The sequence below is a fragment of the Culex pipiens genome, chromosome 2 (genome assembly GCF_016801865.2).
Source record: "Culex pipiens pallens isolate TS chromosome 2, TS_CPP_V2, whole genome shotgun sequence".
Lineage (NCBI taxonomy): Eukaryota > Metazoa > Arthropoda > Insecta > Diptera > Culicidae > Culex > Culex pipiens.
This window is the reverse complement of record NC_068938.1, coordinates 179,561,892-179,615,272: the sequence shown is the minus strand read 5'-3', so window position 1 is coordinate 179,615,272 and position 53,381 is coordinate 179,561,892. Positions and strand designations below refer to the sequence as shown.

The window sequence follows — 53,381 nt, the reverse complement described above, 5'->3', positions numbered from 1 at the left end:
GACACTATTCTAAACAACTTGTAGAAGAAATTTTGCCAAAATATTGATAGCAACGAAAAATCTTGGCAATGATGGAAGTCTTCACATTAAACTAAATCATAGAAAAAAATATTTACTTCAAGGGTTAACATTTTTCACAAGTTATTTATGCGCAGAAATTTGCTCAACTCTTTCTCAGCGTGCACTTCGTCACCGTGACAGTCTGACAGCCCGCTGTCAAAGCGCCAAGAACAAGAGGTGAAAACTATTTTACTACACATTTTAAAAAAATCGTGTTTTTTCGCAAATTTTATCGCGTTCATCACAACAATCGATTCAAATTACCATTTTTTGAGACATTTAAGTCAAATTTCTTCATTTTTACACCCAAATTCGATGAAAATTAGCCATTTTCACCAACGACGCAACTCGCTTTACCTCTTAAAATCCAACCTTCAACCCACCGCGCGGCCCCTCTCACAAACACAAACGCGGCCCCAGTGTCGCCGCAAATGACAACAAAGGAAAAATAAAAGAGTTCCGTCGAATCTTCCATCCACAATCCAAGTCCGATCCGATCGTCAGTCAGAGTCGAGTGTGCGAGCAGCGAGCTGGTTTTGTCCGTGGTCGTGCGTGATCGGTAGCAGGTTCCAACAAGCCCCTTGACAGTTTGCCGGATTAGCAATTTTTTAGTCCGGAGAAAAGAAGAAACACGGGTAAAAAGTGGTCCGGAATCTGGAAGCAACGGGGAAAGAAGGAAGAAAACTGTGTTGAAAAGTGGGAAATTTTGAGTGAATTTATTGCTATTTTTGGGCCTTTTTAGTGTTGTGTAAACAAAGATCTGTCGGAAGAACCGACCGGAAGATTGCTTGGTGCGTCCCCGCAGTGAAACTAAGAAATCTCCGAAAGAATCTTTAAAGAATAGCGGTTTTGGTTCCGCCAGCTAAGTAGTTCCCAAGCCCAGAAAACCGAATTCCCTCGAACGGAAGCCCCGTAGCCAGTGTGGAGGTCGGCAGCAGTAACCACCGGAAGAAAATCACGTAGCAGGAAGAATCGTCCCGGGAGCCGGAACCAACCCAGCATGATTAGCTGCAAGTGCTTGAACGTCGTCGTCCGGACCGTTCCGGACGTGGCGTCGCCGTCCGCGGCACCGCTTCGCTTCAACCTGGACGAGTACCTGCAGCGCCGGAAGCGGCCCGCGGAATCGGCCGGACCGACCGGACCGTCGACACCCAGCGACGACCATTTTCTATTTTTCAAAGAGGTGAGTGCTTTTTTGCCTCTTTTCTCGTTCTCTTCGTTTTGTTTGCTGCGGCGAGCAGGAGGAAAAAGGTTTTTTTATTTTGATTTTTCTGCGAGCGAGACAAACCGGCCGGGGTTCTCGGGTGGGGTGGGGCCGGAATTGGAGGAGGGGAACGGTTTGGCATCCCCAAGGGAACGATGTGGAATCTGGTGAATGGGCAGCAGTCACGCGGAGCGATTCCTCGTTTGGACATTCCGGCAGATTGGACGGGGAGAACTGGGAATCTTCGATTTGGGGAATCTATGCCGGGACGAGGCATGCAAGTGTGAGGCCAACACGCAGTAGATTGTTGTGCAAGACGTCGATGTCGTCATCGTCGAAAGAGGTCTTTAAAGGGATCAGAAAGATCACTCGAGCAGGCAGAAATAGATCCCTGCTGTGATAAGAGAAGGATGAGAAAAGCAAGATCTCACACGTACAAGGACATTGCGTTCTTTTTCTTGTATGTTTTTCCAGGAGCAAACACTAACGAAACAACGATGGTGGCTCGAAAATTTGGAAAATTTCGGTGCTCATAGTTGAGAAAAAAAAAAACACTCACAATTTTGGTATTTTGTTCATTCAATTTTCCTCTTGTTTGCAGGTCTGTCATGATTGATGTAAAGTTTGAAGTCTTTCAAAAAGATAATTTATATCCTTATGTTGAAAATCTCAATTACTTCAAGCATTATAACTTTTATCTAGGGTTCTTATCAACAAAAAAAAGGAATAAAACAGTCGTTTAAGTTACCAACAATGTAATACGTTATACAAAATACGTTTTTATTGAAATTTACACTTGGCTTCAGAAAGATTGACTAAGTGGATTTATTTGTTGACAGAGTTTCTAAATCATCAAATTTTATTTTCTATCGAATAAGTTTTTCAAAGGAATTCTTAAAACGTAATACACAGAAATAAACAATTCCCGTAATCATGAATTGTGTTCATGAATTTGAGAACCACGAAGGAATTTATTCATGAGTATGATGCATTTGCACTATAAACGTGAATATATTCCCACTTGGTTCTCAAATTCATGAACACAATTCACGATTTCGATTTATTAATTCTTTAAAAAGTACATCAATACAACTTAAATGGTCACAATTCGAGGTCGGATGATGGATCCGGTCAGAGTTTTCATAAAAAAGGTGCAGTGGTAATGTAACAGGCATAACCAAAATGACGAAGAACGAATAAAGAAACATTTAGCTGAATTCTTGATTTTTTAACTTTATGTGAGGAAGGCTAGGTGGTATTTAGAGAAGGCATCACCTTGAGGCGCTTGCTTTTTTATAGTAAAGCGGGAAGGCCAGTTCCTGAAACGCCACCTGGTGGCGCTTGCGAGAGGAGCTGGAAAGGCCAGTTCCTGGAACGCCACCTGGTGGCGCTTGCGAGAGGAGCTGAGCTCCTGGTGGCGCTTGCTGCGACTAAACTAATGCTGTGCAGGGAGTGGCGTTTATATTTATATCAAAACCGTCGGCCGCGCTGCTTCTGTAATTTCCCCTCTGCTTGGGAAGGCGTTTTATTTTTCGGTTTCATTTCGCTTCGCGAAATTTTGGATTGCTACCCTGTATAGAGCCCTAAGACGAAGTTCTTCGTCAAAAGTGAGATTCCCCTTCAAAAAAGTACATAAATAACACAAAAGTTAGCATAACTTGAGACAAGGTTAATAATTTAAGTATTATTAAAAAAGTTTTTCAATAAATAATCCAACGCTGTATAATAAAAAGTTTGTTGAGTCTATTTCTGGGTGCGATCGAATATATGTGAAAACACTTTCTTCTTGATATTTAACAATTCAATAGCGACATTTCAGATCCTAAACCGAATCGAATGGGACCTGTTGGAAAAATCACATGAAATACCATAACCTTTTCTAAAAAGCTAGCTTCTGAAAGACTCCGACTCCAACAACAACTCCTATATAATTTTGTAAACAAATTAACCGACTCTGACTCCTGCTTCTTAAGAATTACCGACTTTCACCGATTCCGACTCCTCAAAAAGACTCGACTCCACTGACTCTGACTCCAAAATCCTGGTAAAAAGTGTCATTAATTAAGAGTAATTTAATATACTGCACACTGAATGTACAGTTTTTTCCACGCCAAAAATATACCATCACCAACGGGATTCAAAACCAACATATATGTACGGAGTGGAGTGCGCCTCAGCTCGCACGTCTAGCAGGCCGTAAAAAGTGAGACGAATTACAGCGCCAATATAAGTTTGACATTTCTGGAATGCTGGTTTCTCATACTAAAAGTACGTTAAAAAAATTACATGAATTTCATGGAAAATTATGTAATTTTACACGCAGGCATAGTAAAATTGCATAATTTTCCATGAAACTCATGTAATTTTTTCAAGTCCAGTTTTTTTAACAAGCAGCTTATTTACTACGTTTTTGGTGTGTACTACGTTTTTGGTGTGTGTACCTATCCAATGATATATAGTTAAGGAGGTATTAGACTATGAAAAACAAACAAACAAATAAACAAACTCGCACTTTTTGACAGCTTGCCAGCTTTGTTTGTTTGCAGAAACGTCAGCCTGCATACATTTCGCGAGTTACCCGCAAACAAGATTACGAATTTGGCAAACTGTCAAACACGAAAAAGGGCGAGTTTGTTTGTCATAGTCTACTACCTCCTGAAGACTGTTGCACCGTCAACTACCAAACCAATATTTTTCAAAAACTTGAAAGTTCATCTTTTTTATGATTTTTTTAATGAAAAAAAATGGTAAAAAATTATATTTGGTGAATTTTACCTCGAAGCCAGCCTAGAAGCCTGGTTGGGTGTAATGTGTCCATTACTTTTGACAGGGTTGCCAAACTTCATATTATATAAAAGATTTTTTTTGAACATCAAAAATTGGTTGAAAAATGGATGTTTGACAGATTTTTAGATCTAGAGGTTTGGTTGGATTTTTGGACCATCCCCCCCCCCCCCCCTCGTAAACAAATTTCCATACAAATGTTAAAATTTTGTATGAAGCGTAACACAGCCACATAAACCACATAATTATATTGAGGCAGTGTTGCCAGATCTTCAAGCTTACCATTTTTTATATAACTTACTCAGATTCGGATTCAGAACATTAGGGTGGCTTGAAGTTCTATGGGAAAATTTCAAAATGGACCAATTCAATCAGAACAGGCATTTTTGGTTCCATTTCGGCAACCAAACAACCCCGCAAAATTTAAAATTTGGGAGCAATTTGTATGGAAATTTATATGAGAAAACTCTATTTTTTACAGTTTTTAAAAAAAGGCATTTCAAAATAAGGCTGGTACAAATATTTTTAAAAGTTTTTGTCACCCCCCCCCCTTCAAAATTGGCCCGAAAAATCAGGGGGCAAAAAAAATATTTATACAATAAACTTCAAAATTTCTATGAAAATTCAAGTGCAACCAACTGAAATCAAATTAAAATACATTCTCCTGCGTTCAAAATCATTTTTAGCATGTTTGGGTTTATTGAAAAATCTTATGATTTTTTGAAAATTCTTATGATTTTTTCGATGCAAAATATTTTTTTCGATACAATTTTTGTTTTTGTCAGATCTTTGATTTTTTGAAAACTAATGATTGCAAAACAACTGAACTAGTGTAAAATGCATTTTAAAACACTTTTTTCATTTAAATGTGAAGACTATGGCTTGTTATTTAAATTTTTATATTTTTTTATTTTTTTGACCCCCCCCCCCCCTTGACCTCGGCCAGGGCCGAGGGACAATAACTTTTTCAAATATTTGCATCGGCCTAAGTGATGAAAATTATATTTCTTGCCAACACTGCCACTACCGAAGTAGTTACTTCAAAATCTTAATTTTTAACGTGATAAAGAAGCAACCTGGCAAAATGGTGTCTTAGGAAAAGTTGTTGTATATTAATGTGGCTTTTATTTAAAATTATTGACATGCAGGATGACACATCTACAGGGTTTCAACCAAGCCCTATCTTCTAATGGTGACCTTTTAAAGTGATGGTGTCTTCGGAAAAGATGTTAAGCTACTTATTTCAAGAAATTTTGACATGGTTGCAAAACAGTGAAGCACATCAACAGGGTGTCAACCCTTTTCTAGCTTCTATTTAAGACCTTTTTGATCATTGTAAAGAGGGCGAAAAAGGGTTCAACAAAAATCGTTAAAATCAGTTTTTCAGGGCCCAAATGAAACCGGAAAATGCCTGTTCTGAAAAATACTTGGGTTGATTATTATGTAAAATTGTCCGGGGAACATGATGGTGATAAAATAAAACAAATAAAAATATAACGAAATGGTCAAAACTGAATTTTAATACTTAAAACGTTTAAATATAATATTAGTGAGCATTTAAGGGTTAAAATTTTATTTTTATCAAATTCCTTGAATGCAACCTGTAGAAAGTCTTGTGCTCTAATAGTTGCAAAGTTATGATTAAAAGAAAAAAAAGTTTTTTAGAAAATAGTCAAAAAAGAGGGCGGTGCCAAAAATAGAGGGATGGTCCAATCAGCACCAAACTTGGGATTTCTGTTAACTATCGATAGATGAACGTTCCCTCCAAGTTTGGTCCAAATCGGTGAAGGTCGAGTCCAAAAGTGTACTCAGTTGACCTGGAATGACCCATATTGAAGATTGAAGAGTACCCTATCAAAAGTTATAAGCAGTTTAGGAGCTGGATCTCAGATATTTTGATGAAAACGTTGTCCGGATCTGTCATGCGATTAATCGTTGAAGGGGTAAGCAAAAGACCCTAAAATATTGAAGTTCTGATAACCCTATCAAAATGTATAAGCACTTAGGTGATTGTGTTTTGGTTGAGCGTTTTAGCAGAATGCATTACTGTGAATACAAAGAGACGAGTTGTTCCTTTTAATTCCGCTATATATTTTTAATATCTTGACAGATACGTATTTCGTCTACTACTTGCAGACTTCATCAGTGTTCTGTTCTCGACTACAGAACACTGATGAAGTCTGCAAGTAGTAGACGAAATACGTATCTGTCAAGATATTAAAAATATATAGCGGAATTAAAAGGAACAACTCGTCTCTTTGTATTCACACTTAAGTGATATTTATAGACTGCAACAATTTGCGTGGAAACATAGACAAAGGGCAAATCAATAGACCCAAAATAAGACAAAAAATTTAAAAAAAAATCTTATTTCTTGCTTACTTTTTCAAAAGGTCCTATGTACATAGGAAATCTATGGCGCATTAGTTTGTTTTGAAAAAGTAATCTAGAATTTATCTTACTTCTTTAAATGATCAATTGGATTATGTGTACTTATTTTTGTCGATTATATGCATTGAAGCCCGTTATGAGGCGAATTCTGGAAGATTGTCATGTACTGTCGAAAGAATACTAAACTTGGAAACCAATGGTCTTTAACTCAGTAAAAATCCTCGTATTTCTACATCAAACATACACGACTCCGTTCGTTCGAAAACCCATGTTCAAGAATATGACAATTTTATTGAAATTTTGAGCTCTTCAAGGGCACCCAATCAAAACCGGTCTTGATTGCAGAATCGTCGTGTGTTCTCTTTACATCGCGAATACGACCGCCACACTGGCACTGTCTATAAACTTAACGAGCACTAATGAGACAATATGAGAGAATGATTATTAAATTATGATAATTATAACAATCAACAGCAGTAGCAGCGGCGGCCGCAGCAACGCAACTTCCTCCCAACTTTATAGTGTGTTGTTCCTTCCCGTCCCTGGTCTCACTTAACCAACCAGCTTTAAGTGTCCATAAAACCTTAGTCAGCAGCGCGCATCAACCTGACACCACTGATTTGCTGCCGGTTTTGGAATCGGATGACACAAGTTAGGTGCACCTCCACCTAGAGCAAAGAGGACTCGTCGTCGTCGGAACGAACGAACTAAAAAAAGGGAACAACGGAACGACCACGGGAGGAAGAAAATGAAGCGGAGAGATGTTATTTACGAAAAGAGGAGAAGAAAAAAAAACTGCGCTGCTTATAAATAAACACACGCACGTAGTCACACTTACACAGAATAGTAGAGAGGCAGAAGAAAAAAAAACTGTATAAAAATCTCTCACAACTACCAAAAAAAGACAAGGCACGGGGAAAAGCAGCAGCAAAACGCTAAATAACTTTACACGCCGGATTCGACGACGACGACGACGGTATTGGACCCACACACGATCAAATAAAAAAAATAATGAAAAAGAAACCAAACAGCGCTCCGTAGCTCTCCGAGGCGACACCAATATTGGCGACCCATTGTGGGATCAACATGGGACTCGCTACCCTGCCTCACGAACCGTACGAACCCCGGTCGGGGCAGAGTGTTTGTACGGACAGAAATGCACATACAGATACACTCAGTTGCATTAATTAATTTGTATTGAAGTCTAGCTCAAAAAAGCGGTATCTTCTGAAAACTTATAAATAAATGTTTTTTTTTGCTGAGCAAAAGCCAAGCCAAGATTTAAGAATGATCAATTTTCTTGAAAATTTAATTTTCACAATGCCATATGAATTTTTACCAACTTGCATAGCTCAAAAGATGGCATTTTTAATCGTATCCAATAATAATATTTCTCAAAAATCAAATTAAAAATTATATTTTTTCAGAGTATATTTCCAGAGTTTTTTTTTTTTTTTTGAAAGGGTCCTATAAGCTATTGTCTTTTATATTATCTATAGGACCTATTAAGAAAAAAATAATATTGTTTCTGAGAAGTCCTAAGCAATATCAACAATTTTGCCGAGGACACCAAATTGATCAGAAAATCCAGCCTCAAGAAATAGATTTTTGAATATTTTATAACCGTTTTGTATGTACAGCAGGACAACTGAGCAATTCTCAGAGATTTCAGTCATTCGATTTTTTTGTTGATTTTTTTATTCCGGCTGGAACTTTTGTGGTGCCTTCAGTATGCCCAAAGAGGCATTTTGCATCATTAGTTTGTCGATATAATTTTCCATACAAATTTGGCAAAGTTTTAGGTATGAATAAGGACAACACTGAAAAAAAATGATACAGGGTACATTTTTTTTTGGTCATTTTTAATTTCACATTTTGTTACTAAAACTTGATAAGCAAAAAACACTTTTTTTCTGATATGTTGTAGGAGACATCAAATGCCAACTTTTCAAAAAAATTCTAGAACGGGCTAAAAAACTTTGACCGAGTTATGATTTTTAAATCAATATTGATTTTTTCAAAAAATCGAAATATTGGTCGCAAACATTTTTCAATATAAAATCGAATTTGCAATCAAAAAGTACTAGTGAAATTTTGATAAAGTGCACCGTTTTCAAGTTAAAGCAATTTTAGGTAACTTTTTTGAAAATAGTCGCAGTTATTTTTTTTAAATGAGTTTAAATTAGTGCCCACATTTGAAAAATATATTTTTGAAAAGCTGAGAAAATTCTCTATATTTTTGCATATTTTGGAACTTTGTTGATACGACCCTTAATTGCTGAGATATTACCATGCAATGATTTAAAAACAGTTAAATTGATTTTTTTTAAGTCTCACCCAAACAACTCACTTTTTTCTAGCGTTATCTCAGCAACTAATGGTCCGATTTACAATGTTAAAACATGAAACCTTCGTGAAATTTTCCGATCTTTTCGAAAACAATATTTAATCGAGACTAATATTTTAAAAGGGCCAAACATTCAATATTACGTTACAATATTACAATATTCGATTTTATTTTCTAGGTCTTAATAATCGTACTGCAGGTTGCTGAGATACGGCCTCTTAAAGTATAAATTTTGTGAAAAAATAGTTTTTTCTCAGTCTAATTAGCCCATTTTTTCAGCTAACGAGATCACAGACACTATTGGTTCGATTTTCAATGTTAAAAAGAGACTTCTTTGGAACTTTCTCTCTTTTCAATTATTTGTAAATTCTTTTTTCATTCAAGACTATATTTATAGAGCTCGAAAGAATTTCTTACATTTCTAAATTCTTAAATTTTTCAATCCTCTAATTCTCAAATTCTCATATTCTTAAATTCTTAAATTTTTCATTCTTCTAGTTCGTAAATTCTTAACTTCTTAATTTCCTAAATTTTTAAACTCAAATAGTCTAGAATTGTTAAAGTCGGAAATTCTTCAATTCTTAAATTTCTAAAATTATAAAATTCATAAGTGCCACCATTTTTGCCCCAACTTGAATTCCATTCCAGAATATCAAACAATTTTGGAGCATTTTAACCCGTACAAGCTAAACGTCTGAATGGAAGAATCGAAAAATCTTTAAAACTGCCGTATTTTTGACCTGTTTGACCAAATCCTTGACATCCGGTAGTCAAAAGAACGGGAAAGATCTCTAGTTTTCGATTCCGGGGAGAAATCCGAGTTTGGACCATTTTCACCGGAGTTATTCCGGATCGTAGTGGGGTACCTTTTTGACTGGCCGGCCGCATCCATACAGAAAATTAATTAAAATTGACAAAACTTACTGTAAATAAACAGAACATGCCCCAAAACATATTTGGATCAATGTTGGACCATCCTAGCAAGTGTGGCAACCGGTTCCGGTTCTGGCCACCCTCGGAACCGGTTCCACGAGTGGGTAAGACTATAACACATTACAAGTCACATTTTGCCTTCGTTGTGTTCGTAAAAATATACAAAAAAAATATATATATATATTCAGATACAGATCCCAAATAATAAACAGGCCTTGTATGGCCACTATGGCTTGACCCCCGGAACATCCGGAACACGGTTCCAGTGGACCATTTTTTGTAAACTGGCACATATAACTTGCGACATGTCAAAAATCATGGTTTTGCATCGCCAAATTCAACCAACCCACTGAAATAAAGTTTGGACACAATGTGGCCACTATGGCTTGACCCCCGGAACATCCGGAACACGGTTCCAGAGAACCATTTATACGAAACTTGCACACATAGCTTGCGACATGTCAAAAATCATGGTTTTGCATCGCCAAATTCAATCAACACACTCAAATAAAGTTTGGACATAATGTGGCCACTATGGCTTGACTCCCGGAACATCCGGAACACGGTTCCAGTGGACCATTTTTTGTAAACTGGCACATATAACTTGCGACATGTCAAAAATCATGGTTTTGCATCGCCAAATTCAACCAACCCACTGAAATAAAGTTTGGACACAATGTGGCCACTATGGCTTGACCCCCGGAACATCCGGAACACGGTTCCAGTGGACCATATTTTGTAAACTGGCACATATAACTTGTGACATGTCAAAAATCATGGTTTTGCATCGCCAAATTCAATCAACACACTCAAATAAAGTTTGGACATAATGTGGCCACTATGGCTTGACTCCCGGAACATCCGGAACGCACAACTGCCACAACTGTGGACGATACGTATGTGTTGAAAAAAAAAAACACAACCGAGAAAGTATTCGATTCTTGCTGTGTGCAAATTGTAAGTGCTGAGCACGATCACTATTTGCCAACCTGACTACTACCTAAAATAAATCCCAAAAATGTACGACAGTGTTTTGATGTTGGAAATAATGATGATGAAATAAATGGTTTGAAAAATGCATCAAAACCAATGCACAGTGGGCGAAATGGAACCCAAAATCGGACTTAATTGAACGCGGCTGGTTCCCTGGTATGAAAAATAGTGTTTCTCATGTAAAAAAATCCGGGGAATCGAATGGTGATGGTTTCATCCACCGCACGAAACGGCAAAGGGTCCATTTTGCCCCAATTCCCCATTTTATAACATTTTTTCTTGAAAATTGGTCTGTATTTAGAGCGGAGGCTTTATGCGGCCATCCAAAATGCACTTAACTTATGTGAAAATGTCCCAGGAATCTAGTAAAAATAACCACTTGCACCGCAAAAATCATCTAGGGTCCATTTAACCCCAATTCCGCTATAAAAGCATTTTTGGCCATTTTCAAATGTTAGGTCAGATTTTAAAAATCTGAAAATATTTTTATCGTAAAGATCAGACAATTTTACAAAGGAATGACGATTTGCACTTGATAGTATGACACATTTTTGTTGATAAAAATAAAATGTATGTGAAAGGCAGTTTATTCTGCGTTTGGGAAAATTGGCCCAAAAGTGATTCTTCAATCATTTTATTTAGTTTAATTTCTATATCAACATAAATGTGTCAAACTTTCAAGTGTAAATCGTCATTCTTATGTAAAATTGTCTGATCGAGTTCCGTTCGGGCAGCCGAAGCGATCGGATCGTTCTGCAAGCTTCTCCCGCGTTGCGTCTTTTTCAATAATATTCGGCGTATATTTTTCGAGTGGGATAGTGCTAAATTATTAGAATTTTATGTGGTGGACATCCAGTGAAGGGGGGGGTTAAGTGTTGGCATAGTTTTTAGCAGCTAAACGCTGGAAAAATGTCATTTTTCTGTTTACAAAATCTGTAACCATTTTTTCTTGCTTCATCGGCGTGGGGTTGTCAGATTAAGTGTGTGTGTCATGAAATCGGCGTGCGCATGTGCGAGTGAGAAGCGAACACCAAAGCTGCTCCGAAAAAATCTCGATAGCCAATAATGTGTTAGTGTGTTGTAATTCAAGTGGCTTGCCGTGATCTTATCTGTGTTGGCATTTATGCTGCAGCAAAGGGGTTGAAAAAGAATTTGTTGTGCAGATTGATGAGTGTATGAGGGTTGGTACTGTGATCACTACCAGCAGGACAAGATTAATTCACCACTGTGTGCCAACCCACGGCCAGAATACACCAATACAATCGAAGTCGACGAGAAGCGTGCTGTAAAATTCGGTGAGTCTGTTCCAAGTACAGACTGTCCAGGGGAAACAGACTGGCCGATGCAAAATAAATTGGCACTGGCAACGTATGTTTTGCGCTTGCAACACTGCCAGTTTTGCTGGCCGTAAAGGGCGTTTGGTGTCCAGCGCGTTTGGATCTGTCAAACATTGGCCAAACTGTTTCCTAGACAAACTGTAGTTCCAAGCCGTCGGCTTATCTGTTGGTGTGCAAGAGAGTGAGTTTTGTTTGAGAGAGTGAGAGTGAGAAAATTTATGAAGAAGTGGTGTGTGGAGGGGGGAGGACGAGGGCGAGCGAGGGGAGAGCGAGAGGAATAATGACGGGTTATGTTGCCTTCTAGAGTGTGAGTGGAGTGAATGTATGGATGACGGAAGCATGTTTGTTGGCAAATTCTATTTATGAGAGAACCGTCAGAGCTGGTGAGTTCTACATTCTTTTGAAAGGTGTGAATGAGTATGCGTGTGTGGGTGAGAGATTAAAGTTGAGCCGAAACAACTCGTTTAGATAGCTTTTAATTAGGGGAGCGGTGCTATGTTTTGGGTGCTGCCAAATAGGCAAACTTTTGTTTCCTTTGCTACTCTTTCTTTTATCTTGTAGTGTTGAGAAAGAGGTTTCTATTGTTTCGGCTTAATTAAGAATGTGCGTGTGAGTGTTTCTTTTTATATTTGTTTTTTTTTTAATGTTATTGTTTTGTTACAAAAGGATTTCAGTCTACACAGTTGAGAGTTATGTAAAAATCGAGAGTGAACTTTAGGAGCGATTCGTACAAATTACTCAAACATTAACGTCACATGGTTTGTTTCGGTTCTGCGCGTTTCGTAGATCGGGAAATCTTTTTTTTATTTTTAATGCTCTCAAATTAAAAATTGATTACGGATTGCATCGCGTTCACGTCGGATCGGTTTTGTTTCATCTCGCGATTTAATCTCTCTCACAATTGCATTAACACTCATTAAATCCGAAAAACTAACTAAAAAATACTCTTTAAAATTCATACTATGTTGGCTCTATCTTTCCACAGTCGGCTGTCTAAGATTGATCCATCTCTTGATTAATCAAACAACAGATAAACGGGAATCTTAGATTTTTTTTAAAACGCTTTGTTGCATGTTCAAATTGTTAAGACTTATCTGTTTCGATATATTTTTTTTTATTTCTCTCAAAAATATTATCCATTTCATCTCGATAAACTCGTAACTCGTAACTCGTCGTTCGCAAAGTTAATCAGTACCTCACTAAACATCAATCATTTAAAACTCGTGAAATCATCTCAAGTTAAAAATTACACTGTTTAACCCTTCAGTTTTAATTACAAATGATTTTGGTTATATCTTTCCACAGCCGGCTGTCTAAGACTAAACCATTTCATTTAAAATTTAACAGCCGATAAACGGGAAATGACTCATCCGCAGCATCCGATTGTTTGCCTTGAGAATAATATATAATACCTTTCAACAAACACTATGATTTTGGGTCGCATCATCATCTTCTATGATGAATCCTGACCAAACACCCATCCTACTAACAAGTTTTCAGGTTCCTGGCGCTCGTGGGGTGTAAGCACAGAGTAAATCAGCTGCCCTAGTAGCAACCTGCGCTAACTAACATTCCCGTCCCTTAAAATCGAGGTCTACAAACTGACATGGCGGGCGCCGTTGGTGGCCAATGACTGTTACCTATTCGCAACTGATCTTGTTTTGGCAATCATGCTGTTTTATCTTTTCAGCGCATTCATACATGCTGTTGATAAGGGAAACACCACTTGATAGTCGAAGCCTATGATCAGTAGTGCCGAAAGGATATTACGGTTCTGTTCAGCAACGGAGGGGCAACCATGGGTGATCTCTCATGCTCATGCTGCTCATGCTCATGCTCATTCTTATGTAAAATTGTCTGATCTTTACGATAAAAATATTTTCAGATTTTTAAAATCTGACCTAACATTTGAAAAGGGCCAAAAATGCTTTTACAGTGGAATTGGGGTTAAATGGACCCTAGATGATTTTTGCGGTGCAAGTGGTTATTTTTACTGGATTCCTGGAACATTTTCACATAAGTTAAGTGCATTTTGGATGGCCGCATAAAGCCTCCGCTCTAAATACAGACCAATTTTCAAGAAAAAATGTTAAAAAATAGGGAATTGGGGCAAAATGGTCCCTTTGCCGTTTTGTGCGGTGGATGAAACCATCATCAATCGATTCCTTGGATTTTTTTACATAAGAAACACTATTTTTCATACCAGGGAACCAGCCGCGTTCAATTAAGTCCGATTTTGGGTTCCATTTCGCCCACTGTGCAATGGCACAAGCTGTGCAAACTATTTGTATACATAATTCACGTGAACCGTGTTCCAGATGTTCCGAGGGTCAAGCCATAGTGGCCACAGTGTGTCCAAACTTCATTTGAGTGGGTTGGTGGAATTTGGCGATGCAAAACCATGATTTTTGACATGTCACAAGCTATATGATCTAATTTTGTATAAATGGTCCACTGGAACCGTGTTCTGGATGTTCTGGGGGTCATGCCATGATTTTTGACATGTCGCAAGTTATATGTGCCAGTTTACAAAAAATGGTCCACTGGAACCGTGTTCCGGATGTTCCGGGGGTCAAGCCATAGTGGCCACATTGTGTCCAAACTTTATTTCAGTGGGTTGGTTGAATTTGGCGATGCAAAACCATGATTTTTGACATGTCGCAAGTTATATGTGCCAGTTTACAAAAAATGGTCCACTGGAACCGTGTTCCGGATGTTCCGGGGGTCAAGCCATAGTGGCCACATTGTGTCCAAACTTTATTTCAGTGGGTTGGTTGAATTTGGCGATGCAAAACCATGATTTTTGACATGTCGCAAGTTATATGTGCCAGTTTACAAAAAATGGTCCACTGGAACCGTGTTCCGGATGTTCCGGGGGTCAAGCCATAGTGGCCACATTGTGTCCAAACTTTATTTCAGTGGGTTGGTTGAATTTGGCGATGCAAAACCATGATTTTTGACATGTCGCAAGTTATATGTGCCAGTTTACAAAAAATGGTCCACTGGAACCGTGTTCCGGATGTTCCGGGGGTCAAGCCATAGTGGCCACATTGTGTCCAAACTTTATTTCAGTGGGTTGGTTGAATTTGGCGATGCAAAACCATGATTTTTGACATGTCGCAAGTTATATGTGCCAGTTTACAAAAAATGGTCCACTGGAACCGTGTTCCGGATGTTCCGGGGGTCAAGCCATAGTGGCCACATTGTGTCCAAACTTTATTTCAGTGGGTTGGTTGAATTTGGCGATGCAAAACCATGATTTTTGACATGTCGCAAGTTATATGTGCCAGTTTACAAAAAATGGTCCACTGGAACCGTGTTCCGGATGTTCCGGGGGTCAAGCCATAGTGGCCACATTGTGTCCAAACTTTATTTCAGTGGGTTGGTTGAATTTGGCGATGCAAAACCATGATTTTTGACATGTCGCAAGTTATATGTGCCAGTTTACAAAAAATGGTCCACTGGAACCGTGTTCCGGATGTTCCGGGGGTCAAGCCATAGTGGCCATACAAGGCCTGTTCATTATTTGGGATCTGTATCTGAATATATATTTTTTTTTGTATATTTTTACGAACACAACGAAGGCAAAATGTGACTTGTAATGTGTTATAGTCTTACCCACTCGTGGAACCGGTTCCGAGGGTGGCCAGAACCGGAACTGGTTGCCACACTTGCTAGGATGGTCCAACATTGATCCAAATATGTTTTGGGCATGTTCTGTTTATTTACAGTAAGTTTTGTCAATTTTAATTAATTTTCTGTATGGATGCGGCCGGCCAGTCAAAAAGGTACCCCACTACGATCCGGAATAACTCCGGTGAAAATGGTCCAAACTCGGATTTCTCCCCGGAATCGAAAACTAGAGATCTTTCCCGTTCTTTTGACTACCGGATGTCAAGGATTTGGTCAAACAGGTCAAAAATACGGCAGTTTTAAAGATTTTTCGATTCTTCCATTCAGACGTTTAGCTTGTACGGGTTAAGAGTCATATTTTGAGAGACTCAAATTTAGAGAAAACTAAAAAACATTGAGTAATTTTGTCGAGGACTTCTGATAATCGAGTACGAACTGTAATTACAGTCCAGACTCGATTATCCGAAGGCCTCGGGAAAATTTCCCTTTAGAGTTTTGAAAAAAATACTCTTAAGTGATTTAGAATTTTCAAATCCAAGATGGCGGCCGAAATGGCGATGATGAAATATAGAAAAAATGCATTTTTTTTAATTTTAAAGGCAATCAACCATTCAAAATTGAGTAAAAAGGGGTCGCAAAACTCGAATTTGATGTTTAAAGTAAGAGAATAAAAAAATACGATAATTTTTTTTTTGTTCTTATTATCGAAACTTCGAATAACCGAGGCATTGCATAATCGAGTCTGGCTGTATTTTATTTTTTACTTAGATTTTTAATATTCTAAAATTTTAAAATTTTCGGATCTCTGAATTCAATTTTTAAATTCTTGAGTTTTGATTTTTTTGATTTTGGAATTTTTAATTTTTATATTTCTAAATTTACATTTTTATTTTCGATTACATATTATTGTGTTCAATTTTTTTCAACTCAATTTTTTGAAATTATATTTAAATCTTTAATTTTGAACTTCTGAATTTAAATTTTAAAATTTTTGAACTTTTTCTGACGTTTTTTTTTTTTTGGAATTTTTATATTTTTGTATTTCTAAATTTGTATTTTATTTTTGAGTTTCTAAATTTTTTAATACATATTTGAACTGTAATATTTTTTTTTTATTTTAGATCTTTTAAATTTTCAGGTCAAGAGTTTTATATGAAAAGGTCCTATAAACATATGAAAGACAAAAGCCTTTAAAAAAAGCTCTGGAAATCTTCAATTACCGAATGCCATTTTTTTTATTCTTGAATTTGAAGCTTTTTTTTAATTTTGGAATTTAAAAATTTTAGTTTTTCTTAATTATTATTTTTTGAGTTTTTTAATTTTTGAATGCATATTTGTATTTTTACAAACCTTAAAAAAACTGGAAATCTTCAATTTTCAAATGCCTAATTATTTTTAAATTCTTGAATTTCGAACCTTTTTTTTATATTTCGGAATTTTAAAATTTTAGTTTTTCTTAATTATTATTTTTGGAGTTTTTGTATTTTTTTTTCTATGAAAAATATGTTTTTTTCGAAATTTTGAGAACGCAATCTAATTTTTAGGCTGCGAATTATTGAAAAACACGTCCTTTTTCGAAAGTTCAAAAATGGAAGGGGTCGTACCGACCATCCGTCACGAGATATCGAAAAATGGACCCCGAATTCGTTGCTAGGAACCAAAAGTACCCCTTAGGATGGAGAACGTAGCCATTGTTGAATATAAGGCTCAATCTAAAAAAATTGGAGAAACAAATTGTTGAAAAAAGCATAAACTTTTATAAAATTTCAAAAAATCATGCGAATTTGTCAAAATTTTGGAACAACATTTATGAATAAATGCTGTTAATATTGACTGTTTCAGTTTTGCTACTTTCAAAAATTTGCAAAATATCAATTAGGCCATATATATTTAAAAAAAATATGTTATTTAAAGTTTTACTTTTTTGTCGATCTGCGATAACAAGAATATATTTCTGAAAAAGATTAAAAATGCTCCATTTGATTAGAAATGCCGAAACAAACGTTTTTTAATGTTTTTAAATATATGTACAAGTTTTTACATAAAAATTTAAATTTCTGGCAATATTATTTTGCTCCCTTAGTTTTTGAGGAAATTTTGAAAAAAGAGAAGGGGTTGACAATGACTTGAAATGAAATAAGCATTCGAAAAAATGTAAGTGTTAAGGAAATTTCAATCAAAAGACACCATTTCTATTTAGAAATTAGGTTAAATTTATCGTAAAAAGTTTTCCATCCATAAAAAAAAAATCGTCGAAATTTTAGATTTTTGCCACTGAGTGTGCGCGTGAGCTCTCCAAGATTTCTTTTAGTAGATTCTGTACATTTTTTTTTCTTTCTTGTGTAAATCATAACAACAAAAAACCATGGCGGCTTCTTACTGTTACTCTTTGTAGTATTCAGAAAGGATCTTTGCCTGAAGGGTTGCTAGTAATAGTAACTAGTACCAGTTAGTTGGTAGTATAATCATAACGATTGCGGCACCACCATCACTAGTCCAACATTCGTCACAGATAGATGTAGCCTGTCGTGGTGTCCCTTTGAGAGCTTTTGTGTAGACGTAGAGAGATGGATCCAACGCTAATGGGTTAGATTAATATGCGAAATGATAACCATACACAACACACATCAAACCGGCTCGGGCTTCGGGTTGGATTTCCAGTGGAAGGGCTTTTGAGGGCGAAGTTTATTTTTTATTGTTTTTTTTTTTCTATCTCTGTCGTAATCGAGTGGGCCTTTATCGCGTTGTTGAGCGCGGACTGTCGTTTGTTTTGTTAATTTATGGGTTGAAAGTGGTAGCTTGGCTAGTGAGCAACCTTAAATAGCGTGGTTTATGAAAAGTAACTTTGTGTTTTTTAACTGAAATCCATCCTTGTCAAAATATTACAACTTTAACACACTTCCGCTAAACTTGCATCGTTTGGCGCACAATCGCTGCTGCTGCTAAAATTCTCACTTCTTTTTATTGATACAAACGCTGCAACACCAGCCATAATTTATCACATTGTATTTTATTTTGGTTTGGTCTGGTGGAAATAGCATCAACACAAAAAACCTTGTAGGTTTCAGGCGTGCAGAAAGACGAAATGGAGTAGCAAGTCGACTCGCGAAATTGAATAAACCGTGAAGAGAGTGAGTCGATTAAAAACAAATCGCTGAACAATATCAAAACAAACTTGAAATAATCTTGAAAACGTTACTTTTCCTTAAACATGTAGTGATTTTTGCTGCTCGTTTGAGTTTTCTTATAACCAATGTAGAGTCTGGAGAAAATTTCTGACGTTTTTTTAAAAGGTCCAATAACACAGTCCAACAAGATTTTGTCTCTGAGACGAGTATATGTGTTCCTAGTAGAATTTTGCCTGCTGAATCCGAATCCGGGTCCAGAATTGCTCCAAATGGTCCCAATTTTGAGATACACCCTTTGAAATGTTAGTTTAGGCCAAAATTAGCTACTTTGTTGACTATTTTACGAAAGAACTATTGAATAAACAACTAAACCAATACATGTAACTTAAAGTTCACGTTTTCCCCTTTCTGAAACACCCCTGGTTTTTTAAATTTGATTGTTTCTACGCATATTTATAGCCATTTTAAAATTATATTTTCAGTTGGTTCTCATTCAAGTTTTTCCAACTTGCATGCAAGTCAAATTCTAATTTTAAAATGGCTATAAATATGCGTAGAAACAATCAAATTTTAAAAACCAGGGGTGTTTCAGAAAGGGGAAAACGTGAACTTTAAGATACATGTATTGGTTTAGTTGTTTATTCAATAGTTCTTTTGTAAAATAGTCGACAAAGTAGCTAATTTTGGCCTAAACTAACATTTCAAACGGGTGTATCTCAAAATTGGGACCATTTGGAGCAATTCGGGACCCGGATTCGGATTCAGCAGGCAAAAATCTACTAGGAACACATATTTTCGTCTCAGAGACAAGAAACATTTGATTTTTTGTTGAACTGTGTAATAAACAGTTTTGCTTTTTGTGTGTGTTTTTTAAACCGCTTTGAGTCAAAAAACCAAAGATGAAATTTTGGTGAGCTTTATTAAAAGCTCCACATTACAACACTAAATTCGGTTTTGAAAAGTTGAATCAATCTCATCTAAGGACTATATTTAAAATATTTTAACCTACAAATTATAAAATAGGTTAAAAACACATGACTAGGGTTAGTGAAATTTCACGATTTCGCGAACAGCGTGAAATCCGCGAAATTTGGCTTGTTCCGCGAAATCCCGTGAAATTTTATGTTTGTGTGAAAATGTAACGATTTTTCTCAAAATAATCTATCAAACTCAAAAATGAATAAAAATAGTCTTATGAACTACTGTAGAATCAAGCGAGTGAATACCCTGGTTTAATTACAAATATAGGGTTAGTGATTTTTGACGATTTCGTAGACGGCGTGAAATTCGAGAAACAATTCCGTACGTATTTTAATTGTACTCTTCATTTTCGCAATTCGCAATTTTCAGTGTAAGAACGGGCCTTGACCGATCATACGTATTTTAATTGTACTCTTCATTTTGCGGAAAAATACTATCAAAGTCACCCCTTTTTACGGTATGTCAAGTTGATATGAACCATTTGAAAAAAAAAATTCAGAATTTTTAGTTTTCTTAAAAACTTACTAAATTTAGTAATATTTTCATTCGCTGTATTAAAAATTTTACTGCTATTTTATTTGAAAGGTAAAGTTTTGAAAGAAAATAAAAAAATCAAGTATTGTTTTATTCAAAATTAAATGAAGAGTATTTCTTTATCTTTGGAATCACATTTTAAAAACATTTCAAATTTTTTGGTCCTGTTTAATTTTAACGATATTTTTTTATTTGGGTGGATGATTTCATTGAAAGTAAAAAAAATACTACATTCCTGTTTTCTTTTCTCAATTAGAATAAAATTTTCGATTTTGTTAAAAATTATATTATGTTTGCAATTGATTAAAAATTTAGTTTTTGAATAGTGAGCTAAAACCCTTAAAAAATATGTTGAATGTCCCGGCAATTTTTGAAGCAGCAGAAAAAACAGTAATTTCTTCCTATTTCACCAGTTGAAATTGCCTTTTAAGCGAGAAATCAATTTATTTTACTCATTTTGGCTGGACACGATTGTTAAATTTTGCTTTGATATGAACTTCAATAAAATGTAAAATAATATAACAGAAGCAAATTAGCGAAAACATTTTGGCATTATTATTCGAATATTAAAAGAGCAGTTTAGTACCTAAATGAGAACACTCGTGCCCTATATTTAGTTTCACAAATATACAGTATGTAAAAAAAGTATTTACACCCCTTGGGCACTATGCACATTTTGTGATGAAACATGTAAACAATTTAATGTTGACATAAACCTAGTACTACGTTTTGTTCAGAAACTCATGCCGAACATTTTGCTGCAAAAAGCTTATGAAAAGATGTTTTCTATAAAAAGTTATATAACAAATACTATTACAAAAATAAAAAAGGTGCAAAAAAAGTTTGTACACCTTTCGAAAAATTAACATAAATAAAGTTATTAGTTGACAAATCACCATGAATCTAGTCTCCCAACTTCAAATAGGCATCCTTGACCGATTAAAAAAATAATTTGGATTGAATATAAAGTTTACTAATTACTAAGTATAAAAGTTTATATAACTCTGGAAATTCTATATAAAACTTATCTAAACTAAATTTTGCATACTTTCAATTTAACTAAATGTTAATATATTACCATAGAATTGCTAAATAAACATTCTGGAGTGGGTATAACACCGTTTTGGGGGTCTTTGTATCGCTAGAATAGATTTTTCGTTGGAATTTCGTACCAACCCGGAATTACGTCGTCGGAAAATCCGCCGGCATCCGAACCGGTCCACAATTCACAAGTTAACCTATATGGCATCGGAAAGGGCATAAAATTTCCGATCTTTTGATACCCAGACATCTAGGTTTTCTATAAAACCCACGTTTTTAAATACCTAGGCAAAAACGTTGTTATGGTTTCGTTTGAGCAACCTCCCAAAAATGTATGGAATTTCGTAATTTTTGTTCTCGTGGATCAAACTTACTTTTTGCCCAGGTATTTAAAAACGTGGGTTTTATAGAAAACCTAGATGTATGGGTATCAAAAGATCGGAAATTTTATGCCCTTTCCGATGCCACATAGGTTGACTTGTTAATTGTGGACCGGTTTGGATGGCGGCGGATTTTCCGACGACGTAATTCCGGGTTGGTACGAAATTCCAACGAAAAATCTATTCTAGCGATACAAAGACCCCCAAAACGGTGTTATACCCACTCCAGAATGTTTATTGAGCAATTCTATGGTAATATATTAACATTTAGTTAAATTGAAAGTATGCAAAATTAAGTTTAGATAAGTTTTATATAGAATTTCCAGAGTTATATAAACTTTTATACTAAGTAATTAGTAAACTTTATATTCAATCCAAATTCTTTTTTTAATCAGTCAAGGATGCCTATTTGCAGTTGGGAGACTGGATGCATGGTGATTTGTCAACAAATATCTTTATTTATGTAAATTTTTCGAAAGGTGTACAAACTTTTTTTGCACCTTTTTTATTTTTGTAATAGTATTTGTTATATAACTTTTTATAGAAAACATCTTTTCATGAGCTTTTTGCGGCAAAATGTTTGGCATGAGTTTCTGAACAAAACGTAGTACTAGGTTTATGTCAACATTAAATTGTTTACATGTTTCATCACAAAATGTGCATAGTGCCCAAGGGGTGTAAATACTTTTTTTACATACTGTATATAGAGCCCATCCAGGAGGATTTTTTTTTGAAAATCAGGAGAATTTTTTTTTGGTCGCATTCAAATTTAGGTAATATTTTTTTAGTTTATTGAAGAATATTTTATAATGAAGCAAAAAAAGTAGTTTGTGTGATTCAAACATAGGATTTTTAGAGTTATGTTAACATTTTTCAAGTTCCGCGAAATTTCCGTGAAATTTGGTGTTTTGAAATTGAGGTCCCCGTGAAATTTGCAATTTTCGAGCGTGAAAAATCACTAAACCTACACATGACTTAGACAGTGTTGCCAAATTCTCATATTTTCCTCATTGAAGATGTTCCAAAAATACCTTTCTTTAAAATGCAAAATGCATCCTGATGTTAATATTCCTGATTAAAGCCAGAATCGTTGCCAAAATAGTTTTTTTTGTACAGCTTTTGAAGTGTTTTCCATAATATATTATAATTTGGTGATTCTGTTAGAGAAAAACAGATGGACAAATACAATTACAAATAAATAATTTGTAAAAAAAAACCTTTTGAAATAATCCTTGATTTAAAATTTTTAAATATTTTTTTTTCGAGAAGATCATAAAATTTTACAAATGTTTAATTTTTTATCATTGAAAATAGGACCATCAGTTTCTGAGAAATTGGTGCTTAAAAAATAGGGCTGGACAGTCATAGAGACTATTTAAAAAAATCGAAATACTGGAATTTTTCTGTTGAAATTAAACTTTAAGTGGTCATATCTAGAAAACGGTGAACTTTACCAAATAATCTTGGGAGTACTTTTCGATTAATAACTCGGCGACAAAATTTTTGTCCTGACTTTTCATGGCTTAAAAGTTGCGTTTTTTGTCCCCTAAAAAATAACAAAAAAAATGCGGATTTAGGAAATTAAATTTTTGTGATAAATAAAAAAATCGACAGTTAATTTTTCCTGGCATCATTTTCTTTTTTTAGTAGTCCTCATCAACACAACCTACAACTTTGCTTAAGACACCAAAACGATCAGAAAATTCCTTCAAAAGATACAGATTGTCCGAGCCACGTAGCCCAGTGGTAACGCTTCCGCCTCATAAGCGGTAGATCGGGGTTCAAATCCCGGCTCGGACCAACACAACTGGTGATCTTTTCCCTTCTGGAATCGATTGCTTAGTAAAGGGAAGGTAGTGTATCGTCACAAACTGGACCTTATCACGACACCTTAGGGAGGCGACCTATGGAATGTTAACATTAACCTTAACATGTTAACATTAAGTTGAGAATGAAACTGCCACTGAATCCGCTTTGTAAATGCCGGCCCCGATACTCTTCAATGGTGTTCCCCTCAGGAACTGGGAAAGATTTACTTTTATACAGATTATCGAATATTTACGTACCATTTTTGTATGGACAGCTGAAAAGGCCCCTAAAAAGTTCAGCGGGTTCATAAAAATATAAATTAAATCAATTTCCGGTTTCAGTGCAGAATTTCTCAATAGTAAAAAAAGCAAAATTGTAATCAGAACCTGGATCAGATCAATTTTCAGGGAATTCCTTTTTTTTTTGTAATCTCGGGAACATTGACATTGCGGTCAAGTAGGTTTCCCATACTGACGAGTTACATATTTCTGCGTGTAATATTACATATAATTTCATTTAGTAATGCGTGAAATTTTAATTAAAGCTTTTAAATGCAGCAGAATTACTACTCTGATTCATACTTTGGGTTAGAATGCGGAATATGTAATTTTTTTAATTTACCAGGAAAATTCGTAAATTAAATGAGATTATTGGAGATTATTGGAGTTATTGGTTACCCTGCTGTCATGTTCCTTTTTAGAATGCAATTGTATTTAATGAAAAAAGAACCATAGTGTTAACTGAAATTAAACTTTGCATGTCAGAGATTTTAGACAGGGTTGTAGAAAACTATTCTTTCAGAAAGTAAAAAATTGGGTTATTTTTCGTACCAACTCAAGATTACACATTAGAGTGTAACAAAAATGACTTTTTGGCGGGCATTCAGGGGTTTGTTCCGGTGGGCATACTGAGCCCAAATCCCAATTATGAGCTTGATTGGACGTAACAGGAGCTGGCGCTCCGCTCCTCAATTTTAAATGGGATAAAACCCGTAAAAAAAGATTTTTTCAAAAAAGGCAAATTTTTGAGGCATTTGGCCAATGAAGCGTTTATTTTCAACATCATTGGCGTGTAAGCCAGATCTTTGCGCATCTTTTTATATATATAACATTGAAATTTGGAGCACCATGGAGCTCGGTACAGACCTTCAAAGTTTGTCATTTTTTCGAAAAATTGACTCCAGCAAAATCAAATGGCGTCTCGGGCGTCGCGAGGTGCGACGCATATCTTTTTTGAAGGGGCCGATTTTTCGAAAAAATGCCAAACTTTGAAGGTCTGTACCGACCTCCAGGATGCTCCAAACTTCAATGTTATACATACCTAAAGATGCGCAAGAATCTGGCCTACACGCCAGTGATGTTTTTGGTAAACGCATTGGTGACCAAAATGCCTCAAAAATTGTCATTTTTGAAAAAAATCTTTTTTTACGGGTTAAATCCCATTTAAAATTGAAGGGCGGAGCGCCAGCTCCTGTTACGTTTAATCAAGCTCATATTTGGGATTTGGGCTCAGTATGCCTACCGGAACAAACCCCTGAATGCCCGCCAAAAAGTCATTTTTGTTACATCCTATTACACATATAAGTCAACGCCACTGATCATCATCAGAAACCGGACATTAAACTGGGACTAAAAATACTCCTCTTCGCCTTAACAGTCCCTCACGAGCAAATACCGTGTTAATACGACGTTCAAAAAAATAAAACGTGCGTTTGCTCGTTAGGGTGACAAGAAAAACACTGTCAGGACAAATTTGTTCAAGATTTTGTGTGAGTTTTACTCGAAATGTATGAAAATCCTTGAAAATGTTTTTTTTTTTTGAAATTTTAATAATGACTCTTTGGTTTATTTTTTTTCTGATCACCCTATTGCTCATGTGTGTACTATACCAAACCGTTCTGTCCGTTTGATTTTGGTTTCTCTTTCACTTGGCTCTATAAGATTTGGCTCTCGGATTGCTGATTGCGTCCACCTCTTAAACATCTCTTCATCGCCGTCGTTGTGGTGGCTATTAGTGGCCACTAAAGCCTCAAATGGAACGTGAAATATTTTGACTGGCGCTAATCACACCGTCGTCGTCGACAATAAAGTATATTTTAAGAAAACCGTTTCGTTCGATTCCCCAATCCGAGTCCCGAGTGATGATGGTGATGACGATGAGAGTGCGATGATCGGGATTCTTATTTTATTTTTATTTTAGACGCTGTTACTGTTTTAATCACTTTCACAATTTTTTGAGAAGATTAATAAAATCCATAAAGCTAAAAAAAAGGTACAAATTCCCACACCTTTCCGCACCGTTTCAAAAATACCCGCCAACAATTCGCGAAATAGTGTGCTCGTTAGTAATTTTAATAGTAGCGATCTTGAGCGAGAGCGTAAACAAACCGACTCTCTGGCATGGCCTGCTACCGTTTTTTAGTGGGTCAATTTGCGTGGGTCGTTGGAAGAGAAGTATTTTTGCTTCCTCGTTCAAAATCAACCGTGAAGGAGAACGTCGTTGTTTACTCGCGTTTTTTTTTGTTTCGGTTGGCGGGGGAATTGGTGATTAGTTTAATAAACTTCTGGTGAACCGCGCGGGTAGCATTCCCGAGGTAGTTTGGTGGTCAAGTATGTGAGGAAGTCGGCGAAGGTAGCATTCACTGGAGGATAATTTATGTGACATGGTGTTTTTTTTTAGGGGGAATTGTAGCTTGAACTTATGCGGAATGTTTGTGAACATTGAGCTTGATTTCAATTCTAAGGACTTTTTTTTAATTTTCACATAATTTTCAAGACAGATACAAATTTACAAAAAAAAAAAAGAATTTTCAGGTACAGTTCAGACTCGGTTATCCAAAGGTCTTGGAAAAATTTCACTTCGAAAAATTAAATCTTCGGATAATCACGAATTTTTTTTTTCGTTGTCTTATTTTTGAGCTTAAATTTGACCCACAAACTACTCTAATTTAGGTTAGAATTTTTAAATTCAAGATGGCGGGCAAAATGGCGGCCAAAATGGCGGTGATGAAATATTGGAAAAATGCATTTGGTAATTTTTAAGGCAATCAACTATGGCTTAATTGGGGTAACAGTAAAAAAAAAAAAAATTATGTTCGTGATTCGATTATCCGAAGTCCTATACAAATCTTGAAATAATCGAACTTTGGATATTCGAAACTTCATATAATCGAGTTTGGACTGCACAAAAAAAAATAGCAATCACTTCTTTCTGATTAAGACCAATTAGAAAAAAAAAGTGTAACACCCCTTAAAAATAACACAGACAAACAGACAAAACAATAAAAAAAATTAGGGACCATCCATAAACCACATGGATTCTTTTTTGGAAAAACGTTACACTTTTAACAACTAAACTAAAAACTTGTTTGTAAATCAAAATCAGATATTTTGATTCTACTTAAATAGTATAAAGATCAACATAAAAATGCTATAAAAATATACAAAAGTATAAACAAATAAAATAAAAATTATATCTAATCGATAAGACCATTTATTTTATTTTTTAATTTCTGGCCCCTTCAAAAAACACCCAAAAAATCAGGTTGCAGGCTAATATAACTGAAAATTTCAATTTTCATTATAAAAAAGGTCGCACGATCGATTGGAAACTATTAGGAACACATTTTATAAAATTTATTTTGTATTTTTTTTTTCAAAAAAGGCAGTTTTAGGCTTTTTTGTAATTTTGAATTTCAAGACCAAAGATTGAAAAAGGACCACAGATTTGAGGATATTTCTTTTTTTTTCAATTTTTAGCAGTGTACAACTGTAACAATGTAAAAAGCATTTTGCGATAATTTTTGTTTCCAAATTTTGGAAATTAGGCTAAAGGCTCCCTTATCTTGACCTCGACCAGACCCTATCGACAAAACTTTAAACAAAAATTTTACTAGCCTAAAGGACTTCTAAAAAATAGAAGCCCATTTAAAAAAATATATATTGATTTAACTTTTAAACACATCGATTTGATTGCACAAAACTAACTTTTTTTTAAAATTAATTTAGGATGCTTTTGTAAATTTTCTGATCCTTAACTAAACAAATTTAATAAAAAAAATAAGACACCACTACTTATTCATCAGAATATAAATATGTTATTTCTTTTTATCCTTTGATATGCAAAAATGTCAAATTTGAAACTTTATTATCAAATATTGTTTCCGTTTGCTAACTTTTATAATATTTCAAGCTATTCATGATAACTTTGACTTAAGGGGTTACATACATGTATATCAGCAAAAGAGTCATAGTATATTATGAGCACAGACTTCAACTTTTTTTGATTCTTTTTTCAGGGCATTAAAATGTACATTTTCACCTACTAACAAAACAAATTTGGAGATATTTGGTTGCACGATTGCCGAGATATAGCAATTTCAAGTTAGCAGATTCAAAAAACGGGTGCCACGATATCTCAACACTGTCTTGACCAAATCGGTTTAAAATTTTGGTGAAGACTCGTTAAACCGATTCCGTGTGCATGACGAAGCCCGATTTTCAAAAAGTTTATTTTAGAAAAAGATTAAAATATTTTTGTGTTTTTCATATAAAAAAACCGTTAGTTTTTGATTTTTGTATTTTTTTAAAAAGCAAATTTTAAAAATTGGGCTTCGTCATGCACACGGGATACATCTTGAGAGTCTTCACCTCAAATTTCAGCCAATTTGGTCCATCCCATCTCGAGATATCGTGGCACCCGCGAACCAACTCGGGGTTTAGAGAAAAACGCCAACAAAGTTTGACAGCCTGCTTTGCGCATGGCAAAATTTTGAGCTTAAATCGTCTCTTACTTAATTTAATCATGAAATATCTTCATGAAACTTTCAGGAGTGATGAATCATCATCTTTTGAGTGGATTTAACAAATATTCTGTAATATAAAATTTTGTGATATTCTACATGTATGTAACCCCTTAAAAGCTTTATTACTTTTGGGTAATTTTTTTAATTTTATTTTTTAATCTGGTCATAATAAAAGCTTAGTTTTTCAACAGCAAACCTGTTTATCCTTTTATAAAAATATGTTTATTTTCTAAAAATCACAAATATATTTTTTTTCGTTTTCTTTAATCATTTGGCTTAATTATGACCGTAATAATGCTTACAAGTGATTTGGAAATTTATAAACTTGGCTTCAAAAATTGTGATAATAAAATTTGTATGTACTACAGTCCAGCCTCCATTATCCGAAATGTCGTCATCATCGGCATTTTGGCCGCCATTTCAAATTTAAATTCCCAAATCATTTTAGAGCATATTCAGGGTCATTTGATCTTCTCGACCCAAAATAAGACAAGGATTTTTTCATAGTTCGTTTATTCGATGCTTTGATATGTCTGAAGATTTCGAATAATCGAGTCTGCACTGTACATAAAATACTTGAAAATTAAATTGATAATAAAGGCAGGAAAATGTGCTTTAGATTGCCTTTAGTTTTAAATTCGAATTCAATAAAACTTTCAAGTTTTTCGAATAAAAAAATACCTAGATCTTTTTTATTATTTAATCCCAGATTTAGTTGAGCTGAAGTAATGAACAAAATGTATTTTAGTCATTTACAATTTCATTACGTTCATAAAGCGCGAATGCATTTTCTTTCATTTGAAGAACCTAAAAATAAGTTCATAATACATTTTCCAAAAATTCAATTAACCAGTGCTGCGAACAAAAGGTCACGGCCCACTAAATTTGCGCTAAACATGATAATTTATTGTGCACACATGTTTTCCAACCCACCTCGTTCTCCCCCACCCCAAAAAAAAACATTCCATATTCCACGCAACCGTAAAACGTATAAACAGAAAAAAACACACATTCGCCAAAAAATAAACTAAAACCAGAAACGCATGTTTGGCGTGCGTTTTGTCCGCGATATTATCAAACAAAACAACGAAAAAAAAAAACTACGAAAAATGCGTGACTTGGTGCCGTTTTGTTGAACGTCGTCGATTTTGAGCTCGAGCGCGCGTTCGCTTTGGTCTCTTCTAATTCAGTGCCACTATTTTCCGCTCTCTGTTTTCACCACTTTTATGTCATTTTGCCTCTTTCGATTCGATGGTCAAATGTTGCAATTTGGATCTACGCTTTGCTGTTTTGTTTCGTTTTTATTTTTTCGAAGTCGTATGTGTGTGTGTGAGAGCTTTTTGTTGACTCTTGGCGTACCAAAAAGGTTAAAAATTTGAAAAAGAATCAAATTAATCATATTTTTTAAGATTTTTTTTGCGTATGAAACAAAATATTTTCGAAATTTTGACAACAAATATTTAAACAACCTAAAATAACCGTCCTCTTGCTACAAGAGTTAATACAAGTTAGATAGACACAGTTGCTAGCATTTTTTTTCGTCTTCTCTTGTTTGATGCTGATGGCGACCCCGAACGATGCTTGTGTTTTAACCAGGCATAACGCCTTTGCTATGAAGAGACACCGAGGATGGTCATTCACCCAGCGAGCGACGATCATTTCGGAGAGAAATATATCACGTTTATTGGGGGATGGTTTTGCAATTGAGGTTGGGCACTAATTGAAACAAATAGCTGCTAACCATTGTGTTGCACCTTTAGGCTATTTTTAGATCGAAAGAGGTTTAACAATTTTGCGCGAAATTTAATTGGTTTGGAGCACCGAAATACCGAAAACACCGAAAATAGCGAGTCATAATTAGTGTGTTTTTGTCGCTGGAGTTACAATTTTCCTCATTAAAGCACTTTGACCTGGAAATCTCGTTTCTATAATTGGTTGAAATTTAGTCTTTTTTTATTTATGCCACTGCCGCAACTTAAAAATATTTCCCAAAAACATCTTTTTGAAAACTCAGTCTTGATGTGAAGTTCATGATTATCATCCCTGCCAATCTTTCCAACAATTAAACAATTTTTTATTTTGTATATTAATTTTATTTTTATTTTTTTAAATCAAGACAAATATTTCAAAAGGGACAAACATTCAATATTACGCCCTTTTGAAATGTTAGTCTTGACTTAAAAAAAAAATTGTTTTTGAAAAGATCGGAAAATTTCACGAATGTTTCAAATTTTAACATTGAAAATCGGATCATTAGTTGCTGAGATATCAACATAAGAAAATAGTGGGTTGTTTGAGTGAGACTTAGAAAACACAAATTTTTCTGTTTTTAAATCTTTGCATGGCAATGTCTCAGCAACTGAGTGTCGTATCAACAAAGTTCAAAAAAGCAAAATATAGAGAATTTTCTCAGCCTTTTAAAAATATGTTTTAACTATTTTCAAAAAAGTTACCTAACAATGGCTACTTATCAAAGTGGAAACTAATACTAATGGAAACTTATCAAAGTTTCACTAAGGTACTTTATGATTCCAAATTGAAAAATTTTTGCACCCGATATTTAAAATTTTTCTAATTTTTTTTATTCAAAAATTCAGAACTCTGTCAAAGATTTTTTGCACTTTCTGGAAATTTCTGAAAAGTTGGCATTTGATGTACTCTAAAACATATCAGAAATTAAAATAAGTGTTTTTTTTTTTGCAAATTAAGTTTAAGTGACCAAAAGTGAAATTAAAAATTGTTTATACCGTGTATCATTTTTTTTTTCAGTGTAGTCCTTATCCATACCTACACAACAAAAAATCCGATGGTAAAATCGCATGCAAAAGCATGCACAACACCTTCGTCAAAATAAACACTTAATATTACACACTGCATGTATTTTTTTTTAAACACAAAAAAAAAGTTGCAACCGACGGGATTCAAATCCAGCACCAACAATAAAGACTGGCGCGCCTTAGCTCACTCGGCCATCAGACCAATGAAAAACTAAGGTTAAACGCATATATGAGCTTGACATTTCGGTCAAGTAGGTTTCCCATACTAATGGGCTACATATTCCAGGGTGTAAAATCACATAAAATTGCATAAAATAATGCAATATTTATTTTACACCCAAGCCTTTAACACGCAGCTGGATTACTACTTTTTAAGCTGTGTACAACTTTGCGAAAGACACCAAATCGATCAAAAAATTCCTTCAAAAGATACTGATTTTTGAAAAATTATATGGACAAACTAATGATGCAAAATGGCTTCTTTGGGCATACCGAAGGCACCGAAAAAGTTTCAGCCGGATTAAAAAATACAAAAATTAAAATTGCATAAAAAAAAAGACCGATTTAGTAGAGAATTGCTCAGCTGTGACTTATTGATATTAAAATGTATGGAAATGTTATTTTTTTTATGTTTGTCAACAGGTCAATTTTGTTTGAGAACTTAAACTCTAGAGTCCCGAGAATTCCCGGGAAATTACAAAATTCAACTCTCGATTCCCGGGAAATTGGAAATCTTGAGAATTGTCACCCTCTATTTGGATCTAAAGAGTCTATGGACAAAGTTTCAAACAAATAAAAAAAAAACAAAAAAAAAACAGATTGTATTTTTTGCAAAATTCTAGAGAACTTAGCTTTTTATATAAATTACTTCATATTTTGGACCTTCTAAGCAAAAAATAAATTATTTGGGCCTGTTCTCATTATCAGTTGAATGAAATCTGGTCAGTTATGGGTGAATTAAAAACATACAATACATTTTGGACCAAAAAATAAATAAAATGTGCCCTAGTATCCAAAATATTTTTGAGCTATTTCAAGCATACTTGAAATTTGTTTTAAAACAATAAAATATTGTTCGGCCCAATTTTAAAAGAGGGGACTTTAAAACATATGAGCAACTCTCTACGAAATCGGCCGAATTCGACAATTTTTATTTTTTGTATTTTTGATTTGGCTCAAACTTTGTGGGGGCTTTCTCTATGACCAAAGAAGCTATTTTGTGTCATTGGTTCACCCATACAAGTCTCCATACAATTTTGGCAGCTGTCCATACATAAATGGTACGTACATATTCGAGTATCTGTAACTTTTGAATGAATTTTCTGATCATTTTGGTGTTTTCGGCAAAGTTGTAGGTATTGTTGAGGACTATGGAGAAAAAAAATAGGTACACAGAAAAAAAATGCCTATTTTTTAATCAACATTTTTTTCACAAAAACTCAATTTCCCAAAATACGTATTTTTAGATTTTCGAGATTTTTTGATATGTTTTAGGGGACAAAAACCCGCAACTTTTGAGCCATAGAAAAACATGGTAAAAAATCTGCCGCCGAGTTAAGAATTTTTGAAAAAAAAGTGATTTTTGGAAAAAATCGAAATTTCATGCAAAAACAAATTTGATAAATACAAATATTTTAATGTAAAATTGAATTTCCAATCGAAAAGTACTTTACAGATTTTTTGATAAAGGGCTCCGTTTTCAAGATATAGCCACCGAAAGTTTGATTTTAGCGAAATATTTGCAGTTTTTCGATTTTTAAAAATAGTGACCATTTCTAAAAACATTTTTACATTAAAATATTACGTCAAATTTGTTTTTGCATGAAATTTCGATTTTTTCCAAAAATCACTATTTTTTCAAAAATTCATAGCTCGGTTGCAGATTTTTTGACCATGTTTCTCGATGGCTCAAAAGTTGCGAAAATCAAAAAATACGTTTTGTGGGAAATTTAGTTTTTGTGAAAAAAATGTTAATTAAAAAATCGGCAATTTTTTTTTCCTTGTGCCTATTTTTTCTCAATAGTCCTACAACTTTGCCGAAGATCAGAAAATTTATTCAAAAATTACAGATATTCGAATATTTACGTACCATTTTTGTATGGTCAGCTGCCAAAATTGTATGGAGACTTGTATGGGTGAACCAATGACACAAAATAGCACAAAATCTATTTCCGGTTTTGGTAGAGAAATGCTCCCTTTAAAAAAAAAACTTCTTGATTAGATTTTTCCTGGGGACAATTCAAAAACCAGAAAAAGTTTTTTCTACGATTCCTTAGCATCGCAGCTTAGAAGGCACGGTAACGAATATAAATTCAATGTGTTTGTACAAGTTTGATAAGTACTACATATTTTGGACCTACTAAGCAAACTATCAATCATTTAGGCATGTTCTCATTATCAGTTGAACGAAATCTGGTTAGTTATAAAATAAAATAAATAATAATTAAATAATAAACATTTTGGACAAAAAAGGGGAAAAAATGCACCGAAATTTCACCAGTATTCAAAATATTGATCGGCCCAATTTTAAAAGAGGGAACTTTGAAAAATATGAATAACAGTCTGAAAACAAAATAACGAAAAACCACGAGAATGCCTGTAAGATACCTTAAATTTTACCCAATTTGCCTTTTTCAAATGTTGCTCCACATTTCCTCCCAACAGTTTATCGCTACTCTTCTCTCGTAAAGAAAAACATCTCTAATTGTCGAAAACAATCCAACCAAGCACTTTGGCGGATTCCGTTGTTTTTCACCTGCTTGTTGATTCATTTATTCATCGAATCAATTCGTCGAAACTTTCCTACCGCAACAAAGCGTATATTCGCTTCGTTTTTTTTTATTCTCAGTATTATTTGTGATAAACAACTCAGCTCTAGCTAGCTGTGTATTGCTGAGTGACCTTGATCGTTAGAAGTTTCTCATGTGTGATTTGTACCCTGTTGAAACGAGTACGATTCTTGGGCAAACATTTACAGAGCTTTACTGATAAAGGTATTTTGAACGGTAGACGTAATGTCTGACGGCTATTAATGTGACTATTTGTTTGTTTGTTTTTGTTTCAAAATTTTCAATTCACTTCGGACGATTCCTTGACCCAGGCTGATCATCCGAAGCGTCATCATCAACCCAATCCCTTCAGCAGCAACCCAAAGTCCTCTCAGCTGAACCGGTTTTTGCAGAGAGCTCAGCAAGCAACCTGGCTCGGCCTGGCAAGAGAACCAGACTACCTTAATAACGGTGTGATGACTTATTTATTGTTATTGTATTTATTATGTAGTGCACTCGAGCTCAGCCAGCAAGAGCAGCAAAGGTATGATTGGATTACCAGACAAAGTGCCATTTGCCGTTGCGATCATCGTCGTTTTTTATTATGCCTTTCGGGGTAGATTTTAAATTTTTATACAATTTTAAATACACTTCGAAGTAGTAGCCCCTGATGGGTGGGACTAAATCCTGATGTAAAAGAATGTTGTTGTTTGTTTGCATCGTCGCGAAAAACAACAGGACAGGAACGTGTGTCAATATTATGATACACTACTAGCTGGGTGCAACTAAGCAATGTACGACATTACGATTAAGGGTTAGTGGGGTAAAAAGTAACTTACAAGCCGGAATTACTCCAGATTTGGAATGAAAGATCGGTTTTTAAATTAATAAATCTTTTATAAATTTTATTTAAAAAAAATGTTGTCCTTAGTTACACATTTCAATAGTGTTCTGAAATTGGGATGATATCAGCTATCCATTGCAACTAAAGTTACAGCACTTTTTTTTACAAAAATACATTTTTGTCTGTGTTTTTGAAATGCAATGATTTTTGAGCTTTATATACAGCAATTCCCTACGAAAACAGCATGATTCGAAAAAAAAGTTCTCCGATCGAGCTCAAAATTTTTCTGGGGGATCCTTGGTCGAAATAATTAGACCCGTATTTTTTTGTTTGGCCATTAGGGTGACCTACGCCGTGTTAGGATGGTTCAAAAAATTGCAATTTTCGTTGATTTTCGCAAAAACCACTTTTATCAAAAAATCATATCTCCGCGCCATTTCATCCGATTTTAGCTGTCCTAGACGCAAAAGAAAGGTGATTAGTTTGGCTATTTGGAAAAAATAGTGAGAAGTTTCAAAAATCTAGCTTAACATTTGAAAAGGTTGAAAGAAAACATAAAATTCTGTTTTGAAGGTCTCGGGACCAAAGAGCCCATGTCTGAAAATATTTTTATCGGATTCCTCGGAAAATTTCACATAACATATCAAAAAATGGTAAAGTTATGTTTTCGATACTCTGAGATACGATTTTTTGAAAATAAAAACTGGATTTTTCGACGCGCCACGCGCAAAAATGGGAAAATGACGAAAACGGGAAAAAAGTCGAATTTTTTCACTAAAACTGCGATAACTTTAAAATTTCAGCGATGACCTATACATGTTAGGGTACCAAAATTTTTTAAATTAAAAGACGCAACTTTTGGTACCATAACATCTATAGGTCATCGCTGAAATTTTAAAGTTATCGCAGTTTTAGTGAAAAAATTCGACTTTTTTCCCGTTTTCGTCATTTTCCCATTTTTGCGCGTGGCGCGTCGAAAAATCCAGTTTTTATTTTCAAAAAATCGTATCTCAGAGTATCGAAAACATAACTTTACCATTTTTTGATATGTTATGTGAAATTTTCCGAGGAATCCGATAAAAATATTTTCAGACATGGGCTATTTGGTCCCGAGACCTTCAAAACAGTATTTTAAGTTTTCATACGACCTTTTCAAATGTTATGCTAGATTTTTGAAACTTCTTACTATTTTTCCCAAATGACCAAACTAATCACCTTTCTTTTGCGTCTAGGACAGCTAAAATCGGATGAAATGGCGCGGAGATATGATTTTTTGATAAAAGTGGTTTTTGCGAAAATCGACGAAAATTGCCATTTTTCGAACCACCCTAACACGGCGTAGGTCACCCTAATGGCCAAACAAAAAAATACGGGTCTAATTATTTCGACCAAGGATCCCCCAGAAAAATTTTGAGCTCGATCCGGGAACTTTTTTTTTCGAATCATGCTGTTTTCGTGGGGAATTGCTGTATAGGTGTTTCAATAGAGTCTAGTCTATATTTATTCACTATTAAGGATGCACAGCAACCAAGGAAGTTGTTGTCTTCTTATTCCAAAATTGTCAAACTTACAGACCCAATCCTGCAATAAACTGATTGTAAAAATAGTCAAACTTTGTTGTAAATAACTTTGAAGACAGTACTTTAGGGGATGAATAAAAAATCATATCGATAGTTCCCTTAGTTTTGAAGATACTAAAATGTTTGTAACAAAAATCTTGATACAAAAGCTCTAGTTGATGTGTACCGCTAAAACTAGATTAATTATCAAAACACTTAAAAGAAAAATCCTTGTGTTATCACAATATAGGTTAAAAATGCTAGGGAATTGTTCATACATTTGGACGGTAATAATACTTTTTTAAATACTAATAAAAATTACAAAACTACGTATTTTCGAAAAGTACTTAAAATTGTAGTTAATTCATTTTGGGTATCAAATTTAGGAATCAATACATTTAGAAAATACTAATATTTAAAAAATAAAAAAAAGAACAAAACTAGGTTTTTTTTTCCAAAAAGTACTGAAATTTTTAGTTTTTTTACAATATGGGTATCAAATGATCGTGAGTTTTTTTCATACACATTAAGAAATAGTGTAAATTTGGAAGGGTAAATATTACCTCTTTTATGATCTAATATTACCTCAATTTAGACAAAAATAGAGGCATTTCACCAGAAAAGTGGTAATGTTACACATTTTCGGAAGTAAAATTACACCTTTTTTTCTGACATAAAAGATGTACCCCTTTTTTGATAAAAAGTTTTTTTAATTGTGTTTAAAAAAAAATGCATTGAACATTCTTATTTTGAATTCAGATTTAATGTGTTCAAAAATTATGTTTACGTCGAATATACCATCCCTAAGGTGTCTGATACAGCATTTAAGAAAAAAAATCAATGTTTATAAATAGTTAACTAAGTTTATAAGCTTTTTAATTTTTTAAAACTAGTTTTGTTTATAAAATTATCGAATCACACATAAACTATGAACTGAAAGCAAGAATCAAAAGTTTTCATATTTTATATGACATTTGTTCTACTGAAAATGCCTATAAATTGGGAGATTTTTTTGGATTATGTTTCAAAAACACATAATATCAATTATTTAAAAACTTATTTTACTTTCTCCTAGTGGAAAATTGTCCAAAGAATCCGAAAAATGCTTTCCATTTTCCGATTCGAAATCATGCTCATTGTGAAAATCATGACACTTTCAGAATAATAAAATAATGCAATTTATCAACATTTTCCTAATTATAGTTAACTCACTTTTTAATCTCTTCAAAATTTTATGAAAACTTCTTCTAAGAGCACTTTGAACACTTATCTACCACGGTCAGAATGATTCCTAACAAAGTCGTTTTACGGTAGGACTTTTACAAAAAAAAAGTTCAGATTTGTTGATTTCAAAATGGTATAAAATTAAAAGTTGAATAATTTTTAATTTTTGCCATCCTTTCATTTTGAAAATAAAACCGAGGATCAATTTAAAAAAAACATTACAATTTTATGCATTGCTTTCAAATAGATTTATTTTAAATTCATTTTTTTTTTGTAGTATTTTGTATAAATATTTTGTTAGTTTTTTTTATCTTTTTTTACCTTCTATTTTTTCTTAAAATATAATTTATTATGAATTCTGTTTGATGTACCTTTTTATAAATAGTTTTTGATTTTGAATCATTTTTTGAATAAGAATTGCTTATTATTTGAGGAGCCGGAAAAGTTGGAAGTTCGAAAATGGGATTGGAGTGACCACCCTGAATTTTACAATCGAAATGTTGTCACAGCATCAAAATTAAGATTAACGTTTCAAATGAACTATAAAAAGGATGTCAACTATTCTTGATTTTACATTTTCAAATTATAATAATAAACCAACCCTTAGAAATAAAATTATGAATTATTAATGTTCAAAATGTTCTGCCATTTTATTATTGCATGAAAAACAGTTCAAAGAATAGGTGATTGTTTTAGAAGACACCAAATCGTTCAAAAATCCTGTTCAGAAAATATGTACCAGTTTTTAAACATTAAATGTTGTTGAATGTTGTTGTTGCAGAAATTGTAAGAAGATTTTTACTGATTCAGCCTAATAAAAAAGGCAAAAACAATAAATGATCGAAGTATTTATTTTTTTTTTCAGTAAAATGACATAACAAGAGGTAAATTAACACGATCTAATTTTCCACATCTTCCAGACTTTCAATATTTTTAATATATTAAAATAAAATTATTCTCAATGATTCGAAATGAAGTTTGTACAACTTTAGTTATTTTCAGATTCCGATTTTTCATTAGTAATTTAAAATGATTTAGAAACAACAAGAAGCTCACAAAACTAATTTGTTCTAAGTCATTCAACAACAATTCTCGTTAAAATTTGAGAAAATATTTTTTCACCAACAATTGGTGTTTGACCCCACTGACCCCAACTAATCCGTGCACCAAAACATGCCACTGCTGCTCGCAACAACAAAGTGACCAGTTACTAGGCAACAGCAGTGTCCAGCCAGCCAGTCAGATTCTTGCCCAGTTCCGGCTGCGATTGGCTTGCTGCGACGACGCTGAAGCTTATCAAAATTCTGCACGTTCGCACCAGGCGATGCCGCCGAGTTCAAGAAGTTTGCATTTTCTATTTGCACGCGGGTCACTTTGATTAAATGACGTGTATGTATTTTTTTGTGGTAGAGGAATTTGTAGAATTTCAACTCTGAGTTATGTTAGAGCATGACTGAAATGTCAAATTATTTGTTTACATTTTATAGCAGTTGCCATAATGGCTGCCAATAATAAAAAAAAAGTTTCTTTTTTGAGTCTCGTTGCATTTGAGAAACAAATTGCTTTTTTTCAAAATGTTTCAGCTGCAGGTTCTCCCCCCAAAAAAAACGACCCAAAATCTACTCAGCGACACATTTGGTTCTTTTGTTTGTCGTTGGTGGAAGGTATTTTACATATGCATCAACAACAACAAAAAACAAACACACTCACACACAAACTTACCCATGTGGATCTCGCGTGAATGTATTTTTGGGACTGGTATAATATTTTCAAAGTAGGGTTCAAGGTTGTGTAAACATGGTTTTCGGCTTCGGAACAAGCAGCCGGTCGTCGGTCGTCGGAGGCAGAAGCAAGTAAACATGTGTATTGTTTAGGGCAGAGGCATGTGATTCCATCTAGTATCTAATGTTGCCGAAACAAGACTTTTATTTTCTACTGAAGCTACTAAAAGGCACTTTTAATTGTAACCAAGTCATGAATAACTTATTTGAAATTCTTCAAAGTGCGTTGACAGCTTTATTTTTGAAATATCATTTAAAAGGCAACGACAACCAACTCAATCTCAATATACTACCCCTATACTAGAAGATGCAGTAGTGTGGGTGACTTTAGTCGAACAAAACTAAACCACACACAAAAAAAAAATGCCATAAATATGTCACGCTGAGAAACGGAACAGATGAGCGGTACTGATTTATTGTATCAATAATGGGGATTAGAGAAGTGTAGTGTGTTCAAGTTGTGTGAGTCCCGGCTTCGACAAGTTCAGCCAATCTGGCAACCAGCTGGTGGTGCCAGATTGACGAGGGGGGAGGGGTTCTATTTTTGGAACCAATGGCGGGCATTGGAGAATAATTGTTTCCTGATTCATAAATTTTGAAGCCGAGGGCTTGTGCAAGTGCAGACGGATTCAAGTTGTTAAATTGTTTACTGGTTTTCAGATACTTCCTACAATTAAAATAGTAGTGTATGCAACAAGTTGCGAAAAGAAGATTTTTTCAGCACGATTCGTACATTTATCCAACGAGGTATATACCAAGATTTATATTTTGAAAACAAGTAACAATTCTCCACCAAACCCCAGCTGGAACAATTTTGCAAATTACGAGTTAATAACATTTCACTTACATATTCGGAACACCCACAAATTCGGAACATTTTTGTGATAATTTGTCAATAGCATGCCAAATGCCTCTTTTCTGTCGACCCTACTATTTTTAGGACCTTTATTTGGACATTCTCTTGCTATTTCACTAGTAAAAGTATTACTTTTGAAACAAAAAAAACTGGGTCTCAAAACTATTTCATTCAGAGCAGTAAAATACTGTCTTCAAATTGCTTGTTCCATAATTGTGGGATGTTATTGTGCCTCCCATAATTGTGGAATACCTGAATTTAACTGATATTTTCACAAAAAAAAATCAGACTATTCATAAAACATAACTAAGCTTGAATTTCGTTGGTTTCAGTGCATGAAGTCATTATTTTGTAAAAAATATGTACTCGCGGAGAGAACCAAAGTTTGTTTACATCCGTAAGAAAAATGTGTTCAGAATTTGTGGATTTCAATGGTCAAAGTTTTTCTTCAAAAACTTGATATAAAAGTTCATATTTGCAGTTGTTCGATACAGCATTCGAAAGATCGCAAGAAAAGCTTCCAAATGAAGGTAAAAGCGAATCATTAGGTTCAATTATCGATTTGCTATGATTTTTTGAACATTGGCCAATCTGTAAACTGTTCCGAATATGAGGAATGACTGTACTTTATGGTCGCAAATTTAGTTTCACACCTAAAAATTAGGTAAAAAAAAGTTGAGTAAAATATCCTTTTTTTTCAAAAAAAGTTTTTTTAATAATTGTAATTTGGCGGCAAAATATTGGTCCATACTTCTTTACGGCTCAAAAGTTGGTTTATCCCCTTAAATTTTAAGGGGATAAACCCTCACAACTTTTGAGCCGTAAAGAAGTATGGACCAATATTTTGCCGCCAAATTACAATTATTAAAAAAAAACTTTTTTTGAAAAAAAAGGATATTTTACTCAAGGCTTAAAATATATTAAAAAAATCAAAAATACTAAATTTTGTAAATGACCCAAAAATATTTTTTTTTTAACTGGCCTATAATTTTCGCATAGTCCTTAATTTTCCAATCATTAGAAAATATTTTTTTTTTGAAAAATTCTGGCCTGAAAGAGTTGATAGGCAATCAACTATTCAAATTTGACTAAAATGAGGCACAGAACTCGAATTTGATGTAAAAAATAAAAAAATATGAAAAAAATTGTTCGTGATTCGATCAATCGAAGTGCCAATACAAACCTTCGGATAATCGAGTCTGAACTATTATTTTTTTTTCTATTGTAATATTAAAATCTGGGGTGACTTTGATAGTCACTGCGTTTAATTTAAAAATATAAAAAATACAGTGTTAAAATGCTATTTAAAAAAAATACATTTTTATTCAAAATAAATTAAAAACAAGTGCAGTATAAAAATATGTTTCTTAGAAGCCAACGTAACGAATTCAAAAAATCCACAATAACTTTAAAAAATTAAGGTATTTTCGAAACCGTTTCCAATAACACTTAAAATTTGTCATTAGAAACTTGTTTTGAAAAATTGTTCAAAGAATCCAAAGACACTTTGGCACTTTGAAAGTATATTAAAATTATCATATTGATCAATGTTTTCGTAATTATAGTTAGCTAACTTTTCAAAATCTACTTCCTTAGATAATTTGGAAGATTTTTAAATAAGTTAATTCAAAGATTTACGTCTATTTATCTGTGCTGAATCCGATTTTAACACTCTTGACAAATTTTCTTTACAAAAAAATAAATAAAATTTCAAAATATTATTCTAGCATTCAGAAAATACAAAAAGATCTATTTTGATCTGGTAACTACAGTTAGATTATAAAATTGCGTAATATTTTAATTTTATTTATTTTTTTTCCCTAGAAATTTTAATTTGTTTTATTTTCTAAATTCAATGTTACACCTCCGTTAAAAAACTTTATCAAGAATCAAAAGCCGTACTTAAATCACCTCAGTAATTGATGTCTAACTTACAAAATTAATTGCAAAAGGTTTCTTTTTGTATTTGATTGCACCTGAATACCTCTAGGCGGGCTTCAATGAAATTCGCCAGTAATCAAAGATTTCCAAGAAGCATTCGAAAAAAGAACTCTGAAATATAAAAAAAAGAGTTTGGTGATTTTACTTGTTTAAAAAAAGTATTTTCCTGGGGTAAAATTTTTCTGTTTTTCATTATTATCAACTATACTTTAAGTATAAACAATTGTGCAGTAATTTTTGTTATAATCCAAATTATGTCTTAAAGCATTAATATTTACAATATAATTAGAAACAAACAAAAACTGAACATTGAAAATGTAAATGAAGTTAAAAATTAAAGCTAAAAAATAAAATATGAAACAAAAGAGTAAAGTTTAATTTTTCGTTATTTTTATTAGGTCCTTTTCGGTACTGGGACCTGGTTAGGACCGAGTCAGTGTGTAAATGTTAGTGGGAGGGAAGCCTCAAAATGACTTCCAGGACACGAGAAAAAAAAATATCAGAAAACATTAGGCAGTAGAGGGTTGTGATAAAAGCTTTAAGAAGACAGTTTTCCAATATATCCACAACTAAAGGACCCGAAACTGGACCGAATGGAACAAATTCGTATAAAATTCATTTTGCCAAATTTGCTCAGAATAGAAGACAGGTCTAGCAGGAATATTAAAGATTTAATTTTTCGAGAGATTCTATACCCTTTTTCAGTAAGGTAGGAAAAACGCATGTCTAAATTCTGTAACAAGTCAAACCCAAATAAACTGAATCTATACCGTGCAGCAAAAGTTAATCCGTTAATCCGTTTATAGCTGCTACTGCAAAAAGAAAAATCTGCCCGGTCATCATTATGCATGATGTGTGCGGAGAGGAGTGGGTTCGTAAAACTCGAGTACACTCAAATTGATAGGGCAAACATCAATGGTCTGATTTGCCCTGAGAGCTTGCTGCTGCTATACCTACTTCTACTGCTTTCGATGAATTGATTTTATTCATTCACACACAGTGAAATTGTAGGAATATTCGATGGAGATTAAATGTGGAGAAGAAAAAGAAGAAAGAAGCTCTCAGAACACAAAAAGAAAATTGTCTAATGCATTAGAAGTGCTATTTTGCGCATTTGATATAGGGTTTGAGAATAGTTTAGCAGCAGAGGAATAATAAAATAATTGCGAAAAAAACTGACGATAAAGGCAGATATGTGTAGCTTCTCCGCGCTGACTCTGCACACCGGCGAGCTCTTTCTCGAGTTAATCGGTTTTGAATATCAGCCGGTTGTGTGCGTTCGCGGCCGCCTGATCATCGTTTTTCTGCACTCGGCTGTTTTTATTATATTTATGCAAGTCTGCTGCTGCACGTACACACAAACCAACCGCGCCGGCAGCCGGCCTGATGGATGCAGCAGCAAAAAAAATAAAACAACGGCTGTGTGTTGTTTTGGTGGGGAATATAAAGAGAACAATAATAACATATATACCAACATGGAAGAGCCAGAGGAGCAGAAGCAGTGTGTAATATATACGTACTGACAGGCCAGATATTAATGCCAGAAAAAATAGTTGTAGAAAGAAAAGAATTTAAAAAAAGAAAACGCCGGGACCGGTTTGTGTTACGAAATGGGATACGAAAATTTATTTTGCTGTTTTTTGTCGATAATTGTAAGAATGGGTGCATTAATACATACATCTTCTAATTTTGATCCCTAATATTTATATCCTTACAAATATCTTTGTATTTTGTTTAATGTCACTTTTCTAAATTTGAAAACTATTACGAAAATTAATTGACAGTCGAGTAGAATAAATAAATCTCTGGTTAGTTTGCATTATGTCGTAGCAGCCAACACGGCCTTTGAAACTTATTAAAAAAAATCTCGGGAGCAACACGAATTTTCATTGATTTTACGTAAAGAGCATTTTACAGGAAAAGCAAATGAAAAATTTCAAGCATTTTTAAATTTGATAGTTCGTAAATTAAACGAGAATCGATCGATGAACGGCCTTCTTGCAAATGGCGCTTAGGCCCTTTTGAAAACTAACCCGAGACATGTAACTGAACAGCAAAAGCTGAAAATTTAAACTGTACAGCAACCAAAGAAGTTGTTGTCTTCTTATGCCAAAATTGTTGAACTTACGAATCAAATCCTAATAAAAATTGATTTGAATAAATTGACAAATTTTGTTTTAAATCTTTATGGAAATAGTTGCTAAGGGGATGAATAAAAAAATATATCGATAGTTCCCGTAGTTTTGAAAATACTCAAATATAAAAATTATTGTTGTAAAAAATATATGTTATAAAAATCTGGGTACAAAAGCTGTGGTTGATGTGCACCTCAAATTGAAAACTCCAATAAAGAAAAATAATAATTAAATACGATATTTTCTTGAAGATTTTTTTTCCTTTTTCACTAAGGCCATTGCAAATCTTATTAATTTTTTTTAATCAAAAGGTTCCCTAAAAAATGACGGGTCACAAAATATAATTAATAGTCATAATTATTAATAGTCATTTACTACAATTAAAATTTGCAAACTTTTTAATTCGATTGCAAACTATTAAGAATAAAGAATAAAGACGGGCTTCGATTCAAAAAATCGCCGTAATCCATTTTTCAATCCATTTTTGATCTTTTAAAAGCATTGGAAAGAAGAAATTTTAAAAAATTGAAAAAGTGACTGTAAAAACATGAAAAAAATTATATAGGCAAAATGTAATGATAGGAGGTGGTAGAATAGGCCAAATACTACCAAAAACAAACATGAACTAAACAAGATAAATGCATATTAAAATACAAAAAACGAAACAAGAAAAACATAAAACAAGAGAAGAAAAGTTTTTTATAAAACAAAAGTTGCTCAAAATGACCTCCTAAACACGAGAAAAATAAAAATTGTCGAAAAAAAAACTGGGCAGTAGAGGGTTAATGCTAAATTATTTATTTTAAATCAAATAAGACTAATATATTTTTTTACAAAATTTGAATTTTTAGACCACAGATTCGGTAAAAACGTAAAAGCTATTTTTTTTTTTTTGGTAAGTGCATTGATCTTTTTTCTTCAAATTTTCGATACAGTCCAGGCTTGGTTCAGACTCGATTTTCTGAAGGTTTGTATGGGACTTCGCAAATTCAAATCAAGAACAAAAAAAAAAAATCTTGAATACTTTTTATATCAAATGCCTAATAATGTACCAAGTTTATTTTCTCAATAGTTCATCATCGCAATTTTGGCCGCCTTCTTTGATTTAAAAATTATAAATCACTTTAGAGGTATTTAAAGTCGCTATAGACCGTTAAAGTTGGTGAAAAAAAATCGTTTCAAACAAAAACGTCATCGAATGATCGTTTGCGGTCTTCGAAAAAAATGTTTGTCATGAAATATTACATAAGAATCTCACACTTGACAAATTTATGTTTTTCCACAAAAAGTATTTCGATTTTTTCCAAACAAATTCAACGATAAATAGCGAACCTTATCTTTTAACCTATTTGGTTCAAATTTGGCATAGTTACTTATTTTTACCTAAAGAATCGAGCCAATGGGTATCTCTTAAGATGCCTCAAACATTATTTTTTTTCTTGTCACCCTACTCGGCAATTAAAAAAAAGGCTTCGAAAAATAATAGTTTTGCAATTCCGTTGTTAAGTTAAGAACTCGCTCCTAATTCCATCCATTTTGCTGATTTTCACACAACTTATTTTAACGTGTAATTTCACATATTTCACATTCATTGAAATTACACTAAAAAGGATGTAATTTTAACAATCCAATTTCAAGTTCCAGAATTTAAACATTTTTTACTGTGTACAGTTCAGCTCTGATATAGTTTCACATTTTTTATGGACAGCGTTTTAAATTTGTGATAGAAAAAACTATCATTTTATGATTCTTTAATCAAAATTTAAAAGAATCTAGCTTGTGAATGCTTTTTCTTCCTCTCGTGATCTCTCTCTATCAATCCCCCTCTTTTCCTCGTTCACGCGCACTCGCCGCTGATTCTTTTGTTCTATCAGCAAATCGCAATGAGAGAACGCGAGAGGGCGATTTGGAACCGACCGCGTATTACGTCGCGTATAATTGTGTTTGGTTGTGGATTTGGTTTTGTGGCATCGTTTGTGGAGGGATGATTGCGAATGTGAGAATGAGAGAGAAAAAGAAAATGTCAGACGGGAATGTGAAAACACGAGATTGAGACAGAAAGACAGTGATAGTTGGGGAATGAGATTTCGGGTATGATAATTGTAGTTGTTGAGAACTGAAAGTTTGATGTCAAATATTTATACATATCATAACCCTAATTTTATTTACTAATAATAAGACCGTTGCAAATATTTTTCAAAGTTGGCTTTTCATAGAAAATGGGTTCTTAGGAAAATTCTTGGAAATGATTTTCTGGAAAACGCTACACAATCATAAATTGCTAAAATTTTGAAAATCATGGTTCATCAATATTTATTTTCTCCCCTCTTCTCCTCTTCAGGCCCTCGGTCCCGTGCGCTGCTCAAGCGTTCAGGTTCAGTTCGACGACCTGGTCCGAACGGTTCGCCTGTTCGACGAGTTGGACCTGCACCAGTGCCGCAACTGCCGGTGCTGCGTGTTTGCCCGGTTCGCCGGCACTCCCGCCTCCTCCGCCGATAAACCCGCCTCCTGCCTGGTCAACGCGTCCCTGGTGGTAAGATGGATATTAGAGATTCAATATTGAGTTGGAATTTCAATTTTGTCCTTTTTTTAGACGAACGAGGACCAGCTGAACGCCCGCATGGCCGACGGCAGCTACTCGCCGGCGTTCGGCATCGTGCTGAACAGTTCCGAACTGAGCTACAGTGACCTCGCCGAAAAGAGCAGACTGCTGAGCATGGCCAAAAGTGGCAACACGTTCGTGCAGCTGCTGCGGGCGTACATGGAGCGCGAGACGGAAGCGGCCAACGCCCGGATCCACCGGTTCACCGAGCAGGAGTTTGCCGTGCTCAAGGTGAAGCGCGAACGGGCCGAGCAGGACTGCATGATTCTGGCCAAACGGGCCAACAACGTACCTGAGCTGATGCTGCGCAGCAACAGCATTTCCGAGAGACCGATGACGACGACGACGACGACTCCGACGTCGAAGCCTCTGGCCACCAAGGTGAGCCCGATGACGGCCGTTGGCACGAACGCCAACGGAGCGACCCATCTGAACGACTCCGGAGCCGGAGGACCATCCCAGCTGGAGACCCCGCCGCCAACGCCCGAATATCTGCCAATGTCCACCGGAAACAGTCCACCGATGGTGACCAGCAACGGGGTGGCGCGATCCCGCATCACTCCACCCTCATCTGCCGACCAGTCCAGCGGAACGACCCGCCCCGGCAGCAACCACAACAACAACAACAACAATATCGTTAGCTTTAGCAACAACACCCGAGGTGCCATCGCCGCTGGTCGACAGCCACAGCAGCAGCCGCAACATTCCAGTACAAATTCGTTGATGCAGATGCAGCAGCAGCAACGGTTGGCCACCAGCTCGTTCGAGTCGGACTGCATGTTCGACATTGACGGCATGGAGAACGACAAATCGCCCCTCACGCTGTCCGACGAGGAGGATCTCGGATTAGACGGTCAGTTGCAATGCCTTTCAAGTAGTCGAAAATTCTGACAAAACCCATTTTTATCTTCAGAGTCCACCGGCAACAACAACGAGGACGGGATCTACATTCCGGCGCGCCACTCGCTCGGCCGGCAGAGCAGCTCGATCGCCAAGAGTCTGCCCATCTCGATGCCCCAGGTGATGACGCAGTTCCGCGCGACCGAGGAGGACTACGACGAGGTGAGTGGGATTTTTTAGCCAAACGATCAGAAAATATATTACAAACAAAATAAACCGGTCAGCCCCACTGCTTTTTGTTTATCGTAAAGAGGATTCTGAGAACGAATCACATTTCACAGAATCTATAGGGTAGGAAGGATGCGTGGACATACCGTACCAAACGCTAAAATTTGCAGTTTTATATGTGCTGTGTAGATTGTGTTAAGAGTAAAATAAACTGCATTTACACGCATAATTGTGCCACTTTCAAAAAAATGCAGCTGAAAAAAACGCGATTGATTTTTTGCCGATATATGTATTTTTTACGCCTAATTATTTCAGGCGTCCTAATTCACTCTTTATGTATCAATATCGCCGAGCTTCCGTGGCCGTGAGGTTACGGGTTTCGCCTTGTAAGCGGAAGGTGATGGGTTCGATTCCTGTCTGGCTCGGCAAAGTCAGATCCCTTAAAGGAGTAAATATGCTCACTGGGAGTACTGACCGGTAGGGGATGGGTTTCGACTAGCGGCGTGCTGGGTTTCCAATCCAGAGGTCGTGAGTTCGATTCTCGTACCGGGATGATGAAGTTTAAAAAAAAAATTAACAATAATTATTTTGGCAGAAAAATTCAATTCAAAAAATCAAAAATTAAAATATAGATTTAAAAATTTTAAAACATTGAAATAAAAAAACACATTCATACAATCGAATCAATTAAACGAAAAAAAAGATACATCAATTTTCAAATTTTAAAAATTCAAATGAAAAGAAATTCAAAAAAATGAAATTTAAAAAAAATTAAAATTACCAATATAAAAAATAACTAAATCCAAAATAAAAAAAAAATATACACAGGTATTTAAAATTCTAAACTTAAGAAATTAAAAGGTCAGCATTTAGAAATTTCAAAATACAAATTTACAAAAAACTCTCAGATTCAAACATTGATGAATTCATTTAAAATTCATGAATAGAACAATAAAAAACATCATTTACAATAAAAATATCAAAGAAATTATATTTACAGAAAATTAATAAAATAATAAAAAATTTAAAATTTTAAAACTTCTAAAATTTAATTTGGGATTTAAAAACTTTAAAACAGTTCGAATCAAATATCCGTGCTCGTCAAAATTTCACTTCCGATATTCACAAAAATCACAATTTTTTTACCTTTCTCGAAATTTGCGTTTCTTTCCTAAAATATGACTCCAAGTATGATCCAAAATAATCTGATTTTCTGGAATTTGAGATGGCGGCATTTAAGAATTTCAGTATTAGGAATTCAAGGGTTTGAGAAATCAAGAAATTACGAATTTCAGAATATAAAAAAATGGGAATTTTAATATATAAGATTATTTTCGATTGCAGTATTTTCAAAGTTTAGAATTAAAAACTTATGAATTAGGGAATTTTAGAATTGTTGAATTTAAGTGTTTTTTTTTTGTTTATTTTTAATTTTTTTGTTATTTTTTAAATTAATGAGTTCATAATTTTTTATTTATTTTTTTTTGCAGTTTGAGATAGCGGCATTTAAGAATTTGAGGTTTAGGTTGTCAAGAATGTGAAAAATCAAGAAAATAAGAATTTCAGAAGATAAGAACGTTAGAATTTTAGAATAAAAGGATTTTATAATATAAGATTTTTTTTATTCCTGTTTTTAAATTTTGAATTTTTGAATTTAAAATTTAAGACTACGAATTTAAGTTTTACTTTTAATTTTAGTTTATTTTTAAATTTTCGTAAATAGTGAGTTCATAATTTTTAGATTTTTTTAAGTCCTGTAAACAGATAAAACACAATAGCTTATAGGACCTTTTCAAAAAAAAAATAACTCTAGATATTCTCAAGGGTCCCGATTTTCGGTGCAAAGATCAGAAATCCGATTTCGAAAAAAAATCTATGTGTGAAAAATAATATGCAATTTCTGGATCTGTTTTTTTAATGTGAAAAATTCTAATTTCGATATTTTTTACCGAACTCGTTAATTTAAGTTCAGAATTGCGGATTATGGGAATTTTAGAATATTAAGTTTTTTTTTAATCCAGATTTTTAATTTTGATTTTATAGTACTTTTTTTACTTTAATAATTTTAGAATTCAAAATTTCAGAATTATGGAATTTTAGAATGAAGGTTTTGTTAATTTTTAATTTTCTGTTTTTTTTTATTTTCGTTAATTTTATATTATAGAGTTCTTAATTTTTGCAATATTGAAATTTAGTTTTTTATTATAACCCTTTCGAGCCTGATGGGTTATATATGACCCAAATATCAAAATTTCAAAAACTAGCCTATAATTTTTTTATGGTCATAAGAATCATTTTCCCATCATTGACTGAAAAAATATTTTTTTGAAAATTCAGGCCTTGAATAAAATTCTGATTTTTATAGTATTTTTGATCTTTTCGGTGTAAGAACATATCTAGAGTTAAAGAAACAATTTTAGATATAATTGCTACTCGTATTTTTCACATTAAAAAATAAGATCCTGAATTTTCACATATTTTGTAAATTTCTTTCATTTCTTGATTTTCTTCACACTTAATTTATTTACCGAATGCGGTATTTGAAAAATCGGTAAGTTTAGATCGGTAAACCATCTGGTAAAGCTGGTAAACTATGTCAAAATGAAAGAAAATTTTACCGAATAACGGTTGTACAATGAACCATAATCAGGAGGAATAATCAAAAATTCCCAAAATGCCAAAACATGCAAATTCTGTTTAAAAAAAATGCAGATTTTTGAGTTATTGAAGCAGTATGGTTCAAAATCGTATACCCTTTGCTGAATTTGTTTTGAATGATATTTAAGTATGCTTTACAAAATATACAACAAAAAAACAAGTAGGGGAACTATACACTTTTCAGCCTATTTCAATTATCGGCCTATCAGCATTTTGAGCATGAATTACAGGTTTCATAAAGTGTTTTTGCCTGTTTCAAAGTAATAAATAGCTCAAATAAAAGTGAGCAAGCAACTCTCCATTGTTGATACACCTAAAATTGTTGATTCAATAGCGGAAAACGGCTAAAGTGATGAGAATTGGTCGAACGGCTTAGAGTGATTAAAATGGGTAAATTTCCCCGATAACAGTGTTCTGAAAAATGATTTTTTGCAGGCAGGTTGAGAAAATGAGCTTGTTTGAAAAAATATGTCCCATTTTTAGCATAAAGAAACAACCAAAAAATTAACCATATTTATCTCTATCTCTCTCTCCGTTTCAGATGGCTGAGGACAACGTGGACATCGCGGCCAGTATTAAGGCACTCGCCCGGAGCGTCCACGGCGACACCGTGTTTGGCGATCTGCCGCGTCCCCAGGTCCAGCGATTCAGCACCCAGATCTAAACCCGGCGGCAACCGGCCATCCTCTTGATCTGCTCTGAGTAGTTTGTGATGTTCTTTTTTTTTGGGTCTTGCTGCTTGAATGAATTTCGAAATCAAGCGTGTTTGGAAGCAAGCAGAAGCAGCAGCAGTAGTTTCGCGTCGCATCATTCAAACTATTACGATTAGCGTTTATTTCTTTGTTTATTTTTTTTGCTTATTGTTTAGGTTTATAACTCTTCCAGCCCTCACACTTTGATTGCTAGCAACGAGCTAGCTTAAGAGCCATTTCGTTTCGATTGTAGTTTTTAGTTTTTGAAAGCACTTTTTTTAAGCATGTGTCGAGCTGATTAAGGGACGATTTACTTTCGCGGAGAAAGAGAGAGAGAGAGAGAATTGTGAACGAAGAACTTCCCGATTGGAAGCTGATTATTTTTTCTTGTTATTCGAAGTCGATTTCGTTACTCTGTAACACTCTAATTTTAGTCCTCATATCTTGTTTCTTCTTTTCATTACGCAACACTACTAATTACTCTACTTAAAACATTCTTAACAAGCTTTGAAAAGTGCGCGAAAACGGAAAACGGAAAGCGTCGAAGTTGAGCTTCGACAAATTGGCTAGATTAGCAGTGATAGAAAAGGAGAAGAAAAAAGATAGTTCTTTGTGTAACATTGTGGCTTTTTGGACATAATTCTCACTAGAGATTATAAGATAGGCAGAGCGAAGCGTTTTTGTGTGTGTTTAGGAGAGAGAAGGTGTAGATTTAACCATCTATTAAGGGCAAAGTTTGGTAAAGAAGTTCGCTAGATTGACATACAGCAGATTGTGCAGATCACGATTTTATTTGATTGTTGCTGGTAAAAAAATAAATCTTTAAAAAATTCTACTCAGAATTATTGTGATTCGCCGTCGACGCCTGTAGAGATTTAATATTCTGTTACTCTCTTCTTCCACAACAAAACATTATTTACCGTCAAACTAAGTTCGTCGCGCTTCCCACGCAGAGATAGAGCTTAGAGCGCGATCTGCACAACAACCTATAGAAAACCCTAATCATCGTTGTTCCCGCCATTATCTTAACTACCTCCCAGATTTAAACGAAAAAGAAAAACTACAAACTCCTCCATCCGAGTTGAACAAAAAAAAAAACCAACAACAAATATCCCAGATCTTCGACAGCGCGCTCCGTTTGTGACCAATTTAAAAAAGAGAGTTATCCTAAACGACTCTCGAGTGACTTGCGCAGTCAGCATTATACAAAACGAATAAACAAACAAAAATATATATTACAAAAAAAGAAGGATTCAAAGCAAATCGAAAAAAAATAAAAGTAAAGCAGCGAGAAACAAGTCGACACATAGCTATTAAAGAAGGAAAAAAAACGTATGATTATTATTACTATTAACAAAAAAAAAAATAATGTTGCTATATATCATACAAACAAACACAAAATACACACCAAACAAAGTGAAGAAGCGAAACAAAAAAAAACAGTTCGTATGGAACTGCATCTTTTTTGGACGAAGGCGGTGTGGTGAAGCTGTGAGTGTGAAGCGGCAATCGTTTATTCGATCTATTAATAAAAAAAATGCATTGAAAAGTACGCTATCGGTTTATCTTGTTTAATGTTTAAAACATCCGAAATATCCAAGCGAAAACAGATTTTTTTTTCGAGAACTTCGGGCAATAGAGTACGACCGGTTTTAAATTTTTCAAATTCCTGATTTTCGATCTCTGAGTTTTAACTTTTTTTTTTAAATTTTGGTAGTTTTTGAAATTATAATTTCTTTGATTTATTTAGTTGTGGCATTGGTGATTATTTGAATTTTTTGATGTTATGAGCATTTGTGTTATGAAGTTAAGATTTTTAGGTTTTTAAATGAATTAAGATTTTTTTAATTTTAAATTTTCGAATTTGTAAATCACTAAAATAAAAAAAAATTATTTTTTACATGCAAATTCGTATTTTAAAATTTCTGAATCTCCGGTTTATTTTTTTTTTTTTTGGATTACTCAATTAAAAAATATTTGTTTTTATTATTCAGTTCTTTTTATATTAGGTCCTATACACATATGAAAGACAATAGCTGATAGGACCTTTGAAAAAAAAAACTCTGGAATTAAATTTTGGAAGCAAGATTTATTTTGTTTTTTTTTTAGTAATTTCT

General features: G+C 34.2%; 1 protein-coding gene across 1 annotated transcript; it reads left to right on the top strand.

Annotated features, from left to right (window-relative positions):
- The first annotated feature begins 531 nt into the window (after positions 1 to 531).
- On the top strand, positions 532 to 52,324 carry LOC120426512 (uncharacterized). Its single transcript, XM_039591282.2, has 5 exons — positions 532 to 1,243; positions 46,586 to 46,777; positions 46,838 to 47,699; positions 47,760 to 47,908; positions 51,114 to 52,324. Exons 1-5 carry the CDS (start codon positions 1,061 to 1,063, stop codon positions 51,234 to 51,236), a joined length of 1,509 nt encoding a protein of 502 aa, XP_039447216.1. The 5' UTR covers positions 532 to 1,060; the 3' UTR covers positions 51,237 to 52,324.
- The last annotated feature ends 1,057 nt before the right edge of the window (positions 52,325 to 53,381 follow it).

What these genes read in the sequence shown, in the direction of transcription:
- LOC120426512 (XM_039591282.2), top strand. Translation starts at nt 1,061, where the DNA reads ATGATTAGCTGCAAGTGCTTGAACGTCGTCGTCCGGACCGTTCCGGAC. An exon ending in ATTTTCTATTTTTCAAAGAG is followed by an intron (nt 1,244 to 46,585) that starts GTGAGTGCTTTT and finishes TCTCCTCTTCAG; the next exon opens with GCCCTCGGTCCCGTGCGCTG. An exon ending in CCGAGGAGGACTACGACGAG is followed by an intron (nt 47,909 to 51,113) that starts GTGAGTGGGATT and finishes TCTCCGTTTCAG; the next exon opens with ATGGCTGAGGACAACGTGGA.